Source organism: Telopea speciosissima, chromosome 9, assembly GCF_018873765.1.
Source record: "Telopea speciosissima isolate NSW1024214 ecotype Mountain lineage chromosome 9, Tspe_v1, whole genome shotgun sequence".
Taxonomy (NCBI): domain Eukaryota; kingdom Viridiplantae; phylum Streptophyta; class Magnoliopsida; order Proteales; family Proteaceae; genus Telopea; species Telopea speciosissima.
The window spans coordinates 48,439,492-48,490,623 of NC_057924.1; the positions used below are offsets into that span (position 1 = coordinate 48,439,492).

Below are 51,132 nucleotides of genomic sequence, written 5' to 3' on the forward strand. Positions count from 1 at the left end.
TTTTAAACACTGAACCGCTTCATGCTCTAATCCTAAGGACATAATCGGGATTTGTCAAATTTTGTTGACTCCAGGTTTGAACCACAAACTGGACCATTTGGTTTACCAAAAAAAAACTGAACCATTTGATGGGTTCTGCTGTGATCCAGCTTGAAAACCATAATATAATGCTGGGAGGGTTTTATTATGTACGTGCACCTGGCAACCACTTGCATGATCCTAAGTATCGGTATCGTATCGGCGGTATATGTACCGGTTTTGCTAGTCACCAATATTGATATCGTGTCGATATCGTATTGATAGCACAGTACAAATAAAGGGTAAATGGTCCAAAAAACTCATTTTTTAAGGAGATTTAGGGGTAAATTTGTCTGATACAGCTGATCCATTTCGATACCGTATCGATTTTGCAAGTTATTGATACCCATTCCAATACTGTGCACTAAAACCATGACCACATGTCCTTTTTATTTGTATAAATACCTTTCCCTAGTAAATGACAATAATGAGACAGGTGGTTACCTCTCACATGTAGAAGAATTAAACTCTCCTCAATAGGGGGATAGATTGTGGTATTTGAAATGATGATTTATCTCCATTCAAGGGTTTCAACCTTCAAGTAAGAACTTGCATGGTGCACGGGGTCTACATGAAACCTTTTGCCATATTATGTATGAGGGAAGGCGTCCATGCACATTTGAAAATGGGAAACGGCTCATTATTCAAATATGGGGAGGGGGTTTTGGTCATTTTCGACCCAAATTGTCTTAGTCCCACGTTTTGTGTATGATTGTGCACAAAATCTTTGGCCTTATGTACTACGAACCAAGGTTCAAAATCCAAGTATCGGTCATTGCCAAAACCTTTTCGGATTGGGATCAGATCGGTACAAATCGATCAGGCTCGGTCAAAAACCTCCAAAATTGTTTTTTTTATGGATCGGGTCATGTATCGACCAAAGTTGTTGGGTGTTTTTATCTCGGGAACGGATCGATCAATATCGGTCAAGATAATATAAAAAAAAAAAAAAAAAAAAACTTAAAAACTTTGAAAATATATATATATATATATTCAATAGGATCGATCAAGGATCAGATTGGATTGACCGATCCAGGGAACGATCCAATCAAACCTTATTGTATCAGTCTAATCTCGGGATCGACCATGATCAATACCGATCCAATCCAGATGATATTGATCGATCCAATCCGAGATTCAGAAGTCAGAACCATGCTAGGAACTAATTCTTCTTTCTTTTTTCTCTCTTGGTTTTTTAGTAAAAGTATTAAGGAACTAATTGGTGTGTTCCTAATTCGTGTTTTAGACTCATATCCACATACACATAATACTAATCATAATAAGGGATAGAGATTGATGCTTATGCCTCTAGAGTTTGCATGTGTGCACTAGCCAATGGGAGCCACACACACAAGCATTGCCCTAGCCAGGATTTTCAGCTTTCCATGGGGGTGTCACGGTATTTTTCACATGTTTCTGTGTCTAGGCATAGGAGTCACGCAAACTACAACGTCCTTTTTCCCTAATAATAATAAGTAAATGATTAAAGAAAACCTACAAGGCAACGTCCCCCCTACTCCCAAACACAGGGGCAGGCAAAATGACCACTCAATCCTCAAGGAAAGCGAAAACCTGCCTATTGATGTTTTCTTGTGCATTCCCATTGGCCCCGCATTAAAGCAAATCATGTTGTCATTTAGAGAGCCTCTCCTTAAATAAATAAATAAAGCAGTTCTTATGTTAGATAATCATTGCGGTTGGAAAGCATGATGCTCACGAAGGAATATTCTGAGTTGTTTTACTTACGCGGTTTCGCCCAAGTATATGTCATATGGAATGTGATGGATTTTTTTTTTTGTAAAGCATACGGAATGTGATGACTAATACCTTATAAAATATAATCAATCGTTCTCCTAGCTAAGATAAAGCCGTGAAGTGAGAACAAAGAGATTATTTAATCATTTTCTCTTTGGTATAGTTTAAATTTATGTTTGTCTGATATTTAAACATAAATAGATGTGTTTGGTATGACTTATAACCCTTATTTCTTATTAAAATAAATCAATATAAACATAAATTCATAAACAGCTAGAGAGTTGTTTATGATTTATCATCATAAACTATTAATGTTTATTTATGCGGGTACCATCAAAGCACATGTGCAGAATTACAACTTAAGTGAGGGTAAAATGATAAAATTAATGAAAATTAGAACAAAACCTATCTTTTGCCCCTCTTTCTCTCTCTCTCCAACCACCAACCCACCCCCACCCTCTCTCTTAACATATATCATATTATATAATGGAGAAATATCAGTGTACTGCCCATGCCCAGACACAAAGGGGGTGAAATGACCATTTTGCCCCCATGAAAAGTGGAAATACCACCCCCATGATGCCAATGTGCATGCTATCATTGGTCCCCACGTGTGCACAGTGGCCATCCCCCACAATAAATATCAACACTTATATTATATAATACATAATATATACTATATAATATAGTATATTAATATAAAATATAATATATATACTACTACATATATTATATGATATAAAAGGAAATCTTTTGTTATTATTATTATTATAATATGGAGAAAAGAATACTACCTGGTTGTGTGACCCATGTGGCTCCTATGCCTAGGCACAGAATTGCACGAAAGTACCGCGCTACCCTATGGAAATGCAGAAAGCCTGCCAAGGTGATGCATGCGCATGCGCTCCCATTGGCCATCGTGTGTGTGCAGGTTATAGAGGCCCAGATAGTGATCTCTGGCCCTAATGATATATTCTTCACTTAAGCATACCAAACATATTTTTCATTATATAATCTATTAAGTCTAGTAGTAACTAAACGAGTATTGTTTTTAACCCATAACCCATTATCATAATTGATTATTCATAAATTGGTCATAAATATAAATATAAACTATGCCACAGAGAATCAATTGAAAATTTAATAAATTATTCTTAAAAAAGATTTTAAAAAATTCAATAAATAACCATATGTACCATGGAGATATAACTTTACATCGAGCATGGTATGTATTCCAATGTTAATCTTATGATGATAAAAAGGTATGCAAACCGCCAATAGCCCCTTGAAGAACAGGTGGGTTCGAATCTTAAACCAACCCCCCCCCCTCCTAAAAAAATGTGAAGGCCGGATTCAATCCCAATACCTAACTACAACCGGCCAAGGCCCTTAACTAGGTGCAATGCTGGTACTTTTAGTGTAATCCCTTTGTGCATTTAAGGTTGGGGGCGGGACAGGGTAAATGGTTGGGGTGAGGGAGTTGCAGAGATGGTGACAATAAAAGTGGGACAAGAATAAGTGGTGGTCTGGTAGGGGTAAGGGTGTTAAAATGGAACTGAAACTGAATATCGTGCAGAACTGCATCAGACCGCAAAAAAATGATTTGATCTGATTTCGTATGCTATCTATCCGATGCGATTCAGTTCAGAACCACAAAATCGAATAAGAACCGTTTGCACCGGATGAACATATTCTTTTGGTCCAATAGTACTAACTACAAGTTGCTCACGACTTCACTATTTTTGCAGTGATGGATGAGGTGTGTTGGTGAGTTCCATAAAGAGATACATAACTAAATAATAATTTTTCTTTTGGTTCAATAATAACCAAATAAGAATTACGTATCCTATTCCAAACTCTCGAACACATTAAGCATTATGTTTACTTTTAAAAAAAAAAGGGGGAGGGGGGGGGGGAATACATTAAGCATTATTAATGGTTGGATCGAGCAGTCATAGACTCTTCAAACAATACAAAACATATAAAAGAAGTTTGGTGCACTAATTGCACTGGGATTACTTTTAAAACGATAACTAACTATTTTGTTGTCTCTTATCTTAAATATTGTGTTCATATAGCTTCCCCTAACCCCGTATGCTTGGATTGTACAAATTCCTCCGTTTAATTTTAATACAAGTTTTTTTTTAGTTTATCGAAAAATACAGAACATATGAAATAGTGTAATGTAACAAGTAGTGTAACCGTGAAAGATGTGTAAATACACAATTGTCTGTCTTATTTTTTTCAAATTGAAAAAGATTATAAAAATTGAAGGAAAATTTACACGTGCTTTCCCTGAGGTAAGGCCTAATTATAGATTCACCCATGAATTTTGGATATTTATGCATGTCACCCTGCTTTCCAAAATAATCAAGAAATAAACCCACTTGTTTGGTTTTTTTCTGTTTTTATTATCTCTTGTTATGTTATTTGGCAGGTTCGTAACAATGTTGTTTTTAATTCGGTGTGTCCTAACCCTGGTCAGTCGCTGTGTCGAATAAACCAGTGGTTATTGGACTTGAACATTTCTCCACCCCATCCCCATTCTAATGATGTTGCTTTGTCTCCTTGTAATTCTTTGGATTATTCTGATCTATCTTTATCCACTTTTGATTTACCTCTACTAGATTTTCATGTTTTGATCGGCGCAGGATTTGATCCCAATGGTGTAGGTAAGCCTGGTTGGGTCTTTGGTTTTTTGCTTAAAGGGAAACTTCTCTCTATCACTGCTGCCCGAAGTAAAAACTCACATTTTTTGGAACCTGAGCTGACGGGATTGCTCACCGGTCTTGATTTTGCAGCCAAGAGAGGTTTGAAGCTGAAAGAAGTTTGGTGCTCTAACCCAGTACTCTTCGGACTTCTTCCAACTCCATCCCTTTCACCCTGGCCTTTTGAAGTCGTAGACCTCTTCCTCAAGATTTCGGCCTTTTCTAATGATATAAGTTTTAAGTTGTTGTCTAACTTACCCCTTGTTAATTGGTTTAGGTTTTTACTGAACTCTGCCCCCAATCTCCCCTTATGTATAAATGAATGTACCTCTTTCTCTTAATTTAATATATTATTGTTATCCATAAAAATAAAAAAAAATAAACCCACTTCTTTAGTTGTTCCCATTAGTTGCGAACGGTAAGTGTTTTAGACATATTATGACCATTATACCCTTGATAGGGTAGAATGACATTAATGTCCTGTTCTTCTTCTTCCCCTATACCTACGATCATCCACAACTTGTGACCACAGCACTTGTGCTCATGCACCTCAACCTATCCACGCTCACACTCTGCTTCGGCCTGAAACCCACAACCCCAAAACCTGTTGTTCCCCCAGCCTCACATCTGCAGTCATGTGAAACACGCAATCCAAGCACCTGCTCGACCCATCCGCGTTCACACCTACAACTCCATGAGCCCCCAGCACCTATGCGCAACCACAACACTTGTGCATGACCTCAAGATCTGCAACCTACGAGCTCCTGATAAGGGCTCTCAGGTTTAGAAGGTTAGAGAGGGAGAAGAGAAGAGAAGAGAAGAGACAGAGGGAAGTTGTCTTAATTCTTCTTGCCATTTTACTTTCCCTTTCTGGTATATATATAAAAACATTAGAGCCTATTCTGTTACAGATATTTCCAAAGATGGCTTATTTACAAAATACCCTGAACAGCTGGGTTAGGAATCTTAGAAGTAGTGGCCATGCTGGCAATGCCATTGTAACGGGCTGGCCTTCGTGTGATCCTTTTGGGTCTACTAGTACTGGGTGCGACCCCTACTGCTGGTGGGCTATCATTCCTTATCCCTTCCGACACAACCTTGTCCTCAAGGTTAAAGGTTGGATAGGTGCGCTGGAAGTGGTGCTTGTCAACCCAAGTGGCATCCTCAAGAGGCTGGCTAGACCACTACACCAAGATTTGGGTTGTTGTACCCCCTGGTGGACTAATTCTCGGTGACCACGAATGGCAACTGGTTGCAGGAGTGGGTGAGCATCCAAAAACTGATTGGGAAGTGGGGCAGCCTGGGTAGCGGGGTCGCCGTGGCATTGCTTGAGGAGGGAGACATGGAACACAGGGTGAACCTTAGCAGTAACAGGGAGCTCCAGTTGATAAGCGACGGGGCCTATACGTTTGATGATACGAAAAGGCCCATAAAACCGTTGGAGGGCTTGCCAGAAGCCGGGGGAAGCCCAATGATGAAATCCATCACAATGTCATCCCAGACGTAGCTAGGAATTAGAAGTGGCTGAAGCAACCCTTAGAGGGCTTTAGTGTCATACTTTACCTGCTGATAGACCTGACATTGGGCCACAAATTCGTACGCGTGCCTGCGCATATGGGGCCAATAGAAAACTGCGGCGAGGAGATGGAGAGTACGCTGCATGCCGGAGTGGCCCCCCATGGGCGATGCATGAAACTCTAACAGAAGAGCCTGCTGGAACCTGTTGACATCAGGCACGACCACCCTGTCACGAAAGTAGAAAAGTCCATCCCTGTGGACATAAGACCCTGAGTGTTTGTGTGATTGGAGCAGGGCTAAACCTCATCCAATATGCAGAAAATGGGAGAGGAAGTGTCAAAGGATGACAGACAACCAGTGACCTCCCTGCGAGACAAGGCATCGACCGCGACATTAGTTGTGCCTGGTTTATAGAAAATTTCAAAATCGAACCCTAGAAGCTTCGTCAACCACTTCTGTTGCTCCGGGGTTTGTAAATTTTACTGAAGGAGGGAACAGAGGCTTTGCTGGTCTATATAAATGGAGAAACGACGACCCAACAGGTACTGCCGCCATTTCTTTATAGCTTTAGTGATAGCAAACATCTCGCGGGCGTAAGTGGAGGCTTGCTGCATTTGAGGACAAAGCCGTTTACTAAAGAAGGCAATGGGGTGGCGATCTTGAGAGAGAATGGCACCCACGCCAACGGCAGAAGCATCCCTAGTGAGGACATATGGCAATGAGAAGTTACGAAGAGAGAGCACAGGGACTGTCGTCATTGCCATCTTCAAAGATGAAAAAGCCTTTGCTGCCTAGGAAGACCAAGTGAACCCATCCTTGCGCAGAAGGTCCGTGAGGGGGGCAGCGATAAAACAATTAAGGATGCTAGCATCAGATAACCCTTGAATGCGGTTGCAGAGAGTTTCAAACTCCTGTTGGTATGTCGAGACCGTACCACCCTGCTGGAACTTGAATAGGGAGGCTTTATGATTCACAAAGGTCGAAGGACCAAATCTCTATTCGATGGCCTGCGCGAGTGCCTCCTAAGAGTGCAGCTGGTGGTTATAGAACATCCACTGAAACCAACCTAGCGCCGGCCCCGTCATGTAGAAGGAAGCAATGTCGACGCGTTGCTCGACCGGCGTCTGGTAGAAGGCAAAATAGCGCTCGGCTTGGAAGATCCAATCCAAGGGGTTGGAACCATCGAAGAAGGAAAGTTTGACGCGTGGCAGACGGGAGCCAATTGGATCGGCAGGGATCGCCGCCCCGGGCATTGTAGGAGGTAACTGCGGCGCCGATAACAGAGGAGGAGCCCTTTTCGGAGACTTTTCCAGGCGAGCAAGCTTGACCAGAATCTCATGAACCAATGTTGTTTGGGAGGTCTAAAACTCCTCCTGCTGGGCCGAGATCGTCTTGAGGGCGGCAGCGTGCTGCTGGATAGTACCCTGAAGCTGGGAGAGTAAGTCTGGATAGTACCCTGGAGCGAGTGATTACGCCGTCAGCCATGAAACAAACTGGGAAGGAAGGAAAACAATGAAAGCACCAATGATAAGGGCTCTCAGGTTTAGAAGGTTAGAGAGGGAGAAGTGAAGAGAAGAGAAGAGATAGAGGGAAGTTGTCTTAATTCTTCTTGCCATTTTACTTTCCCTTTCTGGTATATATATAAAAACATTAGAGCCTATTCTGTTACAGATATTTCCAAAGATGGCTTATTTACAAAATACCCTGAATAGCTGGGCTGAGAATCTTAGAAGTAGTGGCCATGCTGGCAATGCTGTTGTAACGGGCTGGCCTTCGTGTGATCCTTTTGGGTCTACTAGTACTGGGTGCGACCCCTACTGCTGGTGGGCTATCAGCTCCATCCACTTGTGTATGCTCCAGCACCTACATCGTGAGTACCTCTTGCAATCTCCTCCCCAACTTTGCAATTCCCTACAACACCAAAACCACCATTGCCTTGCTCTTTTTCTGCCCTTCTATCCACGATCTCTGCCCTCTGTCTCCTTTTTTAAGCCCCCAATTCGAAGTTGGTTTCCATCACTACTATGGCCACTAGTACCCTTCAATGCCGACATGGGAGCCGATTTTCCTTGTGGTATGTATCCAAAATCCCTCACGAAGTAGGAAGAAGGAGATTGATCTCTCTATTCTGGCAACCCAACCATGTAAGAAGAAGGAAGCCATGGAAGAAACCTTCCATTTCTCCCACAACAATGTCTTCTTCATTGTCGCACTCTTTGCTCCAAAACTTGAATCTCGATCTCCCTCCCCAACAAGCCCTCTAAAACCCCCAAACTCCCTTCCTTATCTTCTAAACCCCAATCCGACAACAACCCTAACTCTCAGTTCCTAGAGAAAACTCTCTACTTGGAGTCCACAGGCATCGACATCTTCTCCCTTGTCGACGACTACCTCCAATCGTCTCTCCATCTCTTGACGATACATCAATTCCACCATCGGTTTCATGAGCTCTATGGGTTTCACTCCACCTGAGTTTTGTCAAATTTGTGGTATGTGAATAGAGATTCTAAATTCCAAGGTTTTGGATATCATATCTATCTTTACATTCCTCCTCAAAGAAGCCAATGTGAAGGGCTTTGATCTCTGTAGAGCCATAAACCGCTGGCCTAGATTGCTTGGCTGCAACGTGGAGAAGCGACCCTGTTTGACCCCTAACTTCCTTCAAGGGATTGGTTTAGCAGAGATTGATAAGTCCGCGTCGTTGTTATCTTGTAATGTTGAGGACAAGTTCATTCCGAGGGATCGTTCTCTTCTCAGGTTCCCTACCCGGCCAGGTGCGCAGGTTCCTCTCATAGGAGGGGCAAAAATGACGACCTCACCCCCTGCCTAAACACACTGCCCGAGTGGGGTGAGGTCGTCATTTACGCCCTCCTATAAGAGGAACCTGCGCACCTAACCGGGCAGGGAACCTGAGAGGAGAAAAATTCCATTCTTCCGAGGATCGATTACTTGGAGAAGATTGGGTTTTCTTGTAAAGACGCCATTGCTATGGCGATGAGGTTTCCGCATCGGTTGTGTTATAGTATTAGAGGCAATTTGATATGATCACGTAAATCGTATCCATGAAGGCATGGACTCATGTTAGAGTCATGTTACTTATTGTAATTTGATGAGTTGGTTAGAGTCCCATTACTACTTATTGTTATTTGATGAGTTGTTAGTCAGAATCAAGGTTCAAAATCCAGGTATTGATCTTGGTATCGGTCATGGTCAAAACCTTTTTGAATCGGTATCGGATCGGTCAAAAACACTTAAAAACCGTTTTTTTTATGGATGGGCTCTTGTATCGGTCAAGATCGGTAGATGTTGTGATATCAGATTGGACTGGTCAATATTCTTCGGATCTGTCGGATCAAACCGGTATCGGTAAGTATCGATCAAAATAATATATAAAAATAAAAAAACTTAAAAAAATAAAAAAAATGAAAATATTTCTAGATGAAACAATATACATATCAATATACATTTTATAGTATAACTTAAAACAACGTCAGGCTGGGTCAGACCGGGCTCAACCTGAGGCCTCAGCCCTGGCCCGACCAGACCTTGACTTGAGACCAGAAATTTCTAACCTTGACCTAGCCTTAGGGCTAGGTATCTCAGCCCAGGCCTTATTTGGGCTCAGGACAGGTTTGGGCCGATAGGGCCAAACTTGCACCCCTAATCTTGGTGTTCTTTGGATTTTGTTGTGCCTATTCTCCTAGTTGGTTGGTTTTTTCAGTCTCCTGAGTTTAAGAACTTTGGATTTTGTTGTGCCTATTCTCCTAGTTGGTTGGTTTTTTCAGTCTCCTGAGTCTAAGAACGCTGCGTTGGTTTCTCTAGCTTTTTCTCCTTTCTTTCAATAAACTGATTTACCTATTCAAAAAAACTAAAAACAGATTGGGGCTGTGGTGAGCAGTTGCAGCACCAGAGATGGGTAACAACTGACGTGTTGAATGACTTACAAAGAGGAGGATCTGACGATCCATAGGATTCTAGTGTGTAAGATCCCATTATATCCCACTGATGTATACATCATTCTTCTATTTATATATGGGTAAATTACTCCCCCCCTCCCCTCGAAGAAGCCCAAATGACAAACCCCACCCCTGGATATTGAGTAATAACTCTCCCCTCCCCTGAATTCATAAGTAAAAAGATCCATTCCACCTGCACAAGGGAAATATGTGTTGTGCTGTGTTGGAGCTTGTCATTCGGGCTTCTTCGAGGGGAGGGGGGAGTAATTTACCCTTTATATATACATTTGCTCTGGGGGCGTTCTCGCTCTATGCTTTGGGCACTTTGGTCACAAGTCACAAGACTCACAACCACCCTATATTTAACAAAGACATTTTGTAGCATCAGCCTCAATCACACACACAGCTGCATTACAGAACTAAAATTTCCAACAGGAGAAGTTTGTCCTCTCTCTCTCTACAAACAAATATCAAAGACCAAGGAAAATCCATTCCACCTGCACAACACACCACAACTCGAGCTTCTAAATTTAATTGCTCGAGTCAATTCTACAACCTTCCTACAAATTAACAATCAAAAGTACTATACATACTTCAGATCTGACTACTCCTATGGGCTAAAGAACGTGACTTCTCCTGAAAACCAGCAACACCATGCTACAGTAGTCAGTAGATCCATCAGTAACCAAGTTTCCCAGGCTCATTATTAGCTTCTGTCTGTCACAGTATTGCCAAAGCACACAATTACTTTAAGATGCCCTCTCCGAGGAAGGTTGTTGATTTTTGTCAGAGTCCAGATTGTTATTAGACCGTGTCTCATTGCCTGGTATTACCTCCAATCGCTGCTGCTTGTCATCAGCCTTGGAATTGAGAAACCGACCACCACAGCCTCTAGCTCTTTTCATGGCATGCAAATGTCGAGATTCATGTAGGTAAGGCTGCAAGATTATTTCCAAAAAGATCTCATTAGAAACTTGAAAGAAAGACTGACAGGTCTAATTGTTAAGAGACAGTTATATCTATACTCCAAAAGAGAACAATTAGTGCTGAAAGGCAGAGTTCTTGCCTTCTGCATCATTCATAGTGTCTCTCAAGACATGTTTTCAATCATTCAACCGTGTTTCAACTGTATGCTGCTGCTACATTTAATCTTTGGTCACTCCTTACATATCCTCTATAATTGTGGTTCACTGCACTGATTATATTTGTGGGTATGGGAAAGTTTATGATTCATAATGGTTTTCTTGAATGTTCCAGCATTATTTATTAAGTTCGTGTATCTCTTTAATTGAGTTCATCAGTCTAGATTTGTGGCTGAGTGGTTAATCAGTTATTCGATAGCTTTACTCTTTCTTGTGGCTTCTTTAAAAGTAGCTTTGTTTTCGGAATAATATTAAAAACTAGACCAAAATTCCTTTCTCTTGGTTCACATTTTTTGTTTTTGTGACTGATTGGTGCTTATTACAAAAGATCAAGTCTCTCATGAGAATCCAATCTTTCATTTTCAATCTTTACTTTCTTCGGTGGTCATGAAATATTTCAAAGTAGCCATAATGGAAGAATTTATGGCTTGGTTTTCGTTTTTCGGCCCTCCTCCCTGCCCCCTCCCCCCCGGGTCTAATTGTTAAAAAAGGGTTTATTTTAAGGGACAGAAGGGGGCCACCTCCAAGAAGCCAGAGCAGAGGAAACCATTCCTCCCACCATTTAATTAGTTTCAGCCTATGGTTGCCATTCCAAGCTTCGTTTAAATTTGATATTGTTCAATCAAGCATTCATCCCCTCCCTTCCCCCACCACTTGAAAAGAAGGATTCCACCTCTAAGGAAGGGGGGCAGACAAAAGCATTCCCCTTCATCCCTTCACCCCTCCCCCCCCCCCCCCCCCACCTCACCGCCCCCCAAAAAAAAAAATTCCATCAAGTTGACATTTACCACTCCCTTTGAGATGTCTTCCTCTATAATACATTTGATTCCACATACTCCTACTATGGGTCCATAGCCAGCAGGTTAGAGTTGTTACCTACTTACCCTCCTGCATCAAACAGATTGTTAAGCAAAAAAACATGAACTGCAATATATTACAGTAGCATATTATAGCAAACCTTACTGGGATATATACAATAGTTCCATCAAACTTCGCATCATTCGAATGCTACTAAAAGAAATCCTCATAGCTTAAAGGGCTAACAGTTAAAGCATGGTGTCAGCACATTGGATGAGATACTTATATCACCATCCAAGTACTGAACCTCAGGAAATGAAGGGTATTTGTCTTCCGTATATCATGGTCCCTATAAGAATCATTTGATAATTAAAAATCAATCACATAGAAACTTGTCAATATATGGAACACAAAATGCAACAAAATTTGAGCATCCAACTACCTTCCGAGATTTGATCAATTTGTTTTCTAATTCAGCTTTTGCACGGGATTGTCGGCGACGCAAGATGCCATGATATTGCTTAGCATTCACATATACAGGCTCTTCAACTGCATCTAATGGCAAAGGAATGCCAGGTTGAACTGCCATCAATGAAGGTTGGATCTGAAACCAGTGATGATAAAGGTTACATTAGATTCACATTTGCTTACTGATCCTAGAACCTTAACAGAAATAATTAGTTAATAAAAAGAACTGAAAAATATAAAATATAGTAACAGAAAAAGACATACCATAGGCTGTGCACCATATGTAGCAAATATGCTTCTATAGTAAGGATCTGGATACGGATAAGCAGCTTGAGCCTGTAAGAATTTATGGTTCAGATTGCTAGCTAAGGCTCAAACATGATTTATGAATTTTGTTCAGACTAGAACAAAACTGAACCATCAAAAGTTCCAAACTTTATAATACAATTGGAACAATGCATTGAAAAATGAATTAGAACAGCAAGATTCTTTTCCAGCATATTATTTACATCAAGGACAATGAGTTCAAGAGGAATAGAGTTCAAGGCATTATATTTTTTTAGCCACTGGGAATTCAAGGGGAATAAGAACGAAGCTTTTGAGACAACTAAGATGCTCCTGCTCATGCATAGGCTTTTCTTGTCCAAACATCCCAATCTCGTGTTCATCAAGCATACTCCATCTCGGAATTAGTACTAGCCCCTTTTACTATATTATATGAATTATAACCTTACACCATCCCAGTATCAAAATAAACACAGTTTCTGGCATTTCTTCTAGCTCAGATAATGCTATATTTAATATAAACCAAAAATTAGAAGTGACTTCTGAAGAAAGATCAAAAAACACCTACAATATGTGGGGCTCTAATATTTTAAGTTCTAAAGACATGATTACAAATGCAGTTTGGACTGTGAAAATAAAATATAATTTGTTCATCCTCCAAACTATCCAATTTTAACACAATCAATTTAAAGAGGGAAAAAGCTTGCCAATTTCAAGAACTTGTGAAAGCCCACCTGAGTCATTTTCCTAGTCGTAATATGGAGAATAATTTTTTTTTCCAGCAAATACAGGATCTTTAGGCCTACAAGATGACCTTTATGGAATATTGAAAATGTGTATGTAGTTTCACAAAATGAAACATGACCAAAGAAGCTTTCAACAGTTGGAATGTTAATGTGGTGCCTTTCTTTTCACCCTAACTGTTAGAATGTTACTGTTGAAAAATAGGGGTATTTTAGTCTTATATTTTGGGTTTTTGGGGTTTTCTGTTATTTTACATCAGTTCTGTCCTTAGTTTGTAAGGTTGTAATAAGTAAGTGGTTAGGGGTAATTTCATATATCCCTAACTACCTCACTTTCTATTTTGTCTAAATTAATTATATATTGAGAGGCTGCCTGCGTGAAGGTATTTCTAATTTACCTATCACAGGCTGCTCTCCTCTCTTGCGGCAACTTCTTCTCCCTCTCTTTCTTCTTCTTCTTTCATCTTTCTTCCTTCACCCCTGATGTGATTAGTTTAATTCTGATTTGCAACAGGGTATCAAAGCTATACTAATCAATCAAGGGTTTTTCATTCCCTTTCTTCTGGATTTCTCCTTCGGTTTCCAGTTTTTTTTTTTTTTTTTTTTTTTTTTTTCTATTTTTTGGTGCAGCCACCGATTGCTGTTCTGGTTTGCTACGGATTAAAGCCTCCTTATTAATGAATGGAGGGCTGTTTTTGATCTCTCTCGATGGAGTTTGGTTGCTGATGGGAAGACAACCTTGAAGAATCGATCAGAAATTGTTCCTGCTAAATATTTTTTTTTCTCTCTTGATGGTGATGGTTCCTATTATCACTGGGTGCTAATGGCATGTGGTTCCTATGCCAATCTGGTTCTTTATGATCTTCTTTACTGTGGTTTTCATGCTGGTTTGAAGATTCTATCAACTTCTCTCTCTGTTCTTCATATTGGAGAATTGATCTCAACTGGCGTTTTGCTCTCCATATCAATTTTGGTTTCTTTTTTGGTGAGAATCAATGGTTGCTGCTGGCTGTGTGACTCTGGAGGATTCTTCTACTGTGGTTGCCACTCTTCTGATCTAGTGACCTCCTTCTGTTATACTTCGAGGATCTGCTCTCTTGGTGATGTTCTTCCCCAACTCCGTTTAGTTATTTACTGCACTTGCTGGCTTGCTCTGTGTGGTTATTGTTTGACTTCTGCTGCAACCTTCATTGCTCCTGAATTGGTATAAGTTGCTGCTGTCCATATTATTTGTGTGGTTGGTGCCCACCTACTGCTGGATCATCATTCCTGCATTTTTTTTGCACCTGATTTGTTATTGTTGCTGCTGGTTCCTGCTTCTGTCCATCTTATTTGTTTGTTATGGGTGACTCTAAGTCTACTACTACTACTACCTCTGCTGTTCCACCTTCTTCTGATAATGTGAATGTGACAATTACCTCCATCAAGCTCAAGGGCAGCTCGAATTATTTGTTATGGGCAGAGTCTGTGAAAATGTATATCATGGCCAAGGACAAGCTTCAATATATTACATCTGATCCACCTTTATCCAGTGACAGCAATTACAGTGAATGGAAAAAGGAGAATGCCATCACTCTTATCTGGCTATGGAATAGCATGGAACCAGATATAGCCGCCAACGTTATGTTTCACACTACAGCCAAAGGTGTTTGGGATGATCTGCAAGATACTTATTCTCAGAAGAAAAGTATGAACCGTGTATACGATTTGTATGAAAAACTGTTCCATACTCTGCTTTTACTGCTGGTCGTGGTCATGGAAGAGGCCATGGCACAGGGGGAGGTCGTGCTGGTGGTGGTCCGTCAGGTGATCGCTCTAATCGACGGTGCACTCATTGTGGTAAATCTGGTCATACTGTTGACTATTGTTGGGATAAGCATGGCAAACCAGATTGGACAACCCAATCAACCAATCAAGCAGTATCTAATGGGAATGCTGATATTGTGACCACTGATGATTATCGATCGGGTTCCACTACAGGTGGCAGTTCGTCTAGGACTACTCATCGTAACGAGCTTTCTCAAATATTTCGGATAACTCGGATTCTTCATCTGTCATATTAGCAAATGGATCTGCTGCTCCTGTTACTGGATCTGGTATAGTCACTCCCGCCTCTTCCATTAGTCTTTCCTTTGTGTTGCATGTTCCTCAGTTTCCATTGAGTCTTCTTTCTGTTAGTCAGTTTACTAAAGCTTTACACTGTTCAATGACATTTTTTCCTACTCATTGTGTTTTTCAGGATCTTCACACGAGGAAGATGATTGGTGGAGGGAATGAAAAGGATGGGCTGTTCTATCTTACATGTGGTGCTGCTACTTCCTCCGTTGTTGCTGCGTCTGTTGGTGGGGTGACTCCCTTCCAATGGCATTGTCGTTTGGGGGTTTATCTTTAGCTAGGTTACAGTTATTATTTCCATCTTTTAAGTCTGTGTCTAGGATAGAGTATAAAGCCTGCGAGTTGGGGAAACACCACCGTGTGTCTTTCCCTTCTCAATCTGTGGCTTGTAGCTCATCTTTATTTGCTTTAGTCCATTCGGACATCTGGGGTCCCTATTGTGTCAAGAATAAACGTGGTTTTATGTATTTTGTCACATTCGTGGACGATCATTCCCATCTTACCTGGTGGTACCTCTTGAAGGATCGTTCAGAGTTTTATCTGCATTCCAAGAATTTTATAATGAAATAAAAACTCAGTTTGGTGTGTTTATTAAAGTTTTTCGTTCTGCTAATGTATTGGAATATGTACAAAATGATATTTCTGATTTTTGTATTGCCCGTGGCATGATTCATAAGACTAGTTGTTCCTATACTCCACAACAAAATGGAGTGGTTGAACGCAAAAATAGGCATCTTCTTGAGGTAGCTCATGCTATCATGTTCCATATGCATGTCCCAAAGCTTTTTTAGTGTGAGAGTGTGTTGACTACTTCTTGTTTGATTAATCGCACGCCTTCTTCTATTCTTGCCGATAGGTCCCCTTTTTCCATTGTTTTTCCGGGCACTCCCGCTTTCGCTTTACCCCCTCGTGTTTTTGGATGTGTGTGCTTTGTTCATAACTTATATGTCGCCACTGACAAGTTTGCACCTAGGTCTACCAAGTGTATTTTCCTAGGTTATTCTCATACCCAGAAAGGGTACAAGTGTTATGACCCTGTCTCTTCCAGATATTTTGTAAGTGCTGATGTCACCTTCTTTAAGGGGAGTTCTTACTTTTCTTAGTCTTCGTTATCCTATGAGGACGAGTGGCATCCTGTTGTGCCACCTCCTATTCCTACCTTAGTACCGTTTTTCCCTCCTTTGCAGGTGTATCAGCGTCAGGACAAGACAGCAGCCCCGCGTGAGATTCCTACTGTTCCAGTGGTTACACCCCCTCCACTTGCGACCTCCTCTGGTGAAGCTCCGTCCACTTCCTCATCTGATAACTTACCAGTTGAAGGTACACGTTCCGGTACACAGAAGTCTAATGTTGTGTACCCCATTGACAAGTTTGTTTCTTTGTCTCATCTACCGCCTTTGGTCCATAATTTTGCCTTGTCTTATCCACTTCTACTGTGCCTAAAAGTCACACTGAGGCCCTTCGTCTTCCTGGCTAGAAGGATGCCATGGATGCTGAAATGGATGCCCTGTTGACCCGTAACACCTGGATTCTTGTTAATTTGCCAACTGGTAAGGACCTTGTCAAGTGTCGCTGGGTTTACACTATTAAGTATCTTCCTGATGGTTCTGTTGAGCAGCTCAAAGCCCGTCTGGTTGCCAAGGGATATACCTAAACTTATGGAGTTGATTATTTTGAGACGTTCTCTCCTGTTGCCCGGCTGAATTCGGTGCGTTTACTTATTTCCTTGGCGGTGAATTTTGATTGGCCATTATATCAGCTTGACATTAAAAATGCCTTTTTGTATGGTGACTTGCAAGAGGAAGTTTATATGGAGCAACCTCTGGTATATGTTGCTCAGGGGGAGGATCGTACACGAGTTTGTAAGCTACAGAAGGCTATCTATGGTCTCAAACAGTCGCCCAGAGCGTGGTTTGAGAAATTCAGTACTATGGTGATGTCTTGCGGCTTTTCAGTGTTATTCCGACCACTCGGTGCTTGTCCGCCGCCGAGATGGTAAGGTGGTTGTCTTCGTCGTCCATGTAGACAATATTATTATTTCTGGTAATGATGAGGCTGGTATTGCAGAGGTAAAAGCATATTTACAGCAGCATTTTCAGACCAAGGATCTAGGTAATCTTCACTATTTTCTTGGCATTAAAGTTGTGAGAAGTAGGAAAGGTATCAGTTTATCTCAAAGGAAATACGTATTGGACCTTCTGTCTGACACTGGCATGCTTGCTTCAAAGCCAGTGGATGTTCCTATGGATCCTCATCAGAAGTTTGGGGTAGATGATGGTGATTTCCTTAAAGACGTGCACCAGTACAGAAGTTTGGTTGGGAAGCTAATCTATCTTATAGTTACCAGACCAGACATTTCATTTGCAGTGGGTGTCCTTAGTTTATGCAGTCTCCTTGGAAGGCTCATTGGGATGGAGTTGTTCGTGTTCTTCTCCATTTAAAGGGTGCTCCTGATAAAAGGTTGATTTATCGCCCTCATAGGCATATGGATCTTGTTGCTTTTTCAAATGCTGATTGGGCTGGTTCGGCCAGTGATCGTCACTCGACTACAGGGTATTGTACTTTTGTTGGGGGTAATCTGGTTACATGGCGTAGTAAGAAACAGACTACAATTGCCAGGTCCAGTGCTGAAGCGGAATACAGAGCTATTGATGCAGATTCATCACTGAAATGGGCTTATTTCTTTAGAAATAAGTCTAGAGTTGAGATATATATATGTTGGGCCTTTGATCCCAAGGGTTTTCTATGTAATAGGCCACTTTAATGAGCCTAAACTAGGGGTATATAGGTTGCATACGGGATTAGCCCAATACGTAGTTTATTGTTATGTTTTTTTAATTGAACTGGTTCAAATTGGTTCAATTTAAGTGATCATGTGACTTGGTTAAGTGGTCATGTGATGTAAGTTGGGCTGGATTATGACTCTATAAGTCCAGCCATGTTTTGAGTCTATTTCTTTTAATATTTTAGTTTCCTAGTCAGTTTAAGTTACCTAGTAGGTTAAGGATTGGGTTAAGCCTTTCTTTTTTAGAGTAGAAGTCTATTTTTGAGTCTTTTATATAAGGTTGTAAGGGGGCAAAGCCTTGAATACGAATTTGATTAATGAAAAGCTTTTGTTTGCTGCCATTGCTGCTGCCCTGCTCTGTTGAGTGTTGCTCCTTGTGAGTGTGCATCCTTGTGGTTCTATCAAGGTGGAAAGGGACTGGTGGAATCCGGTTGACTCCTTACGCCGTGACGGCTGGGAGGATCTTCTTCAAATTCGAAGGTGGCTTTATCCTTCACAGCTGTCGAAGCTTGCTGCCAATGGAATCTCCAGTAAGTTTGATGCCAAAATTCTTCTTCTAATCCTCTAATCCTTTCCCCCAATTGATCCCCTTTATTTTTGGTTTGAATCCCATAAACCCCAACTCCATTAAACCCTAGATCTTGCTGCCCAGCCATAATTAACCATTAGAATTACTTCAAATTCAAACCACAGCCTCTCCTTAACACCCCCTACACTCGACCCAAGCTGCTGCCCCTATTTGTCTTTCAAAACCCTAAATTTGACCTAGTTTCTAAAACCCAAAACCTGAGACCCTAACCCTAATTTCTGGAATTTTGAATTCTCATCTAAACCTAACCAAATCTAGCTTTCTAAACTCCCCAAAACCTGCCTAGTTTAATCGTATAAACTATATTCCCATTATCCTACCCTAACCCTAGGAGTTGACCTAAATTCAAGTGCTGTCCATTCAAACCAGCAGCCCCTTTTGTTATTTGATCCTGTTGTTTGGCTCCTAGTAGGTCTCCTACCTATCTAGGACTACATTAGCTATGGCTCAAATAAAGTAGTTCTAGATAGGGTAAAGCCCTACTAGAAGCCAATTAAACCAGGACCAATAACAACGAACAAAGGGGCTGCTGGTTCTGCAGTTTCAGTAGGACAGAATTGCAGTTTTAGGTCAAATCTAGGGCTTCGGTTAGGATAATGGAAAGGGGGCATAGGGGGTATGGCTAGGCAGGTTTATAGGACTCTAATAATGTAGGTATTATAGAGTTTTTAAGTGTTTTGAAAATTCTGTAAAACTGGACAGCAAGATCTAGGGTTTAATGGAGTTGGGATTTATGGGATTCAAACAAAAAATAAAGGGGATCAATTGGGGGAAAGGATTAGAGGGTTAGAAAAAGAAATTGGGTGTCAAACTTATTGGAGATTCCACTGGCAGCAGCTTGAACAGATGTGAAGAATAGAACCACCTTCGAATTGAAGAAGATCCTCCCAACCGTCACGGCGTAAGGAGTTAACCGGATTCCACCAGTCCCTTTCCACCTTGATAGAACCACAAGGATTCACACTCAACAGAGCAACACTCAACAGAGCAGGGCAGCAGCTATGGCACCAAACAAAAAGCTTTTCATTAATCAAATTCGTGTACAATGCTGGCCTCCCTTACAAACTTATATAGAAGACTCAAAAATAGACTTAGACACTAAAAAGGAATGGCCTAATCCTATCCCTAACCTATTAGGTAATTTAAATTGACTAGGAAACTAAAATACTAAAGGAAATAGACTCAAAACATAGCTGGACTTATAGAGTCCTAATCCAGCCCAACTTACATCACATGACCACTTAAATTGTCACATGACCACTCAACCAAGTCACATGATCACTTAAATTGAACCAATTGGATGCAGCCAATTTGAACCGGTTCAATTAGAAAACATAAAAATAAACTAGCGTATGCAACCTATGTACCCCTAGTTTAGGCTCATTTAAGTGGCCTAATACATAGAAAACCCTTGGGAACAAAGGCCCAACATGTATATAACCCAACCCTAGGCCTATTTCTAAAGAAATAAGCCAATATCTATGATGAACCTGCATCACTCATACTACTGCAGAGTTGATGTGGCTCAGGTCTCTTCTTCTTGAGATGGGTTTATCTGTGTTGGTGCCTATGAAGATGTATCGTGATAACCAGGCAGCCATATACATGCGAACAATCCGGTCTATCATGAATGGATCAAACATATTGAAGTGGACGGTCACTTTGTTCGAGATGCTGTTTTTAAAAAAACTTGTTGAGACCCCATTTGTTTCATCCTCGAATCAGCTAGCAGATATGTTCACCAAGTCACTTTTTGCTCCTAGTTTTCGCACCTATTGTAACAAGCTGAGCATGGGAGACCTCTATGCTCCAGCTTGAAGGGGAGTGTTGAAAACTAGGGGTATTTTAGTCTCATATTTTGGGTTTTGGGGGTTTTCTGTTATTTTAAATCAGTTATGTCCTTTGTTTGTAAGGTTGTAATAAGTAAGGGGTTAGAGGTAATTTCATATATCCCTAACTACCTTACTTTCTATTATTCTCTCTTAAACCCACCATAGCAGATCCTTCTTTTGATCTGCATCACTATTACAAAAACCTTACATCATTTTCCTATTTAATTACTGAACAAAAAAACTTGAGACATTGTGCTAGTTTTCTCCTCAAATCAGCTAAGAGGCACTCTACCAAGCTAACTCTCTTCTCCTTCTTATTCTACTCATACTTCCTACGATCAACAAGAAACAGAATTTCAATTCTCACCTGTTCACTCAATTTCAGTAATGTAGTCCTAGGTTTGAAAAGTTAAACTAGGAGCCAAACAACCAGGCTCTGCTATGAACAGTAATCGGGTAGGCTAAAAATAGGGTTTTTGGTCAAGAGGTTGGGGCTCAATGGGACCTAGGGTTTGATGGTAGGGTTATGTGAAGTTGATGTAGGGGAGTCTTCCAGTGAAGGTTACGTTAAGTTTTAATGGTGGGAAAGTATGCTGGAATGAATCGGCAGCAAGTTAGGTTTTGGGTTTTGAGTTTTTGAAAAGAGGAAGAAGATGGATTTTAGGGTTTAGGATGGTCAGATGAGGGAGCAGCTTGGATCGAGTTTCCTATCGAAGGAGAGGAATACTCGATTCAATTATGGGACAGAATTGATGGTTGGTTAAGGCTGGGTAATGTTTAGGGTTTTGAGAAATTAATGGAAGTGGAGTCTGCTAAGGTTTTAGTGGGAGGAAAGGGCTGCACTCTGGATCGAGTTCTCCAATGGGGCAGGGGGATCCAAATATGGGGTTCTCATGGATGGCTGGAATGGTCTATACAGGATTTAGGTGTTGGGGAAATTGGAAAAAAAAAAAAAGGAGGGGGAATCTTAGGATTGGGCTGTGAGAGGATTAGAAGAAGAATTGTCGGGGATGGGGATAATTCCAACTCACTGTTGTTGCAGAAATTTCTTGGCAGCAGCTTGTTTGATAGTGAGAACTTGAATAAAAATCAAAACTTCACAAGAGAGCTTCAAAGGAACCACCCGGGCTTCACACTGCAAGGTGTCGATTGGATCAAACACCACTCCCACCAGCCTTGATCAGACACAAGATAATCTTCAGCAGCAGTGAAGAGAAGTTGCAGAGCAGCTTGAGTGTTTTTAAAACTCAAGAGGTACGTATCCCCCCCTCCCCAAAAAAAAAAAAAAAAGGGAATTTACTTTATTTATAATGACCACATGCCTTTTCCTATTCAGCCTAGGAGTATAAGAGATCCTAGCGGATTCTAATTACAAAACACAGTCTTTCGCAAAATCTTGGAGAGGTGTGGACCCTAAATACAATTTAAAACTAAATAAAAAGGTGACTCAAGTCACTTAAATAGAACCATTGGTTCAAACCAGTTTTGGACCGGTTTAAGTTAAAACACTAAAACATGAAAATAAACTAATTAAATAAGCTAATCCCATATGCAACCTAATTACCATACTTTAGGCTCATAAAAGTAACCTATTACATTAAAACCCATGGGATCAAAGGCCCAACATGTATAGAACCCAACCCTAGACTTATTCCTAAGCAAACTAGCTCTATTCGGTGATGAATCTACATCATTCAGCCACCAAAAGCTATATCTTTCACTACCAAAACCCTAATACCTCCACTTCTCATCAATGACCTTAGTCTAGAAGACACCAACTTTAGAAATCCTAGCATATTGCTGATTATGCACCGGGTTCATCCTTAAATAAATGAACCTAATACCTACCTTTAGACTTGAAACTGTAATCTTGCCTAGTGCTTCACTTCACCAACCTATTTCATCAGTCCCCTTTTCACCCAATCTGAGCCATGGTTCTTCTTCTTCAACTTCTATGAAGCTTAATTACATTAGAATCCTAGTTTACATGTCAAAGAACCATTTTTCAGCAAAATGCACATAGGCCATTTGGTTTAGGACAATAGTGTACCCCTTCGATTGCCTTTTAATAGGCACTCACTTCCTGCATCAGCCTTATACTCAACTACTAGGGTTTAGTTACATGAACTGTTAGAATATATGGGCCAGAATACCGTAGAGGTATTCTGGTCCTTTTTCCCACTTTATCTCCCACTTTCTCCCTCTTTATTTTCTGTTTTTATTATTCTGTAATTTGCCTTTTATTTCTGTATTTTTCCCCTTGTCTATCTCTATTAGAATAGACAAGGGGAGCACTCCTAGTTTGACTAGGAGTGTGCATTCCTAGTTGTTTCTATTCCTGTTATTAGCATTCCTACTTTGATTAGGAGTTGTACTCTTTGATTCTATTACTATAAATAAAGGGCTAAGTGATAGGATTAATCACTTAAGCATTAATCAACTAGTTGTTCTCTCAACATGGTATCAGAGCCAAAAGGCCGATAGAATCGCCACTGATTCTAATTACATCAGAACTCTTTGGTCTCTTCTGAACTTTACCAATGGCACTCTAGATTAGGTCACCCTCCATTAGGAATTTTAGCACATTTATTTCCTTCTTTAGTCACCAAATGTAATAAGGATAACTTTTTTTGTGAGGCTTGTGTTCTGGCCAAACAAACACGTACAACTTTTTCTTTATCAAATAAAAGGAGTTCTTGTTTTAATTTGGTGCATTCGGATGTTTGGGGACCTAGTCGTAAGACCTCTATTTCTGGCCACCGTTGGTTTGTCTCATTTATTGATTGTCATTCTCGTAATACTTGGATTTATCATCTTCAGTCTAAAAACCAAGTTTTTTCTTGCTTTCAACATTTTCATAAAATGATCCAGACCCAACTCCAGGCCACTCTTAAGGTTTTACGGAGTGATAATGGCACTGAATATAAAGAATCCCAATTTCAACAGTACCTTGCTGATCATGGGATTATACATCAGACTAGTTGTGTTGATACCCCAGCCCAAAATGGTGTGGCTGAAAGAAAGAATCGCCACTTGTTGGAAGTAGCCAGGGCTTTAATGTTTGCTCGCCATGTTCCATCCCAATATTGGGGTGATGCTGTTCTCACTGCAGCTTACCTTATTAATAAGTTACCTTCACGGGTTCTGGATTCCTGTAGCCCCGCTGACCTTGTACTTGGTGATTCCTCTTTTGTGGTCCCTCCCAAGGTCTTTGGTTGTGTCTGTTATGCTAGGGATACTCATTCCCCTGGCAAACTTGAACCCCGGGGGTTGAGGTGCATTTTTTTGGGTTATTCTCCAACCCAGAAAGGTTACAAGTGTTACCACCCTCCTACCCGCCGTACTATGGTCAGTATGGATGTGGTTTTCCATGAAACCCTTTCCTATTATTCTTCCCCGCCTCTTCAGGGGGAGCACTCTAGTGAAGATGTGGTTCATCCTCTTGGGTTTCCCTTCCCAGCATCACCTATAGCCACCAACCAGCCTCCCATAACTGCTGTCCAGCCTCCCGAGGTTGCTGCCCAGCCTCCCATGGCTACTGCCCAGCCTCCCGTGGCTGCTGTCCAGCCTCCCGAGGCTGCTGTCCCTTCACCTGGGGGGATTCCAATACAAGGGGAGACCTTTGAAATAGGTGGTGGTAATGTTCCTACTCAGGGGGAGCCGACTCCAGTACAGAGGACCATTCGTAACTTTCAGAGGACCATTGACAATTCCACCATTCTCACTTATAACCGGAGATGTTCTAACAGAGGGCAGAATCAGTCTACTGCAGCATCGATACCCATCCAGTTGCCGCCTCAGGATCCAGATCCTCCTCCTGGTGAGCCCTCCTCTTCTGATCTACCCATCGCACATCGCAAAGGTACCAGGACCTACACTTTACATCCTATTTCCCATTTTGTTTCTTATAGTTCTCTTTCTCCTTCTTTTCATACTTTTGTTTCCTCCCTTTCTTCTGTTTCCATTCCTAAAAATTGGCAGGAAGCACCTACAGATGGGAAGTGGAAGGTAGCAATGTTGGAAGAAATGAGAGCATTGAACAAAAACAATACGTGGGATCTTGTAGTTCTTCCTCCAGGGAAAAAACCAGTGGGTTGTAAATGGGTGTTTGTGGTCAAGCAAAAGGCAGATGGTACAGTGGATCGGTACAAGGCACGTCTAGTTGCTAAAGGCTTCACTCAGACATATGGCATTGACTACCAGAAGACTTTCGCACCAGTAGCAAAACTCAATACTGTCAGGGTATTGCTATCCTGTGCTGTGAACCTTGGATGGGATCTTCAACAGTTGGATGTGAAGAATGCCTTCCTCCATGGTGAACTAAGAGAAGAGGTATATATAGACATTCCTTCAGGTTTTTCAAGTCTTGCAACCAAGGGTAAGGTTTGTCAACTGAAGCGTGCACTCTATGGCTTGAAGCAGTCACCAAGAGCTTGGTTCGGTAGATTTCACAGGGATATGCTTTCAGTGGGCTACTAGCAAAGCAATGCTGATCATACCTTGTTCATCAAACGTATGGGTGATAGGGTTACTCTCCTCATAGTTTATGTTGATGATATTGTAGTGACCGGCAATGATGGTGATGAGATAAAAAGGTTGAAGCTGTTTCTTGGCCGTGAGTTTGAAATTAAGGATCTGGGGACTCTAAAATATTTTCTAGGGATAGAGGTTGCTCGCTCTTCAAAGGGCATATTTCTGTCTCAGAGAAAGTATGTCCTGAATCTACTATCTGAAACTGGGCTGCTAGGGTGTCATCCTTCAGACACTCTCATAGAAGCTACGACAAGACTCAATGAGAAAGAAGGCACACCAGTTGACAAAGGTCGTTATCAGCGGTTGGTCGGCAAACTTATCTACCTATCTCACACTCGGCCAGACATTGCCATTGCAGTTAATATGGTCAGCCAGTTTATGCATGACCCTTATTCTTCTCATATGAAGGTGGTTCTTCGCATGTTACGATACTTGAAGTCTACTCCGGGACAAGGAATTCTTTTATCTTCCAATGGTCATCTGAAGGTTGAAGCATACACTGATGCAGATTGGGCTGGTTCATGTGATCGAAAGTCCATCTCTGGATATTGCTCTTTTGTAGGAGGTAACCTCGTCACCTGGCGTAGTAAGAAACAGAATGTGGTGGCTAGGTCCAGTGCTGAGGCTGAATTCCGTGCAATGGCGCATGGCATCTGTGAATTGTTGTGGCTTAAAGGGTTGTTGCAAGATATTGGGGTTGCTGTCTAACTTCCAATGATGTTATATTGTGACAATAAGGCTGCCATAAGCATCGCTCATAATCCTGTCCAACATGATCGTACAAAACATGTGGAGGTAGACCGACATTTCATCAAGGAGAAACTTGAAGCTGGACTAATCTGTGTTCCCTATGTGAAGTCTACTGATCAACTGGCTGTTGTGTTCACAAAGGGTCTGAGTGGCAAAGTGTTTCGTCCTTTTCTAGCCAAGTTGGGCATGTGCGACATCTTTGCACCAACTTGAAGGGGAGTGTTAGAATATATGGGCCAGAATACCCCTACCGTAGGGGTATTCTGGTCCTTTTTCCCACTTTATCTCCCACTTTCTCCCTCTTTATTTTCTGTTTTTATTATTCTGTAATTTGCCTTTTATTTCTGTATTTTTTCCCTGAGCACTCCTAGTTTGACTAGGAGTGTGCATTCCTAGTTGTTTCTATTCCTGTTATTAGCATTCCTACTTTGATTAGGAGTTGTACTCTTTGATTCTATTACTATAAATAAAGGGCTAAGTGATAGGATTAATCACTTAAGCATTAATCAACTAGTTGTTCTCTCAACATGAACCTTGTTATGCAATTCCACCAAGAAACTACCAGTATTTAACATTACCAAAATATGAATAGTTAGGTAAAAATCCCTAAAGAATTAATGATTATATTTTTCAATAAAAATACCACATAAATGATGGGAAAAAGAATGCTGCTTGGTCACGTGGCTCGCGCGAAATTACTGCCCAGCCCCACCTGAGATAAAAAAATATCACATACATGTTGATGCACCTACGCGGGCTCTCAATGGTCCCCGTGCTGGTGCAGGAGCTACACGACCAAGTAGCAATCTCTTGCCCATAAATGATATGTTTGATGTTTCTGAGGCAGAAACCTTAAACCTAATGGAATTATAACACACACAGCCCAAGACTAAGCTAAACTTCCAAGGAATAAAACTCAAACAAGCTAGTCATGGACAGTATGGTTGAGCGAACATTCATGCAACCAAAGCAAGCAGAGGATGAAATATTTGCCTTTATAATATCTATGAAAAAGACGAATGTTAAAAGTTTATTTGTCGATTTAGAAAACAGTACCACAGCATGTCCCACTTCAACATGTGGATGTGCTGTATACTCCACAGGTGGGGATGTCACGCCAGCATTAGTAACTCCATTTCCAGGAGTCTGTTGTTCAATTTGTGGTTCTGATTGCTTTTGCTGCTCATCTGCTACATCCTTATCTGGTCAACAACAATCAGAAAACTAAGGCAGTATATAACAAGGGTTTCATAAAATTTTCATCAGCTCAAAGGCTGCATTAGGGAGACATCAAAGCAAATCTTCTTCAATTTTGTACAAGGGTCTTGGTTATGTATTCTTTTCCTTGAATCAATAAAATCTTTACTTCTGCTTACCAATAAAATAAAATAAAATAAAAAAGTACACAAGCATGCAGTACAGTAAACCACACAGAGAACCTAAATGGTGTCAAGTAATAAAGATCTTTGAATAACACAAATCACAGAATTATGAACCTTCCCGGGTGGGAAAGTGAGAAACATCAATGAAACTTTTTAACTTATTCTCTAGTGTCATCCCCTATTTTAGAACAATGATATTCATCATCAGTTGAACAATGGTATACGACAGTTCTAGGCCCTTCACTTTAAGTCAATGCATTTTTTCCCTAGAAAAAAACCCTGATGGTTACTGACCAATGATAAGGGCATAGTAACTGAGTTCTAATAGAAAATCCAAAGATAGAAAACTCCCCACCCTTGATCCTTAATGCTTCTTATAGTGGCAAGTGGCAACAACACCTACAAGCAAACGATTTAAACAGTAAGTTACTGTCACTTCAACATTTGAAAGCTTATGGCCCTTGTAAGAGTTGTTCAAAACATAGTTGGCTCAAGTCTGCACTTTGTTTGAAAGAGAGGAGGATGGGTTATTCACATTTCATTTGATGGTCAGAGGAGAATTGAAAGCTAAGCAGTGGTAATTCTAAAGATCCCGACAAATTGTCATTCAGTATGGGGCATCTCTCATTCTGCAGAACCTGAGTATGAGGCTACCCTAGTGGTTCAAGTGGAGGGTGAGCAATAAACATTCATAAAAATATAAAAGAAGACAAGCTTTAGAGTACCTGAATTAGATGACTGGTCATGCACAGAAGATGTCATGATGCTGAATTCCCAACACAACTTTGTTCAATGTGAAAAGTTGCAGTAGAAGAAACAGCACTTTCATGTCAATCTGAAAACAGAATTTCAATTAAAAATCTGCAGCTGAAGTCCCATATCGCACTATTAGCAACACAAAGAGTCCAAGACAATCTCACTGACCTCCAATATGTAGACCATCCATTCCTTCTTTGAGACACCACAACATTGATAACTGAAAGACGGCCTTTGTTAGCCTAAAAATCGGTCATTAGAAGGATAATAAGTAGTAACAATCATTAAAGATACAGAATAAATTTAAACATGTGGATTTAAACTACTAACCCTAGTTGACAAGCTATCACCCTCTAAAGGGAAAAGAAATACGGCACTTAAGTTGACATAAGACATGCACTAATGGGTAGAAAGAAGCATGATAACAAGGGAGAAGATAAAATTCAACAACATATGAATATGAAACTAATCTAATTTACAAAAAATATATATATATTTAGTTTGAATCCAACAAGTTAATCGACTAAACTTATATCTATGAAAGCAACACGAACTAAGAAGACAGAAATAAGAAAAAAAGTCAGATAATATTCTAGCAAGAGTGAATTTCTTCTATTTCATTCCCATCAACATTTGATCAAACAAAGGTAGTTTCTTGGTATTTCATAAAAGTAAGAATCCCCTCATTTCTATCGTTTCCTCAGGAAAAGGAACAATATTCAACACATCCCCTTTACACTGCCATTGTTTTGCACATTTTAGGAAATGGATGCTGGTTGTACCATCATAGTAGAATCTGAGTTCAAAATCCATTCAGACTCTTTTCTAGTCAACTCCTTATCTACCCTGGGTCGCCATATCATTAAGGCTTAGCTAGAAACATGTCAAACATTACAGTTCAATTTAGTGTGTTTGGGTGCCACAGAAATCTACAAGCTTTGAAATGTGTTTGGGTGCCACAGAAATCTACAAGCTTTGCAAACCCTTTCCAGACAATACCAAAAATATGTGTGTTTCAGAAATCTATGGTCTGTCACAAGGCCTACTCGTATGTATTGGCTAAATCGGAAAATTTGAACTTCCAATCCCCATCTTGACCAAGTTAGGCCCCAGTTTTCTCACCGGCAATAAATAAAATCAAAAGATTCAACCTAACAAAATGGAAAATCAGTGCATTAGACAATCACATTACACCCACCAATATTTGCATAAGAAAGCTAATTACAACAACCAACTAGTGAGCTCAAGTAAAAGCCTAAATTTCCTCACAACAAAGTTTCAACACTTAATAAGTGCTTCGACCGAATGGCATCAGAGAATTACATCATTTTCCAAGAGATTCTATGCAACACATCTTTTCAAGAGAGTTTAAGGAATAGTTGTGGACTCCTGGTTTTACCAGTCCAGAATTGGTTCCTACGTGCATGTTAGACAAGTAGAAACAGAGAATTCAAAATCTTCTCGACCCAGTGGTAGTTTGGCAAATTTCCAAGAGGTGCCTGCAATCCACATGGCAATTGTAGATAGATATTTCACAAATCAACCGGAGTTGAGTGTTGGTGGTTGTTTTAGTTTGTTTCTGGAATTTATTCCATACAGTTTATTATCGTCATTACAAAAATATACTAGCAAGTCTTGTAGCGGTGAGTTTAGAAAGACTTCTTTGTCAACTAGGGAAGTTTTAGCTGCTGAGAGTCTTGCATTTTCTGGTATCATTTACAATTAAAAATAAAAAGCAATTTATTCTCTTCGAGTTTTGAATTGAGTCTCTGCTGCCTTCAATTCTTCCCAAGGTTCAAGCCCCTAGAAGCCTAGGTTGATTGCTGGCAAGCCTAGAAGAGTCTTTAGTTGGATCAGAAAATTGATTTTCGCTGTTGGGTGTGTTTTTATGCCGTTCTAGATCCGACATACCAACATAAGGATTAGAAAACTCCTTAATTCATCAAAGTTCGACGCTGAAGTTAGTTTTTATGTTCATATAGGCTGTGGATATCAGACACCTGTAAACCTTGCACTATGTTTCAGCTATATTCAAGTTATATTGAAAGAAAGCCATGCCAGGAGTCCCAAGCACCCCTTTTCCATCTGAAAATCCAAGACTAGGTTATGCTATGCTGGTTTGTTCCACCAGCATTCCCCAACAAAACTCATAGAGCTGAAATTTTTAGTAGAAATATATAAGGATGAATCCAGAGAAACATGGATATATATAGTATCAGAAAGCTGGAATTTTCGGTAGTGATTTTTCTTTTTCCCTTTTTTTTTTTTTTTTTTTTTTTTTGGGGGGGGGGGGGGGGGGGTGGGGGTGGGGTTTGCTTTCCAATAGCCCCAGCAGAGACTGCCTAAATCAATTATCTTTTCAACTTTTTCAAATACCAGAGACCAAAAATTACGCTTGTTTATGAATAAAAAACTGTGCTTCTTCCATCTAAATAATAAAATACATAACAAACCCTGCAAAAGTCCTAACCACACTTCCAACCTTTTCTTCACTCGACGTTCGACCTGCATCAAGCACCATTACTCGTCCAAAACAATAAAGAAGCCAAAGAACCCAATTTCCACTCTTCTCTGTCATTTCCCATTCAAATAACCAATTCATCACAAGCTCGCAAACCAGAGCAACCAGCTTTCAGCGACAATATCTAAATAAGATACAGAAACGAAAGAGCCAAATGGTGAAAACAGAACTTCTCAACAATTACCGATTACAAAGCACAGAAATTAACAAGTAATCAAACGAAAAGAGCAACAAATCGCCAGCAATAGCAGATGAACAGAGCTACACACTTGCATGCGGCCGCAAATTCATTTAAAACGCTAGAGATTCAATGCAAATAAACCCGCTATGACATACTGATCAGAGAAAGAACGACATGCAAACGGATTCCATTGCTCGAGACAACAAGAAATCGAAGATCAGAGCAATAAATCAAACAAAAGAGAAAACATTGAAAGCTATACAGAAAGAGGAGTTAGGGTTTCGTCTCTTGCACCTCAGAAGGTCGTTCCACACGACTTCTTCGCTCCACTCCAACTGCTTGCTCTCTCTCTCTCCAAGGAGAGAACTTCGAAATGGATCTTCAACAGCGTACTTGATACTTGGTGGCATCTATCCAATACCTTCGTAATTATAACATTAATATTTCTACAAAAAAATTATAATATTAAAATAAGGGGCACTGTTATACTCGTGTAATGAACCGTAGGATGGAGATAAAACGTGTGGATCACAGTCGAGAGAGAGCTTACGTTTGCGGGTAGTTTGGGTTGACGGGCAGTGGTGGGCTGGACATCTTTTAACCATAAATGGAGAAGCTGTAGGTGGGGCCCATGGAACGACTGGTTAGGATCTAATGTGCTTACTGACAGGTGGTCAGATCGTACTGTACGTAAAAGCAGCCGCGGTGATGACATAAGATACAACATATTATTTTTTTTACTATTTTTTAACTTTGCGGTTGAGAGTGAAGATTTCTACAAAATACAAATTTTGTGGTTGACAGAAGTTCGTACAATTAACACTTGTCATGTAACGAGCGGTGGTAGTGGCATCTGGGCAGATGAATCAAGAGTCTTCCTCGAAAGCCAGCTTGGACTGACAAATCAAGAGCTATTACGGAAAAAGATCGCACCACAGCGGACAAACGCAACGATACACGCAACGGATTAATATGAACCGTTTATTAACTATTATAAGATCCTAACCGTTCAGGATGCTGACCCCATAACCGGTTAAGAGTTTTCCTTAACCGGTTAATGGAGCAGATTTAAAACTTCTGAAAAAGCGAATGGTCTTCTTCGTTGGGGGAAACCCTTTTTCCGGCGAACCGGATAACCTTCTCTCTCCGTAAGAAGCAAGAACATGCGCTGCGACCAGTCACCCTTTCTGAAAATAGACGAAATCGGACCCTTTCTCCCTTCAATTTCAGGGTACTCATAGAACCTCACCTCAAATGAAGTTAACGAACTAAAAATTGTAATGCCGTACTTGAAAGACCAAAACTCACCCTAGTCGGTCTGAAAATATAATTACAATGATTTTTTTTTTCACAGCCAAGAATTCCTGATCTTGCCTAACAACTGCAGCATGTTGTAATCGTTTAATCGACTAACGCTTCAAATAGTAGTTGATGAAAAAATGTGGTTTCAAAGTCTTTGCAAATTAAATCATTACAACCACCGCTGCTATTTTTCCCGCAACCCCAAACCCCACCTGCGACACCCCCTGGCCTCTGTGGGTAGTTGAAGAAGCAAGAACATGCGCTTACAGAGGAAAAACTTGTTCGAGAACCCAAAATACTGAAGTGGGTCTTTGCAGGATGACTGACTCTTCCATTTCTCCTTCTTTCTACTAGAAATCCGACAATGAGCAGCTTTTGATTTCTTCAGGTGCTGCAGAAGCTCTAATGGGTGGGGTTGGGGTTCCAGGGAAAAATAGAGGTCAGGGGGTGTCGCAGGTGGGGTTTGGGGTTGTGGGAAAAATAGCAGCGGTGGCGGGTTGCGGGAAAACAGAGGAGGTGGAGCGGGTTTGCAGTCTGTAGGAGAGGGGGATTGAACACTGTGCGGGGGTAACGGGGAAGGTTACAGCGGCGTTGGAGAGAGAGAGACAGAGATAAAAAGAGAGGGAAAGAGAAACAGAGAGAGAGAGAGCTCGGATGCCATCTGCAGCCCCGTCGAAGGTGCCCACTTCTTCTCCATCTCCTTCTCCAGCAGGTTTTTCGCCGAAGACGGCACACAGTCCAGTGAGCAACCAGATGACCGTAGACGGACTTCAGGGTAGTAACAGGCTATGGGAGGTAACAGCCAGTTAACGTTAAAGATAAATTTGTTATATTAAAAAGATCAACGGCTTACATTAATCCGTTGCGCTTAACGCTGCGTTTAAGCCAAATAAGGGTCGCGCTGCGACCAGTCACTCTTATTATTATTACAGAGCATGATATTACAAACGATAACGGTTTCAATCTTCATCCACCATTATCAATTACTCAGTCAAAGGCATCATCATCAAGCAGTACTAGGGCTGTAAACGGTTCGGATTCAGCTCAGATAGTGCTATATCCACATCTGCATCCGAAACTATCAGACGAATTCGGATAGTGCTAAACGGATACAGACATGGATACGGATCGAATATTGTATCCGTTTATATGTAAATATAGCTTTTTGAATAGCTATAGCCTATCTGCGTCCGCATCCATTTAGCTTCTGGACAGATTTGGATGGTGTTAAATGGATACGCATACGGATACGAAAACGGATTTTGACTATTCATTTACACCCCTATCAAGCACACACCTATCGTCGCTTTTAAGGATCTCTATTAATCTGTCTTTGGATTTTCCAGTTTTAATGGTTGCAAAAATTTTTCAATCAGATCTAAAAATAGCAAAGTGCACTTTTTGTATTTTGATAGATGGACAACGTTTCCTAATAGATGCAGGTAGCTTGAACATACATGATTAGGGTTGCAACAGGGTCAGGTTGGGCCGGGCCTTTTAAAAGCCTAGCCTAACCCTGAGTCCCATTAGTTGGGCCTAGGCCTGACCTTGCCTTGACTTAGGGCCAGGAATATCGAACCCTAATCCGCCCTCAGGGTCGGGCCGGGCTGATCCTGATTGGCCCTGATCTGGGGGAAGGGAGATGCAAGGGTTGGAGAATTTGAGAAAGAGAGATGAATGGGCTTGGGAAAGGCAGCTGAATGGGCTTGGGAAAGGGGGATGCATGGGCTAGCCAGGCTGGGAAGAAGAAGAAGAAAAAAGAAGAGGAAGAAAAAGAAAAAGAAAAAAAAAGAAAGAACAGAAAGAAGAAGACAGGGTCAGGTTGGGACAGGCCAGGCTCAACCCGAGGCCTCAACCCTGACCCAACTTGACCCTGACTCAGGGCTGGAAATTCTTGACCCTAACCCGCCCTCAGGGCCAAGGTATCTCAACCCAGGCCCTATTCGGGCTCAGGACGGGCTAGGGCGGGCTCGGGCCATCAGGGTCAAACTTGCACCCCCATACAGGATGCAAAAGAAGCAGAACTTTTTGGATTGTTCAACGGGTGGAAGAAAGCAAAGGAAGAACAGATACTTATCAAGGAAATCTGGTGCGGCAATAGAACACTTAGTGATATTCTGAAACCTTCTAACTTATCTAGTATATCTTGGAAAATTATCAATATGTATGTCAACCTAGTTGAAGCGACAAACAACTTTACTACAGTACGCTTTAAATGGTGTGATCTGTCCCAGGATTCCTTATGTAATTAGTTTTTAATATATATCTCTTTTATCATCAAAAATAAAAAAAAAACATGCAAAAGATGAGAAATTCCCCCATATCTTCAACTACTAATTCTTCAATTCTTCGATTCTACCAAAAAGATAAGAAAAACCCTAAACCCAAGCTGTAATACAACAAATAAAAACTCTCTGCAAATGTCTTCTTAGGTCTTTCAAAGATTTCCTTCACTTTTTTTGAATCTTACAGGAAAAAACCATACCCCATGACACAAACTTGTGATTTACGTACTGAGGAGATCTAAGAGGAGAAAGAAATGAAAGAAATTAACCGCAGAAGAATACTAGAGATGAGAAAGATGCGCAATTTCAACGAACCGACAGATAGGGTTGGGGCGGCACAACATGGGGAGGATGGGGGGGTTGTGGAGAGTGGGGGAGGGGTTACTCGGGATTCATGGTGGAGGAGGATGATGTGAGAGAAAGACTGTTACTACAAAAGTACTGAACCGATTATTAATTGGAAAATAAATCAATGATTCAGATTAACCATATGTAACATCTATAGCTATAATTAAAAGATGTGAGAATAAGTTGGCAATGCATATGTGCTACCACCACTCACCCAAAAAAAAGTAATTTTTATGTTGTTTAAAGGTATTTTAGTTGATATCCAGTACCAAGGGTACTTCTTATAATTTAAGTACAAGTCAAATCCAACACACGGTGAGGAAAGCTTGAGACATGAAGGGCCATTTCAACCACATTGTAACTTAGAATTCACATATCAGCAGTTCAACACATGAAGAACTAAAAGAAGACGTGCCAAGCTGACGAAGTTCTTGAAAGGATCTCTGATACAATCTCGTGGAAACGAGACAGATCTTTGCAACCCATGGGAAAAACCATTCAATTTCACAAATAAAACTAGGGTTTCGATCATTACCTGAAACTTTACAAATGCAAAGCATCCACACGATCTTAGCCCTTTCGCAATGAGTCCAACGCACACATATAACTTTGTGTTCTCTTCAATACAAGCTCCTCCATGATTAACTGAGCTTTCTCTAAAACCTTGATCACACACTCAACTGGTAGGGGGGAAGGAGAGAGCAATATTTCTCTGGAGAGGGAGAGTTGTGGTTTTCTATGTTGCGCAATGTTATATCAGTCAAGGTTTTGCGACGTACGTATCTATATATTATGCAACCCTTGCACACGGGATTATGGTAATTTCCAAAATTAACCCCAAGCTTTCCTTTAGGAATCAAAGTCAATATTCTTTTCCTAACAATCTCCTCCATCCTAATATGAGATCTTATCTCATATGAGGATTCAAAACTTAGATCATGAAAAGAATTCATGATCAAGCGATGTATGTATGAGTTCAACTTAAAAGAAAGAGATAGAATCCCATTGGTATTCCACCCATCATGCCACATGTCTTAACTATAATGTATTCTAAATCCAGGGTTAACCAACACATGTGCCACTAAATAGATGTAACAATCAATACCAAAAAAATTGTAACGGAAGCACGCATCAATATTCTACTGGACAATATCACATGGTTCATTATAGGGTATGTGCAAAATATATACTACCTAATGGCCAATGAACTGAAATGTCATGTCAGAGATTTCGTAAACTTGATCGGACCAAGAAGAAAACATTTTCAAAAAGTTCGAGAAAAAAAATAACAGTTTTATATATGTGCAAATAAAAACATTTCAAACCACAGAAAATGCCACCGGATCTAGAATTAAGTCTAATCTATTACAGTTATTTCTCTCTCTCGAGAATCTACCAAAAGAATGGGCACTGGATTCCTTGTTGGGCATATCTTTCAAATACAACCAAACATTATGAATTCAATGCACAAATATATAATCAGAGAGACATCAACTTTTGGTACACCAAATTGCACAATACGTGACTGCATTGATAAGGACACCTTTAGTCAAGGGACTAATCATGGGGACTACTTAAAAAAATTTCATTTTCTTTATAAACTGATAGTACACCCCATATGAAATTCTCGAATGATTCAATTAATGTACATTGTATGTACACTCACACTTGTGCCTTGGAATCATCGTTCTCCTTCTCTTCCTCACACACACACCACCCACATACATTCTTCCCACAAATACTTAGTAATTTACTCCCCATGCTCCCTACTATAGGTGCTCAGTGCAAGATGGACATTTAGACATTTGTATTTATATGAAGTTCAATATTAGTCGTCCATTCATTCATTTTTAACTTCATTGTGTTTTAGGGTTGTAATTGCTAGAAGAATAAAAAATAGAGAACAAAAGGTTGTTAGGGTCTCTTTGGTATCATTTTTCATTTTGTTTTTGGCCTATTTAAAAAAAAAATCATTATTACAAACCATTTTGATCAAAAAATAAAAATTATTTGGTAACTACTGAAGATAATAGATTGTAGAATGAAAAATAAGCTTGGTATTGATAGACCATATTTTACCACAGCTAATCGTCCTGCGACACGTGGAAGAGTTGGACCAACCCTCAGCCCGACCTACACATAGGTCGGGTCGGCCAATCACATCGGGAAATCATGCTAACCAGGGTTAAATATAGCCTACACCCCTTGACCCCGATCAAGGGAGGGTCATGCACCTCACATGACCTCAGAATCACACGTTAGGGGTGACCCTAGGTCATACACGTGTCAGCTAGGGACGCTGCCATCGAGGATTATGGGGAACCGAAGTTATCCTCTACAAATAGAGAAGTTTAAGTATCGTACAACGTCTTAAAGCTATAAATAGCCATGCCAGGCTAAGGTATGGCTCTCTCTCGATTTTTCGACTTACTCAAGCTCTTTAGTTTGAGATTTATTTGTTGCAAGCTCTGACTTGGGCATCGGAGCTGACTAACCGGCTCAGGCTGGGGCTTCTTTGTCTTTCTGTGGTTTTGACTACGCAGGACCACTCAGGGACGACCCGACCAGCCGAACCGTTGCACGAGTCAGAATTTGTCACAACAGGTATAACTACCTATGTGTAAATAACTTTTATTACATTTTTGAATAAATGGGTGAAGAAGTTCTCTCATCACCTATCTTCTTTCCCAAATCAACTCTAAATAGTAAAAATGAAGAGAATTCTGGAGAATAAAACCTAACGTGGAGGGAAGAATGGAGATAGAGAGAGAGAGAGAGACGTGGAACAAAAACCTAAAACCCTTTCAGGTTCCAAGTCCTTGAACCACCGAAGAAGGCGAGCTTTCATGGCGAAGTGAGAATCTTGTGCCTCTTGGTCTTTGGCCAACAAAATTTTATTTTTAAAAACACTCATTCACTCCCTCCCTCCCTCCCTCCCTCCCTCCCTCCCTCCCTCTCTCTATTTCATTCTCACTTCTGAATTTTGAGAGCTCTTTGGAGGGAAAACTTGCAGGGCTGAAATTCTGAGAGAGAGAGAAGGAAAACTTGCAGGGTAGAAATTCTGAGAGAGAGAGAGAGAAGGGAAGAGGAAAAGTGAAAGGAAATGTTTGCAAGAGAGAACGGGTTGCCATATCCAAAGCGATTAGAGTTGTTCCACACTTTCCAAAACCAGGATTTGATTTGGTTCTTTGTTGTTTGTCTTTTTGTCTATTTTCGTTGTTTTGTTCTCTCTTTGAACTTCCATCGAAGAGCTTAGCTTCCCTTGTTAGTGTTGTTCTAGGAATAATGTTCCAAGACACCACGACGCTTCTACTTGATCTCATAAGGCTTTCAAACACACTGTTGACATATTTGTTGATCGTTTCAGAGACATGGACATCTCCGTTGTTGGTAATTCCTTCCCTCTCTCTGTCTGTATTTAGTTCTGGCCGGTATATTTTTTTGATATAGTGTTAGACTCCCTGGTTAACTAGCACAGCGTAAACAAATCTTTAGAGCTTCTACTAGGAAAGAAATTAGTTGATTTTTTTTTTTATGAAATAAAATTTAATTAAAACATAATAGGAATATTAGAAGACATATAGTTCGATGATATTTGTTCTTTCCTAGCATAATTTTCCAGATTATGAGCTAGCTGTATCAAGTGTCTAGGTTGCTTTAAAATATTTACAGACCGAAAAGAATCCAACAAAAAGTGGTACAGTTCCCATGACCAAGGTTGATTTTCTTGGTAGGTGATCCAATTCTTCAGCTCTTCTGAATCCATCCAGATTGTTAGCTTCCTGCAGTCCAATAGAATTGCCTTTTGGATTCCTTCTTTGAGTCCCCTGAGCTCTGTTTCTTGTACTGTTCCTGCATTTCCATAATCCATAGATGAAGCATATAGTTCATGGTTGTAAATGATTGCATAACCCCATCCTCCATTTTTTGAATATTGGTTAAAACTGCCATCTGAAATCAATATGATATTGTCATGTGAATCGAGATTCAAGTAGAACTCGTAAGGAATGAAGGGGATTTAGCTTCATGATAGAGTTTTGCTCCTGAGATTCTTGAACCAAGTGGGCTGGAGAGTCCATTGGACTAAGAAGTTATGAGACCCATCTCATGATGTTCTGTAGGATAGATGTGGGATTGGATTTGTTATGTTCAAAGGTAGCTCGGTTTCTATTTTGCCGGATAAAATACATAGTAATACTAGCAATTAGGGCTGTAAATGGATAGCCGAAAATCCGAATCCGATCCGTGTTCGAATCCATTTAGGGCTATTTGTATTCGCAAAATTACTATCTGTATTCGTTTGGAAACTATCTGTATCCGTCTGATAACTAATCGGATACGGATTCAGATAGTTCCCCATTTCCAATAGGATATCCGATCCGTTTAACTTTCCATTTACACATTGTATGAATGACTACATTTTTGCTCTTAAGAAACCATTTTAGTCCCACATCACCTGGTGAGTAGATCTGAATAAGAATGGAAGTTTATAAAACACAACTAGAGTCATCTTTTCAAGCAACCTTTGCAAGGTTTGTGACTTTTCAATGTCATAAATGGGCACCGATTTTGATGTAGTGGAACCCAACTTTAGTTCCATTTTTAATCAAGTAAAAAACTTTACTCCATAGTCCTTTTTTACAATTAAAAAAATGGAAGTCATACGATTAGAGAAGAGATGGAATTTTGGTTTATCGGATCGGATAATATCCGAATATCCGATAAATTACCGGATTTGAATTCGAATAGTAGTGTTTAAAAATCTGTTGGATATCGGATTTGGATGTGCCATTTAGTAATCGGATTCGAATTTGGATAGTAGTAAATCCGAGCCGAATTCGATCCATCCACATCCCTATTAGCAATACACAGTACATGATCACCTTCACATTTGGTTATAGAAGAGCTACTGATTAAACTATGAAATACATCTTCGATAGAATAGAAATTCTGTTCGAAGGCCAAGTGGTCCTCCTCACCAAAGCTTTTTGGCAGTATTGCAAAAAAGAAAATATGCCATGGTGATTTTGATGCCACCTGGCATACAGAACAAGAAAGAGAATTGAGATTCATCCATTGTAGCTTATCCCTAGTTGACAACCCATCACGAAAGACTTTCCACAAAAAAACATATTGAATTTGAGATGGATTTGTAGTTTCCAAAGTCTATTCCACATGGTGTCTTTGTGAACAGGTAAAGAGGAATCTTTAGCAAGAAAAGCTGCTGCAAATTTGGTAGAGAATCGGCCAGATTTGGATAAAAGGCAAACAAATTTATCCTCAAACGGTGTTTGAAAGAGTGGGATTGTAATGATGCATTGGCTGATTGAGCTAGGGAATAAGGATTGAACTAATGATGCATTCTAGGAACGATCAATGAGGAGCTCATTAACTATGGAATAAGAAGTGTTTGGAGAGGGTAACGTACCTCTATTTTGAAGAGAGCCTGGGATCCAAGGATCAGTCCAAATGTTAACCTTGTGCCCAGTCCCAATGTACCATCGTGTGATTTGTCTGAAGGTAGGAAGGAGGGTCTAGATACTATTCCAAGTCCATGAGCCGGTTGGAAATTTTTTTGTTGGATTCAAAAGGGTTGAGGATGGTTAGTATTTCGATTTGATGACTCGAGCTTAGAGATCGACTAGATGAATCATTAAAGAATCTCAAAATCAATTTGAGTATTAAGGCTCTGTTATGGTTCCAATGTGTTCTCATACCTAAACCTCCCAAGTTTTTTGGGGTACAAATACTCTCCCACGATATGGGAAAGAAACTTTTATGGGGTAAGGTGAATCCCTTCCAGAATCTGCAACAAATTGAATCTGGTTTTTGGTTGATGAATTTTGGGAATAAAAAACAGGACAGTTGGAAGGTAGGTACTGAATGAAGCACAGATTAAATCAACACAGATCTCCCTGCTTGGGACAGATATTTACATTTTCAATCAGAGAGTCTAATTTGAATCCTATTAACCAGAGGAGATAAAGTGGTTCTTTTTGAGCAATGTGGAAAGATAAGTGTACCCAAATACTTTGATGAGTCACCCATCACTTGGACTTCCAAGGTCTTGCAGATTTTCCTCTTAAGGGATTTGGGTGTATTACTGTTAAAAAAGACTCCACTTTTGGACATGTTCAACTGTTGCCCAGATAAGGATTCAAAGAGATTAAGAATAGATTCCAAAGTATGAACATCATCAATTGCACGATAGAAAAGTAAGGTATCATCTGCAAATAACAGATGCGTGATTTCTGGAGCATTACGTGCAATCTTAATACCTTGAAAAATATTAAGATCCCTATAAGTCTGGAGCAAACGAGATAAACATTCAATGACAATTATGAATAAGTAGGGATTGAGAAGGCATCCCTGGCGAAGACCCCTAGATGATTTAAAGAATTCAAAGCAGCTTCCCTCATGCTTAATGAAAAAAGAGCATTTTAGGATGGAGGTGATAAGATTAATCCATGCCTAGTCAAATCCTAAGAATTTATAAAGAGATAGAATGAAGCTCCATTTAATTCAGTCATATGCCTTTGACATATCCAATTTAAGAGCCAAAAAACCTTGTTTTCCACTTTTTTTTCTTTTTCAAGTAGTGAAAAATCTCTTAAGCAATAATAATATTGTCAGAGATCTGTCGACCTTTGATGAAAGCAGATTGGAAAGAGGATATTATTTCAAGTAAAAAACATTTTAGTCTATTGGCAAGGATTTTTTAAAGTATTTTGTATGATATATTGCACAGACTAATGGGTCTAGAGTCTTCCACTAGACAAGCATTCTCTTTTTTTGGAATAAGAGTGAGAAGTGTGTGATTTATGCCAAGAGGGATGTAAGCTGAAGAAAAGAATTGATGCACAAAGTTAGTAATTTCAGGTTGTACTATGTCCCAGCTATGGTGGTAAAATCCTGCAGACATACCATCAATCCCAGGTGATTTAAGAGCACCAATATTAAAAACTGCATTTTTTATTTCTTCCAATGCAGGTAGTGAGGTTAGGGATGGGAGGTTTTGAGAGGATGGAATTGGTGAAAGTAAGCACTCAATGAATGTTGGATAAAGGGGATTGGAGGATGTTAATATATCTTTAAAATGGGTAGCAAATAGATGTGCAATTTCAAGAACAATGGTAATAAGTTGTCCCTCAGAAATTTTAAGAGTAGAGATCCTACGAGATCGGAGATTTTGTTTTGCAATACGGTTGTAATAGCGGGTATTTCTATCTCCATCAGATATGTAAGTTTGACGAGATTTCTGCAACCGGAAAATCTTTGCGGCATTAAGAATCATTTGTAAGGACTTATAAGCCTTTTGTAACTGAGATAAAAGATTGGTCCATCATTGGGCCGCATTCTATTGACCTAATTTTTTCAAAGGCCTCATTCTTAATATTCTCCAGTCTCCTGAAGACCTTGACATTCCAGTGTTTCAGTTTATGGGAGATGCCATTTAATTTAAACCATCAAATTCTCAGCATGAATAGCATCTCCAGAGGAACTTAGGATGATGGATCCAAGCCGATTGGAAGTGAAAAATCTTCCGGTAGGACATTTGAGGAGGGATAGAGTTTAGAAGTAGGGGCTTAAGGTCAAATCCCAAAGAAGTTAGGGTTTGAAGGGAAGCAAAAGGCCAGATTGTTAACCATTCTTTTGAGGCCAAGCATCTATCCAAATGTTCAAACACACAGTGTTGTGGTTTTCTACCGTTATTCCAAGTATACAAGGTCCAATAGGGTGAATCTCCTCCAAACAAAAGTCTGAAATGATAGAAAGGAGGGATTCCGCAGAAGAAGAGAGTTGTAGAAAAGGGGTTCCACCAAATTTATCATTCTTAGCGAGGATCTCATTGAAATCTCCAATAATCAGAGAAGGGCAACCTAAGGAATGTAAGAAATCACGAAGTGAATCCCAAAGGACACCATTAATTTCTAATTTTTGTGCATACTCTGTGTTTCAATCATGGAGGTTTTAGTGCTTGTTGTACTTATCTTGGCCATGACTGGTTACTCAAGTAAGTTCTTAGATTATTTGTTTTTTATTATCTTTTTAATGTGAGGTTGAGAGTCGTAAATTTGTTGCCCTACATAAACTGTTTGATTTTGATTGTATAGTGTAAAGACGGTTTCATATTGGAGAGGAAGATGGGTGAAGAGATGCCTTCTTCACCCACCAATTAAACTACATATGGGATTTGGGTTTGGGCTCTTTTTTTAAAAATTGTTATAAAACTCATTTGCACCAAACTTATTTTTCATTCTATAATTAATTATGTTTAGTAGTTATCAAACACTTTTTATTTTTTCATTAAAAATGATTTTCAATAATAATTTTTTTAAGTTAAATAGAAACAAATAAAATGAAAAGTGATACCAAAGAGGCCCTTAAAGAGACAAATTGTTGAATTTATATTACTTTTATTATTTTGACTAAAGCTTTTGTATATTAAGAATTTTAATTGTAGCTACCCCACATGTCAACTTTTAACTTAATTGGAGTTTATCAATTAGCCAGCATTGATGACTGCCAACAGTTTCAACTCGGTCTTCTTTGGTTTTTTTATCCTAATTATTTTGGGTTGGATTTTGGAATCACGGATTTAGTAATTGTTTTCTTTTTTTTTTTTTGGGTAGAGAAAAAGGCTATTCATTCATGCGCGCCCAATGCCCAACAAAAGAAATCCAAATACATAAGGTAGATAGTGGACATTAGGGGTGTCAATACCTAATCCGAACCGATGAAACCGGCTCGAACGAGCCCGGACCACACCGGACCGAACTCTTAATGGTTCGGGTTTGATTTGTGGATCCAGAGAGGCAAACGGTTTGATTTGGTTTGGGCTAGCCCGACGGTGCACCGGTAGCCCAAACCGTTAGGGCCGAACCCAAATCGAACCGACCTAACCCGATAAATAAGTAAATCAATAAATGCTTAATCCCCCATTGCCCCCTAAATGTGTTGTGATAGTTTTTCACTTTATCTCATATCCTTTGTTAGTGATTATCCAACCAATTGTATCCATAGGCCATAGGACATAGGATACAAAGATGCACTGTATTTGAAATATTTTATGTACTTAAAAGAGAAAGAGAAGAAAAATTAGCACTAACCAGACCTTACTAGTTATATAAAACCGGTACCAAACCGAATCCAAACCGATATCAACCCTTTATCATAAACTGAAACCGACACGAAACTAAACCGCAGCGAAATCGAACATTTCTTAATGGTTTGGTTTCGGTTTCTATAAAAGTCACACCGAAACCGAAAAGCCCGAACCGAAACCGGCCCGAACCGGCCCATTGACACCCCTAGTGGACATGATAAACACAAGGAATGGATATACAATATCCAAAACCAAGCAGTGGAAATTGACCCAATCTCACATGCCATTGATTGGGTCATCCAAGCTAGAGGTCGGTTCACAAACACTTCCCTAGAGATCAAGCTGTAAACACAGCTAAGATTCGGCACATGCATTAACGTGCCAAGAAAGGGAACCTCATACATGTCGAAAAGAACAAATCTACACTGCCCACGCGCGCCGACATACAACCACAACCTACTTTCAAACAGACATGCTGGATAAGCAAAGGTCTGATGGATCGGCGAGTGGAACTTCGATTGATGGTGAGAAGACCACCAAAATTGCTGCCACAGTCTACTTTCGAACAAATCTGCCAAGATCTGCTGTATCGGTGAGTGGAGCGACGTCCAGCGACAGAAGGTGGTTGGTGAAGATTGAACGGCTGTTGAGTCATCCGAGCCGATGGTAGCCACGGTGCCATCAGCACCAGAATCGGCTTCACCTGCAAACCCACACACACAAAACAAAAAGAAAAAAGAAAGACCTCCGAGGTGAATATCGACAATGGGAATACAAAGCCAGACACTATAGACAGAGTGGATGCGGTGATGCAGGGTAAACATGCTGAAAAAGCAAGGCTTGAGATCTACGTCAATGGCTGTAGAACTCCCAACATCGTCGGCTCCAACCCCCTCTTCTGTACGATCGGACAAACAGAAGCACAAATCTAAACATATCATTGGGTCGATAAACTAAAATGAGATGAGTGATGAGAAGGAAAAGGGAAAGGAACAGGAATGGCAAGTGAAAGAAAGGAAAGGCAAAGCGGAATACGAAAAACCAAATCTGGTTCAGATCTGAGAAGGAGAGTAAAAGCGTGATGTCGTTGACAGATACAGCGGAGATCTAAAATAGATCTGAGAAGGAGGAAAGATAGGTAAAGGAGATTACGAAAAACCCAGATCTGGTTCAGATCTGAGAAGAAGGAGAGTAAAAGCGTGATGTCGTTGATGGATCTGGCGGAGATCTGAACTGAGGCGGTGAGAGAATGTAAAGAAGGGGAAGGAAAAAAAGAAGAAGAGGACACGCCACTAGGGCTGAAGGAGTCACGCCACTGTGGCGGAGACAAAACATGCCACAGGGGCGGAAGGGCAACATTTTGAGCCGATCATTCAAACGTCAGTGACTGCTGCAACTCTACAGTGAAGCTTTTGTTGTATAACTGAACAGTGGCGTATATGATTTTGGAAATCCCTTCCTATTTTCTGTGGCGTATACGATTTAGTAATTGTTTTCGATACCAATTCGGATCGGTCCCTATTAAATGGATTTGCCTCTAGCTTCATTCAAAAATCATGTTTTTGTTTTACCATTTTACCTTTGGTCCGAAACAATCCATCCACCAATATAGGATCGACTAGAAATCAGTATCAGTTTAGCTAGCAATATTAGGGTTTTCATTCGAAAGGAAAAATCAGAATCAGATTATAACTAGGAATCCTGCTATCTCAGTTATAAATCCTACTGGTGGTTGAGAAAGGAACGAAAAGCTTATGGGTACAATTCGACTCCTCTATTTCCGCCTACCCTTACGAATCGTTATCCCTTCCAATTCGGTACCTGCTTCAATTTCCTCCAATTCCTCACATAGGAGCGGAAATGACCACCCTACCCCCTACCCGAACACACTGCCCAAGGTGGGGTAGGGTGGTCATTTCGGCTCCTATGTGAGGAATTGGAGGAAATTAGAGCAGACAGCGAATTGGAGGTGATAACTATTCCTACCGCTACTGCCTTGTACTCCCCCACACACATGCGAGGCGAAATGTAAGGCGGTACTTTCTGCCACGCTGGGGTGTTGGGGCACACGGCAGTAGAGGAGTCGGATCCTTATGGGTATATATATAGGGGAAGGGGAAAAGGAAAGCTCATAAGTTGGAAGTTTAGAACGAAGGAAGGATTAGATCGAGTGGAAGTGTGAGAAAAGTTCGATTGTAACTAATCAATTCCTCAAGGTATTTAAAAATCTCTGCCTTTTGTCTCCTTCTTCTTTCTCAGTTTCTTGACATCTCGTACTTATCTGTGGTCATATTCAATTTAGTATGGTTGTCAAGAATATCATGGTTGCACTTTCAGAGGATATCAAGTTGTTGATTCTAAGTAAGTTAGATTTGGTGGACTTACATTGCTTTAGTGCAGTCTGCAAGTCCTGGCAATCAATCGCCATTGCTGCCAAAAAAATATGGCCATTGCACCTACGACCTCAACTCCCATGGCTGGTGTTTTCCTCCTTAAAGGATCGTCGTCCTGTGTTTTTCAGACTCTCCCATGGCAAAGTTTTGAGGTTAGAATTGCCTGAAACCTATGGCTATAACTTTGTTGGGTCTAACTGGGGATGGTTGATAATGTTGAGGGAGATTGGACACAATTTCCTTTTGAATCCATTTACCGGAGTTCGAATTAAACTTCCACCGCAAGCTACTCTTCCCAATCAGAACTTGGCTATGTTGTTATCACCTCCTCCTCCTGCTGCTGCTGTTGCTACTAACAATTCTAATTTGGATGATAAAAATATTGTATCCTCCTCTGTGGTTACGGATGATTGTGTGGTCATAGCGATGAACAACAAATTAGCCTTCTGTAGGCCAGGGGATGAAGCTTGGACTGCCTTGGGAATATATATTAGACATTATTTTCTGTGATGGAAAATTGTATGCCATTACTGAACAATTTGATCTTAAACTTGTGGAGTTGGGTGGTCCTCGTCCAAAAATAACAAGCTGTAACATTGCTCCTCCAGCAGAAAAGGATCTCAGCTCTCACACTAACCTGCAAAAGTCGTTAAATTTGGTGGAATGTCTTGGAGAGTTGTTAATAGTTATAAAATTTTATCTAAGTGATGATGATTTACGATATTACTACAAACGTCTTATGTTCAAGATATTCAAGTTAGATTTAAAGGGTCGAGATGGATTAAGGTGGAGGACTTGGGTGATCGAATGCTATTTATTGGCAAAAGTACTTCCTTGTCTGTCTCGGCACGTGACTACCCTGGATTTAGAGGAAACTGCATATCCTATACAGACCATGAAGATTTTGGCATTCGTAGACCTGAAGTATGTGAAACAGTAGCTAGTTTGTTTCACTTAGAAGATAACAGTATTGAACCTTTTTCGTCAAATGATTTGGGGGCTTCTCTGTCTCCTCTGCCCATCTAGTTCAGACCAATGTCTTGATATAGAGGAGAGGGGGGGGGGGGGGGTTTGTGAGATCGATGGGGTTTCTAATTTATGTCTTCAAGCCTCTCTTATAATTAACATTATGGGGGGATAATGTCATTTTCCTGTTCGTATTTGTACTTTTTATTCTTATGTTATTGGAAATGGCTCTCTTTTATTTTGTCCCATCTAATGCAACTGTCAATGGAAAATATTTTAAGGAAAAACTCATTCTCTAACTTATCAAAGCGGCCCATCCCCATGTGTCGTGTAGAATGATGATGTGTCAATTCTGACCTTTGGGGAGAGAGAGAGAGAATGCTCTACTCTGGACCGTATAAGGGCAAAATTACCATTTTGTTTTGTTATTAAGGTAATGCTCAATAGTGTTCCCATGGACTTCATTTGGGAGGGGAAGAAGACTATTCTCTATAGCTGTTAAACTCAGTGATTGATGCAAAGAACTAAAGTGCATGTTAGTGATTCACCATGTATGCAGGCTAGAAATCCCATGTTTCTTTCTGTTAAGATCAACAATTAACCAATCCCCTCCCCTTCTTGGAAGCCTCCCTGGGGATAGGTGCAAATTGATGGAAAAAATAGTTCAACAATGAAATGGAACAACACCATTCCATGTGTTGAGGTCTTGGTGTCTTGACTTCTGATGATGGACTACTGTATAGGGTTTTTCGCTAAAATCTATACCGAGAGTTCTTTCCCAGAATTTGAAAAATCTAAGAGAGGTGTGAGGAACGAGCGACTGTAACCTATTCTCCATTGATAGTGAAACAGATCTCATCTCACTGTGGACGTAGGCAACCTTGCCGAACCACGTAAATCTTTGTGCGCATTGTGTGATTGTGTTTGTAATTTCCATTATTCTCTGCATCGTGTTAGGTTTTACACCATGGTCCTCCCCCCCCCCCCCCCACCCCAAAAAAAAGAGTGAAAAGTTAGGGTCTTCAGTTACTAAATGAAGTTTTGATCCCCTGTTGGTTTTCTGTTGTTTCAATTACCTTCTAGTAAGTTGTTATATAAAAGCCATGCAATATATATAGTTATCATTTGGAAAAGAGAAAGTGCCTATCACCTTTCTTATAGTAATACACATGTAACCTGCTCTATGTATATCATTCAAGGTTTCAAGCTGAAAAATAAATTCTTTAAAAGTGGTATTTTTACTTGTAAATACAACCTTTTGGGTAGTGTAACACCCTGTGACTCAATTTGTGCTCCATGCTGGAGAGACTCGATCCACAAATCCCTCTGAAGTGAGGAATCCACTTCACTGTAAAAAAAAATACTTTTTTCTTCACTTCATATTTATGCTCAGCCATTTAATCAATTTCACAACCCCTAAAAGCAATGTTACCAACATAACTAGTAGGTCCCGCTAGAGTTACTTTTAATTATGAGAGAGAGAAAGCTTGCTAAGGGAAGTATTTGGCACATACCCGAAGGTACTTAGAAGACAAACCACAAACCAGAGGAATCAATAAGTTGACTTCTAGAGATAATGAGGGAATATTAGGGTGGTTACAAGATAATTGATAGAAGTATAGTATAATAAGTGTACTAGGGCATCTACCAGATATTTAGGGTAGTCTATATGAAATCTACAGTAGGGATAATAGTTAAGGCACTTAGGTCATGGTTGGAGGAAGTCTCAGCAATAAATAAAATAAAACAGAAATGCATAAGAAGAGATAAATCCAAAGGAATCTGCAACAAACAAAAATTTAAGAATCAGCACCTTATAACCAGATGAGTGTCCTTCCACCTTAAATAATGCAACCAGATCTGTAACAATCAACTAGACCTAATCTCATAACAGGATCCAAAGGACATAGTAAATCATTCCAAGTCAACCAAAACTCAACAGAAAAGTCAATCTACTTAGATGAAGGTCAAACTCTAGGATTCAATCACCAACAATGAGGTTAGACACCCTTCAGAAATGGAAAGTCGGGAAGGAGACTGGGAAAACGACACAGTTCTCGATTTTTGGAAGATCCGTCGAGTCACCATACAACAAGAGAATCCCGAGGCAGGTCCGAAACATGGATGGATTGAGAGTAATTAGAGAAATTCAAATTAGAGAGAAAATTCAGCAAATAGCAAATCTGAAATTAAGTTCAATCCAAGGGTTGGATTGAGGCCAAACTTGGATCGAGTTTAGCCAATTGTATGTCCAATCAAACCCAAAATTTGAGACAATTCAGACGGCTGAATATATAGTAATTAAACACACATTAAATTTGAAATCCGAAATAGCAGGTTTAGGGAGCTTTTTAAGTAGCAAACGAAATACAGATCATAATCCTCTCAAATTGAGGTTGAGTGGTACTCTAGGAAGGTTCTATAACCGAAAAATTGACTTAAAACAGAATAGTCCGCAGGTGGATAAATCAGGTTATTATGATGCAATTTAGTATTAATTGATGGAGGGAATAAATTAATAGATGCCTGAACAATCAAATGAACTAAGAACAGAGAAGAAACCACCTGGCAGTAGCACACTATTTGGTATAAGCTCAGTAGTACCAGTGTAGCGGTTAACAAAGGAATGATTATGTAAATTCATCACCAAACTGGGCTATTTTGCTTAGGAATAAGTCTAGAGTTGGGTTGTATACATATTGGGCCTTTGATCCCATGGGTTTTCAATGAAATAGGTCACTTTTATGGGCCTAAAGTATGGGTAATAAGCTTTCTATTGTAAAAGAAGATATCAAGCTGAGTCGACAGAATGGTATGCTCTTGAAATTATATGTGAATTTTTTCTACATATATTTTTTAGGTTTTTTTTTTCAAATGCCCCCCTCAAATTGCCCATACGTACAAATGCACCCCTAAACTTTCACTATTTCCAAATGCACCTACTTTAAAAACTTTGTTACAATCTAGTTCAGTCCGTTATTCTGGAACGTTAGACGTTAGTTTCAAAGAATCTAATGACCAAAATGCCCTTATGTTAAAATCCCATCATAATTAAAGAGTAAAGTGACCAAATTACCCTCATCTTCCCCAAATTGTTTAGGGTTTGAAACTGAAAATTGAATAAAACATAAAATCATCCAAAAAAGAGAGGAAAATTATTCATAGTGTTTTAAGGTTTAACATTTTTCCTTAAAACCATCCTTTGTAGAAAATAAAACATGGGCTAAAAATCGAATAAAACATAAAATCATCATTTGCAAGAATCCTTTAATTGAAAATGGAGGTAACCAAATCAAATCAGAACTTTTAGAAAGAGAATTAGGAGAGAAGGTGTTAAATCCGTGGCCAAAACCCGGTCTGACCACCAGTCTGGTTTGAACCTTTTGTGTCGAACCGGGAGCGAAGTACGCTCGTGAACTGTGGGCCATGATACCCAAGCCATCCCACAAGATTGTCAATCATGGCTCGGGGAAGGTCGTCGAGGATAGGTACCTCGACAGAGATAGGGGGAAATTTGTCTACGAGGGGAAATTCCTAGAATTCCCTCATTCCGAGGATCCGCATGGCCCACACTTGGTGTACCCGTACCCACTTAGAGATGACTAGGAGTAAGTCGGTATCCTAATAACTTATGTGTATAAATACTAGAATGGGCTTGGGCTTAGAACCTTAGCATCATTCTATTTATATTAGAACCTAGACTATAGGCCTAACAAGAGAGCAGACCCATTAACTGAAATTAAGGCCTAAGGATAACCCTTAACCAAACAAGTCCTAGAAAAATGGACTTAAGGACCCATGACCCAACCAAATATGACCTAAGACTAAAGTGAGGTA

At 40.1% G+C, this 51,132-nt stretch overlaps 1 protein-coding gene, 1 long non-coding RNA gene and 1 pseudogene across 6 annotated transcripts; 2 read left to right on the top strand and 1 right to left on the bottom strand.

Moving 5' to 3' along the window:
* Positions 1-8,300: 8,300 nt before the first annotated feature.
* Positions 8,301-9,104, top strand: LOC122638992 (annotated as a pseudogene).
* A 1,246-nt stretch (positions 9,105-10,350) lies between these two features.
* LOC122639718 (nuclear transcription factor Y subunit A-7-like) lies at positions 10,351-31,266 on the bottom strand. 5 transcript variants are annotated; one of them, XM_043832638.1, is made up of 8 exons: positions 31,190-31,266; positions 30,699-30,838; positions 28,362-28,435; positions 28,163-28,272; positions 27,055-27,257; positions 12,688-12,759; positions 12,398-12,559; positions 10,351-10,953 (listed from the first exon to the last, which is right to left on the bottom strand). In XM_043832638.1, exons 4-8 carry the CDS (start codon positions 28,197-28,199, stop codon positions 10,765-10,767), a joined length of 663 nt encoding a protein of 220 aa, XP_043688573.1. In that variant the 5' UTR covers positions 28,200-28,272; positions 28,362-28,435; positions 30,699-30,838; positions 31,190-31,266; the 3' UTR covers positions 10,351-10,764. The 5 variants fall into 5 exon arrangements, with proteins under 5 accessions (XP_043688573.1, XP_043688575.1, XP_043688574.1 ...); XM_043832640.1 differs by lacking the exon at positions 31,190-31,266 and adding an exon at positions 30,984-31,161 and having other exon boundaries at positions 27,112-27,257; XM_043832639.1 differs by lacking the exon at positions 30,699-30,838 and having other exon boundaries at positions 28,362-28,413; positions 31,190-31,239.
* Positions 29,749-49,217, top strand: LOC122639719. Its single transcript, XR_006329560.1, has 3 exons — positions 29,749-30,066; positions 35,551-35,558; positions 49,206-49,217. It is a non-coding gene; the product is annotated as an uncharacterized LOC122639719 (long non-coding RNA).
* The last annotated feature ends 1,915 nt before the right edge of the window (positions 49,218-51,132 follow it).

Coding starts and splice junctions, on each gene's coding strand:
- LOC122639718 (XM_043832638.1), bottom strand. CDS start 28,199: ATGACATCTTCTGTGCATGACCAGTCATCTAATTCAG. Junction 12,760..27,054: donor TCGTCTTTTTCATAGATATT/ATAAAGGCAAAT, acceptor AAATTCTTACAG/GCTCAAGCTGCTTATCCGTA. Junction 10,954..12,397: donor AATTGATCAAATCTCGGAAG/GTAGTTGGATGC, acceptor ATAATCTTGCAG/CCTTACCTACATGAATCTCG.